Source organism: Ochotona princeps, chromosome 5 (assembly GCF_030435755.1).
Source record: "Ochotona princeps isolate mOchPri1 chromosome 5, mOchPri1.hap1, whole genome shotgun sequence".
Taxonomy (NCBI): domain Eukaryota; kingdom Metazoa; phylum Chordata; class Mammalia; order Lagomorpha; family Ochotonidae; genus Ochotona; species Ochotona princeps.
This window is the reverse complement of record NC_080836.1, coordinates 44,244,687-44,316,775: the sequence shown is the minus strand read 5'-3', so window position 1 is coordinate 44,316,775 and position 72,089 is coordinate 44,244,687.

Genomic DNA, 72,089 nt, shown 5'->3' with positions numbered 1-72,089 from the left:
CACGTTAGTAAGTTTTCAGTCAGACTGCATAGCACTAATTCTCCACTGAAAAAGCATTATGTCAGCAGGTGCAGGGGTTTTGAAACAAGCTATAACTGGATCTAAAATTAGGCTTTTTGAGTATGTTCTTTAGTTTGCTGGTCTTTTCCTGTAAGTAATGATACCTGAGGTTGCTTTGACAATTAAGTAGGTTAATGTGCGTAGGGTACTGATTAAACTAACAATTAGATTGTATATATTTCTTAATTATTTTCGCTTATTTTTTCTTCCCAAAATTCAACATCATGGTTCAGGACTAGGAACGTGACTTCACAACAACCCTCAAAACTTGGAACTTGGTGCAGGTGGGTCAAGTCAGGCTACATGATCCACTTGCAAATGCCCCAGGAGAGGCAGGCCATACATTCCAGACTGAGTCGCAGTACCCAATCAGCATATGTGAGACGCTGGGAAGACTGGATGTTCCAAGAAGGGGGGCTGCAGGGAGATCCCCTGCTGGGCCACTATTCCTAGTGATGAGCATGAGAGCTGAGATTCAGGGCAGACCTGGCTGGACAGGGCTACAACACATTTTGGCCTGCATGTAAGCTGGATCAGAGATAAGTTAGGCTAGGTGGACTGTACCTACTTGTACATGCATAAGCCAGAGTGGGTGAGGGTTAGTAGGGCTTTGCTGCAGCATCAGCTAGCAAATGCTGGCATGGTGGAGTGAAGAGGGGGCAAACTCTGCTCAGCTACACTGCCATACCACCTGGACAGGGTAAGTTTTGTGAATGGGAGTGGACCCAGTAGGGAAACAGTGGGCACCTCCCTCTTGGGTTGGCACTCCCACTGGTGAGCATGAGAACCAGGTCTGAGGCAGGCATGGCTAGACAGAGAGTTGCACCTGCCAGCGCATGTGTGGGCTGGATAATGGGGCTGGTTGGGTTCAACTAGGCTTCAGTGCCTACTGACAAGAGCTAAATGGGATATGGGACAGACTGGATCAAACTGTTCTACATACTGGCAAGCACAGGAACCAGGCAGGAGGCTGGCCTGGTGGGGGTTATTGGGGGTCACTCTAACTAGTCTTCAGCTCTCACTGGTTTGCATGGGGACCGAGTGTGCGGTGGGCAGGATCAGGCTGGACTGCAACACCCATTAGTTTGCATAGAAGACAGGGTTGGAGACAACTGACCCAGCAATTGCAAATAATAGTGTGCTCCTAGGCTGATTTGGACAACAGAATGTGCCAGACAATCAGGTCTGGGATCACCTCAGATGAAGTTTCTTTGGGAATCCCCCCAACTGAACCACTGGGTTCAGAACTTCAACCATGGAGGAAATTGCTGGTTCCATGGTCTGACTGTGGAATGTGTGTGTCAGAGCTGGGCCTCCTCAGTGGCTTAGACAGAGCAGTAGACAGCATATCCAGATGCAAATGGAGGATACAGTAGTACACTGGAGCGTGCAGAAGACACCTGCTACCATGAAAGAAGATGGAGAACAGAACAAATTGATCCACTACTGCAGGCAAGAGTTGGCAGTGAATACCTGGGTAAAAGGACACTCTAAATTGGATTAAGTCAGCTGATGGATTCTGGTGGGATTTCATCATGATTGGAGTGGCAATATTGGCAGCAATACAGATCTGTTGAACTATCAAAACCACTTGAGTGGGACCCTAAGATCATACCCCACATCAGGGACACTGGGATGGTTGGGTGACTGGATGTGGCCTCTCCCTTTATTTCTCCCTTTCCCCCACACGCAGGAAGGAAAAGAAGAGAATGTCAAAACAATGGTCACACCCACTTTCCTCTAGCCCTTGACCCTTTGCACTCACATCACATATGTAAAAATAGCAAAAATAAAATTTGTACAATAAAATATATACTCCCAGCAAAAAAAGAAAGCTGTTGTAAAAATATATGATTATGTTAAGAAGCTAAGTTTAAAACTGATTTCATATTTCTCACATGCATTTTGGTTTAGTTTTTATTATCTTCTTAAAAATATGTTGTAGATTTGGAGTTAAGGAAGGCAAGTTTGTGTAGCAAAATAAACTGAAAAGCTTTCTTTAAAAAAATAGTAACAGACTCTCCTGGATAAAAATAATCAATTTGGAGGAAAAAGTAAAATGTCAGAGTTGTGATGAAGTCTTCATGTCCTATTGTTTGGACACACACACACACATACATAAAAGATTTATTTTATTTTTATTGGAAAATCAAATATGCTTAGAGGAGGCAGAGAGAAAGAGGAAGACCTTCCGCCCTCAGTTTCACTCCCTAAGTGGCCACAATGGCTGAAGCTGCATTGATCTGAAGCCAGGAGCCCAGAGCCTCTTTCAGGTCTTCCATGCAGGTGCCAGGTCCCAAGATTTTGGGCTGTCCTTTGCTGCTTTCCCAGGTCATAAGCAGGGAGCTGGGTGGGAATCAAGGCTGCCCAGATAGAAAGAGGTGCCCATACAGGATCCCAACTCACTCAACGTGAGGACTTTAGCCACTAGGATACTGCACAGGGTCCATGTGTATAATTTTAAAAAAATCTCTGTGCATGCTTGGCGCAGTGGCCTAGTGGCTAAAGTCCTCGCCTTGAATGTGCCAGGATTCCATGTGGGCGCTGGTTCTAATCCCGGCAGCTCCACTTCTCATCCAACTTCCTGCTTGTGGCCTGGGAAAGCAGTCAAGGATGGTCCAAAGCCTTGGGACCCTGCACCCACATGGGAGACCTGGAGGAGGTTCCTGGCTCCTGGCTTCAGATCGGCGCAGCACTGGCTGTTGCGGTCACTTGGGGAGTGAAACATTGGACGGAAGACCTTCTTCTTCCTGTTTCTCATCCTCTCTGTCTCTCGTCCTCTCTGTATATCTGACCTTGCAATAAAAAAAAATAAATCTTTAAAAAAAATCTCTGTGCCTATAAAAATCACAATCCATCTCAAGCAACCTTTTAAAAATGTAAATTATGCTATTCAAGAATGTGAATTTAGAATGTGAGTTTTATTGGCAACCTGTTGAGTTTGCATTTACGACTTGGATAATTTGTTGAATTTTCAGCACATCTCAAAAATAATCACACTATCTTCAGTATTTGAGGTATAAAGCTGTTTTGCATGGAATGTACGCTGAAGTAATTATCTACCAATAAAAGGAATTAGCTTGTTTCCAAACTCATTTCCCAAACATTGTGGTAAAATGACATAACAACTGAAAGCATGTGGGTAGTACTTGTGTGAAATAATAAAATTATGTTACTTTGAGATTACAAAAATACTTACATATATTTACTAGTTTTCATAGAATCTTCATATATTTCATTTATCTTAATTTCTGATTCTTTAGGTAATTTTTCAAATAATCTAAAAATAATTTTTATTCATATAAAGGGAACACATAGATTCCATACGTATACATAGTTTTAAGGGTATAATCATATTAATAACTGTATCCGATTTCATTCTTTCTTGTTTTTCTTTTGATTTTTATAATGGCATGCTTTCAGTTTGCTTTATAATCACAAACTTGCATGAAATAAATAATTCAACAGGAATTAGAAAAGCCATTGTTCTTCCAGAATATAAATAAATGCTATAAACAATAATGAAAACTTGAAAAGAAGATTTTGCCTATATACGTTACACTTCTGCATATTACTTACCAAAATCAGAGAGAACAATGTTTTCCTTTTTTCAGACTGGTCTATTTCAGTAAGCACAATGGTCCCTAGTTGCGTCTGTTTTGTTGCAAAAGACTGTATTTCATTCTGTTTATTGTTGAGTAGCATTCCATTGTTTATACATACCACCATTTCTTTATCTAGTCATCAGTTGATAGACATCTGGGTTGATTTTGTTATGCTATTATGAGCTCAGCTGCTATAGACATGGGGGTACAGATAACTTACGTATGCTAACTTTCGTTTTCTAAGGATAAATTTCAAAGAAATTTCTCCAGGAGCACAATGTCTGGATCATTATAGCTTTTGAAGGAGAATATGTGTCCTCAGAGGGAACTGCGGGAATCTATTTAGCGCCTGCTTTAATGTGCCATATTAACATAGATAGAAAAACCAACAAAAACCAAAACAAACAATTTCTGGGGCCAGAGTTGTGACATGACATGTTAAACCACCCCCTGCGATGCCGTATAGGTGCAGATTCAACTATGTAGCATAAATAAGTTAGGGCCCACCTATGTCTAGGCAAGTGCATAGAATACATTTATATGCATGAAATAACTGGATATGTACAAGAAGGTCTGAAATCAAGTATGTGATTGAACTTGTGGTTCTTGACTCACAGCCACAAACCTTGGATGAAGAGTCAGAAGGCCAGAAAATCTTAATGACTGGCATTATTTATGTCTCTAACTCTTAGTTTTAGGGTTTTTTTTTTTTTTTTTTTTGGTTACATTATCTGGCACCCTTCATAATGTGGCAGAATTATAAAAGTTACTTAAGATCTTAAGATTAATGGTTAGGAATTTTAAAAATCTTTTATGTAAACGGCTATTTATACCTTATTGTTACAAATGTTCTGGTACCAAATTTCAGTGCATGATCCTGGAATGCAGTTTGTAGTAGAAAATGGAAAAACTAAGAAGGCTTAATGTTCTTTAAATAGACAAATAAGTTTCTAGCAGGAGTTGAACGTAAATATAGAAGAATAAAGAAGTCATTCATTTGGTTGGGTTTGTCTGAAAATTTCTCCCACTCATAAAAGACTCACAGAGAGAGAGAAAAAAAAATTGTTCTACAGTGAAAGCAAATTAATGAACGTCAACTTCTTCCTTATCAGCCCCTTTGTAGAGTGTGTGGGCTGATGAGTTCTTTAACATTAAAATCTAATCACAGACAAAGTAAATGCTTGAGTGAGTGGAGATGCTGCCAGACCAAGTTATTCTATCAGATATTTTAAAAGTAGAAGTCTCACTTTGAATAGTTATGGATTTTTAAGAATAAAAGGAAATCTTCAGGATATTGTTGATGATGCTTGTTATTCATCCTTCAAAAATGCATACATACTTATGTGTTATTCTGTTATAAAATTCTGTAACCATTTTTAGCATGTAAATTGACAAAGCTATGCTCAGTTATGTGTCTATGGAGTCAAATGATGTTTTTATGGACTTTTAGGGAAAGTGCTATTAAGATTTTCTACATAATCTCAGAAGATTATATATATATATATATATAAATTTCTTTTTACTCTGGATGAGGAGAGCATCACTGTGAATTTGCCCTGAATCCCCAGTATCCATGATGCAAAAGTCAATTTTTCATGTTTCAGGAGACTGTTATTTCCCAAATTTATTTGAGCTTAAAATTTTTTTCAAATAATATCTGTAAGCAATTCTTTGAACCAATTACTTTTTTTAGAAATGCAGATTGAGAAATTCTAGTCATTCACTTGCAGCGTCAGGATGGGGGTGATCAAATATTTCATTGAGTACATTTTAAATAATGGGAGATGTAATGTAAGAAGGAAAGACAACAGAATCACTATAGTTACATAGTTTTATGTTTTGCTTTTTGAGTGCTGAGTAAGCCTATACTATGTCCAAAAGCCTATGCTATGTCTTATTGCTTTGCTCTGTTTGATGTAGTTGATACAAAAGCAATATACCCTTATGTAGGACTATAGGTCAGAACACATTTCTGTAAGCATTTATTTATTTTATTTGAAATGTAGAGAGGGAAAGAGAGAGAGAGAGAGAAGAGAAAGACATCTTCCATCTCCTGGCTTACTCTTCAAATGACTGCAGTGGTCAGAGCTGAGTTGATCCAAAGCCAGGAGCCTGAAGCTTTCTTTTGCATCTCCCACATGGGCACTGGGGCCCAAGGCCTTGAACCATCCTCTGCTGCTTTTGTAGTTCATAAGCAAGGAGTTGGTTCAAAGAATTGCTTACAGGCATCACACATGGCTGTTGGTTCGAGTCCTGGCTACTCCACTTCTGTTCCATCTCCCTGCTAATGTGCCTGCTAAAACAAAGGAATATATCTTAAGTCCCTGGACCCCTGCAACCATGTGGAAGCCTGAAAGAAGCTGCTGCTCCTGGTTTCAGCCTGGTGGCTCTGATCAGTCCAAGTCATTATAGCAATTTAGGGGTGAACCAATAGATGGATAATTTGTCTCCTCTCTTCTTCCTCTTTTTGTATCTCTGCCTTTTGAACAAATAATTTTTTTTAACAATGTAATTATTAGAATTCATTCTTAAGTGTAATTGCAGGTACTACAAAATCTCTTCTCATTTGGTTAGCAAGCTATGAGTGCAAAGTAAAATTTTTAATAAGGCACGGTAAAAAAGAAAAATAAAAGGTCCAGTCATTTAAACCATATTTTACAGGTAAATGTTGGGAATTGTGGTTGTTGGCTGGTATTTCTTTGTTTTGATTTTGTGAGATTTGCAATAAAGGCTTAGTACTTTTGACCTGTGTTTTATTACTTATCAGTAATTTTATAGCTAACAACCAAGCTGGAGCAAAATCAGAAAATGGACACAATTATAGTAGAATTTACAGAGCATACAGTTCATTTACCTCTGACAAGCCAATATAAAATCCCTCCATTACAATAAAGGGTCACTCTCAAATCAGAATTCTCTAGATTGTTTAGACAATGCTCTAAAAACTAAGGGAAAATGTTACTATAATGATATGGTGGTTTCATTTACTAGAAAATATTTTCTCTTTAAAATCTCCCCCTGTTAGAACATTAACTGGTACTCCCCATAATGATAATTATTTTATTTCTAAATTGAAAGAACTGCTAGAAAATAAAAGCTTTTTTTGCTGGCATTCAGTAAATGTGGAAAAACAACCTACAACAACCCTGAAAACACAATCAGCAGGATCCCACAGAATGTAGGACTGAGAAATTGCGATTCACTGAGATGTTGCCTGACAAAAATAATTTACAAAGTACTGTTTTATCATTTATATTATTCGCACACATACACAATGAACACAAATATGCACATGTTCACAAGACCCATTTCCAGGAATGTGTACTGGAGTTTAATAAGTGAAAAAATAAATTGGATCCTTCTGTACTACATGTTTAAAAATAGGAGATTGTAAGGAATGAATTTGCTTGATATACTGAGAAAAACAGATTAGGATATCTCTATATTCATTTAAGTGTTTTGGCTATAAACTAGAGGGTACTGATTAAAACACGTTATATAGATGGGTGTTCAATTAATCATAGAGAATGAGTTAGCTTTTTATGTTGTGAAATACTTAGTTTTCTAAATATAAATGCAATCTCATTAGAGCTGCATCCTTCTGGGTGTTTGGGAACAAACACTAGGAGTGAGTAAAACTGTCTTAGAGGGACAGGTATAGGATTGAACCCCAGCTTTGTCATTAATAAGCTGAATGACCCAGGCAAGCTATTTAACCTCTCTGAGCCTCATCCACTGGTTAGCTGAATGTTAAAAAACTATGACAATGCCATCCCCACTTGTGTGGTTACATTTATACAAGGTAGGGAGGGGCATGCCTGCCTTTCAATAAGCATGGAGTAAACTTTACTTCTCTCCCTTCCCTTATTTTTCTCTGTTGTTTCTCCCCCAGCTTCATACTGTTTTTTTTTTTTTTAAGTAAATTTCCTGCTGCTGACCTCTCATTTGGAATTACCATATAATGTGAAATTTTTAAAAATTAGGTTTAATTAGATTAAAAGCAAAAATGCCAGGAAGACAGTGACTAAAGTCAGTTAGCTTGTTGAGTTAATGAAAAAGAAATATGAGGAAGAGGATTGTGATGCCTAGATTTTTCAGATATTCTACATTAGCTCCACTTTTTAACTGTGCCTAATAATGAGGTGAAATGGCTGCGAGGAGCCTTTTGGAAGACTTGGCTTAAGGCTTGTGATGGATTGTGTGTCTGTGGGCCCTGGCCTTGACTTCAGCGGAACTAAATGTGGAGCATCCTCCAGCTTCCAGCCTCTCTCTGGTCCCTTTGCACTCACGGGCTCAGAGACAGGGTAGGGGCGGGGGGAAAAGTTAAGACTTCGGTGCAAATGTTGAAGAAATTATGAGGATTCTGACATTTAAGAATTTCTTTTTGTCATGCTTTATAATTTTTAAATGTCAGATGGAATTGGAGTGGCTATTAAGTCTGAGATCTTAGCACAGAGTTAGGTCAGTCTTATTTTTTACTGAAATTGGGTGTTTATTTCTAGCAAGTAAGCATTGCACTGTTATGTAACATTTTCTTTTCCTCATCTATAACTACTGCAGCATTGGTGGTAAGACATTGGGCCACAATTTTAAACACAAAGCAATAAAAGTAAAATCAGATTTACTTCATTGAGTATAAGGTATTTTTTCTATTAGCACAATAAAACTGGAAAATGCTAAAATGTTTGATGCATTGCACATCTGAATAGCTTTATTATTGAAAATCTGATCAATAAAGCATAAGCACAACCCTTCAAAGACCACAGGGTCACTTTTAAAGTAATATTGATATTTAGATTTTCTATAATAACCAATTAGGCTGTATTATTTGGAAAGCAAACATAAAGAAAAAAAAATCACTAAATTGTTTTCATTTAATTTACCTACAATGAACAGCAAAATTCTAACATTTGCAATAACCATCACATTATTTGTATGTGCCTTCATGGCAGAAAGGGGGGATTCTAGATATATCAATCACTTAAACTCAAAAATTTCCCATTTGTGTTTTATATGATAAGAATTTTGGAATGGCCTGTTATGTGTCTCTAAGGATTGTTTCAAAAACACATTTTTTATTAAATCATTTAAGATTTTATCAGGTGGGAGCATTTTTTTCCTGCTTGGAATTTTCAAAATGTTTCTTACCCATTGCTGTTGCTTTTTACGTTTTGCTGGCATTATTTTTGTAGGGTGTGTAGGATATGTATTAAAATGTTAGTGTATGGAACAGAGCTTTTGTGTTGTTTATTTTTGCTGCAGTGCCTTACGTAAAATAAATACTCAAGTTACTCAAATATACAAATTAGTGAAGGATTCTCCACTGAGTTCTATCAGTTTGTGGCTGTTAGAGTGAGATACACACACACACACACACACACACACACACTCACACCAGTGTGGTAATATTGTTGTAAATGGAGCTTGAAGTTCTAGAATCTGATGGATACCAGATATGTTCTTGTTTTACTCATGAGAATTGAGAATGCTGAAGGTCAGAGAAACTGAGTCCTAAAGATACATGGCAATATGCACAAGAGGATGTAGTGGATGTGTTGTTAAACCAAAAGAAGACTTGAGATTATGTTGTTTGATACCTTTATTTTCTGAATCATTTATGTATGTGTTTATACACACGTCTGCATCCATATGCATATGAATGTATTTACTACTTTTAATGAAACAGATAAAAAAGTCATCTAATAAAATACATTTCAGTTTTTGCTGACAGAGCCAGGGCTGGACTACTGTTCATTTTGCTGGAAGTGGCTTTCTGATGCCCAGGCCACTAGCTACTCCTCTACTTAACTCAGCCAAACCAAGCAGTTCACAGATGCCATCTGGAATCTGGGGGTGTTTAACAGAGGCCATTAAGGATAGGCATGGAATATAGGTGAGATATCACAGATTTCCAAGACAACAAAAATTGCTTAAAGCTCATGGCTTATTAGTTACCTTATGTTACTACCTCACTTTATTTTCTTAATAAAGTAGTACTCCCAGAAGGCATTGTATCTGGTCCTCACAACTATGATAAAGACTGAATTTTTACAAGTCACCTTTCAAGTTTGATGAGGAAGAAGATAAACAGAAGCAACACACTAAATAAGAGATAAAATCAGGACTTGAACCTAAATGATTAAACCATGGCCCATTGTCTTTTTGTCTTCTCTTGTTGCCATAACATATGTCTGAATAAGGTCAATTATGTTTATGTGGACATGTTAGCCATAGGGCTAACATAATACTTTCAATTTGAGGAAATCAAAACATTTTATGGGCTTTCAGCATGAAGAACCCAGTAGGTATGTTTTATAGGTCATGAAAATAGAAACTACCTTTTCATGTTGTATTCTTCATCCAAGGAGAGACTCAAGCTTAAATATTCAGCCCACATTTATTTAGTGTCTGTTTTTGGTTTATTAGTTATTATTTAGTGGCTATTACTTTTTGCTGGCTTTACATATTGGCTTACTAGAATTGTTGAGATTTTTTAAATGAAAGTATCAAAAACATGAGCATAATCAAATACAGAAATATAATAAACGGATTATTGTATAAAAATTATGGAGAATTTGAGGTATCTTTCCAAACTCTTTCACTCATATACAGATATATGAACATTTCATCAAGATTATTTAAAAATTTAGCTATATGCATATGGTTCTGTTACTGACTTTTTAACTTCGTATCATGATTTGTGTAATAATTTTATTTTTTATTTATTTATTTTTTTAAAGATTTATTCATTTTATTAGAGCCAGATATACACAGAGGAGGAGAGACAGAGAGGAAGATCTTCCATCCGATGATTCACTCCCCAAGTGAACCGCAACGGGCCGATGCGCGCCGATCCGAAGCTGGGAACCTGGAACCTCTTCCGGGTCTCCCACGCGGGTGCAGTGTCCCAATGCTTTGGGCCGTCCTCGACCGCTTCCCCAGGCCACAAGCAGGGAGCTGGATGGGAAGCGGAGCTGCCGGGATTAGAACCGGCGCCCATATGGGATCCCGGTACGCTCAAGGCGAGGACTTTAGCCGCTTGGCCACGCTGCCGGGCCCGATTTGTGTAATAATTTTAATCACTTTCTCATTATCACCCCAAATTTTGCTGCACTATCGTAATTCCATCAGCAATGTGTGAAAGTACTATATATGCTACACTCTTTTTTTTTAAAGTAACATTTTTTTTTACTTTTTTCTGGAGGAATCTGATCTGTCTCCTCAGTTTGTCAACATTAGAGTTGACTTTACAACATTTTTACGTTTCTGCAAAAGGTAGTTGGGGAGAATTCCCATGGTGTTCTCATTTCAGTGAAGGGTAATTAGTTTTTTTTATTAGTTATTTTGCATTATGTGACAGTTTCATAGGCTGTGGGGATCCCCCACCCCTCCCCATGCCGCCCCCCCCCAGTGGATTCCTCCACTTTAATGCAGTATTACAGTTCAAATTCAATTAAGATTCTTTCCTTGCAAACGTATACCGAGCATAGAGTCCAGCTACTTATTGTCCAGATGGGTTGAACAGTTTCTTGGGGAGACCATTTCTGGTCTGAAGTTAGAGCTGGTAGAATATCATCACAGTCAATTAAGAGTCCCAATATAACATCAACAGCAATTTGCAACATTATGGAATTGACATGGTTTTGAGTAACCAGTATGTAAAAAAAAAAAAAAAAAGCAAGTTCTTAACCACAACCTATGATTAGCTCATTGACATTTCAATTTTAGTTTATATATAGGACCGGCTGGGTATATATGCTACACTCTTAACACAACTGCCAACTATCAATCCCTGTGTTATTTTCCAACTGATAGACAAAAAATGCAGACTGTTATTTTAATTTACATTCATTTATTAATGAGGTTAATATATTTTCACATATTGAAAGGCCAAGCATTTCCTTTTCATTGGCTTGTTTGTTTATGCCCCTTTAGCCACTTTCTATTAGAATGTTAGCCATTTATTCAACACTTATATTGCATGTATTATTTAAGCTTTATGATTTTCAAAAAAAATATTTTTCACGTGTCTTTTGTGAGTTGAGTGGTATTTGACTGTATAAACTCATGCAAACTTTTAGATCCTAAAGTTTTATGTAAACATTTGATAGATTAAGGATGGTGGCTATCTATAGGATGATGGTCTCTGAGAGGTGGGCCTGGGTGACAATCTTTTGAGCATTGGGGTGTTACCCTGAGAAGGTAATTCTTTTGCAAAGATGGCAAGTAAGCCAAGTGGTCTTCTTGTACCTTCCTCTGCTTCCTGACTCACAGTGCTATTATTCTTCTATGGTGCTCCACCGTTGCTAGCCTTGAGAAGATGGCAGACAAATGCAGTCATTCAATATTGAACTGTGAGCTTCCGAAGTATAATTCCAAACAAACTTTTCCCTTCAGAAAAAGTTCTCCTGAGATATTTTACTTAAACTAATGAAAAACTGACCAATATGATGTTCTTCAACATTATAATATAGCCAATGATGTACATCTTTCTGAATTATTACTCCTTTTACGTTTATTTAGAATAGGTACATTGCATGTTTTTCATGATACAGATTTAGTGGGCTTCGGGGCTCCTCTCTCCCCTCCCCTCTGCTTTCCCATTCCCCTCTTATTTTTTTTCCCAAATTATTATAGTAACATATTCATTCACCTCATAATCACAAGGTTAAGATTCCTATATAAGGATATCATGACAGAGCAAATAAAGCCATTCTTTTTGATAACAAGGATTTCTTCTTTTTTGAGATTATAAAAATATCACACAGTCAACCTTAGAGTCCCCATTGACCCCAGTTTTGCTGTCATCATTTAGTTGAGTTACTTGTCCAATTTGTTCTGTCCTCCTCCCTGTGCTAATGTACCAGATGTCCTCTGCAGGTCCCAGTGGGCTGCCATATTCTCCGTGTACACTAGAGCCTGTGGTCCACTGCTCTGTCTTACCCACTGAGGAGGTCCAGTTCTGACACAAACACTGCATGGTTTGACCTCCTATCCTGGAAATGAGGCTTCAGGTGTCCACACACCCCCACCTAAGCTATCCCACAGACCCACTGCAAGCCCACATACCAAGTTCCCACAAGTGTGCCAGGGGGCCACCAGTGAGTCTCTCCCTGTGCCATTGGCACCCCAGGGAGCACTACACAGGGACCACTGGGCCCCTTACCCCTGGGGCTCAGGGAATTGGCAACACCTGTGCAAGCGGGCTCAAGGACCCAGACCAGGTGACCCAGGTTCCACTGGATACCCTGCCCCAGGGCCTCAGAGACTTGACACGCACCATACAGACAGGCCCAAGTACCTGGTCCAAGTGACCTAGACCCCACCAGAACCCCTGCCATTGGGGCTCACAGACCCAGTACTCACTGCATTCAGACTGGAATGACTTAACTCTACCTTGGCACCTACCAGCAGGTGACTCAATCTGGCTTGGCTGAGCATGCTCCAATTCTCTCTCCTGTTGGTGGGTGCTGCAGCCTAGCCCAATTCAGCCAGACCCCAGTCTCAGCCCTAATGTGAACTGGCAGGTTTTGCAGCCCAACTTATCCCATTCTGTAGCCCATTCTGGATCTCAGACCTGCCAGTGGATGTTATGAACTGGCCAATGCACAGACCTGACCTACATATAGGCCAGCAGGTACCATAACCTAGTCTAGTTTGGGCTGCTCCTTGCTTTGGTTTTTGCACTTACATTCAGGAACTGAATACTGAAAAAGGAGTTTCCCAAGCTCCTCTATCAGGTCTCCTCCCAATGGTAGATATCATGGACGTTACTGAATCCTTGACCCAAGCCTTGTCTACCTCTTGTCCTGACAAGAACCCCTTGCCCAATCTGCCCACACCCATTCTTATTCTTACTGTTGGATGTCATAGCTGAGTCACATCTGACCCCTGCTTTGACACAGTTCAACGTGGTTCAGCAGGAGCCGAGACCTAGTCCAACCTGTTGTACACATACCCTGGCTCTCACAAGTACCAGTGGGTGCTGGAGTCTAGCCCAGTTTAGCACTTCCCAGATTCATCCTGCACCCATGCCAAGAGAGACTGCAGCCATGTTCATTCAACTCTACTGCCCCCATTCTGACTCTCATGGTAACCACTGGGACCCCTAAACTAGTAGGAGTGTCCTCTTAGCTACCAACCAGGCCTATTCCCACAAGGATGAGCCTACATACCACTCCCCCACACACACACACTCCTGATTCCCTCGAGTGCTTGTTAGTGTCATGGCCTAGCCAAACATTATCCGTCCCTTGTTCTGAACTCTCACTACTGGGTACTGTGATCTAGCCCTGCCAGATAGGCTCTAGCCCAGGCTTTGGTGTGCTCCAGTGAGTGGTATTAGGTGATGGTCGACACTAAGTACCCCAGCTCAGGTCTCCACGTGTGCTGGTCCTTCAATCTAACCCTTAACAGTCCTCCCATACCCCCTCCAAACTGCTAGATCTCAACCCCCTCACTTAACTTCACATATAGTGGTCCTCTCTATGGAAGTCGCTCAGTAGTCATTCCTCGCATGGACGTGAACCCTCAGGCCTGTCTTGCCCCCATCTATGCCATTTCCTAGGTTTCATGTAAACCCACATCCACAAATCCCCAGAGTACAGTGCCAGGCAGGCAGGTCAGATGTCTCTGGTCAGACCCGATCAGGGGTCACTGGGTGGGTGGGTCAGAGGACCTTGGTCAGGCTTGACCTGGGGTTTAACCACTGCTGCCAGGCAAGCAGACCCAAAGTGTTATATTTAAATATATTTAAATACATATCTCTTTGATTTAGTATTCTGCCATATTCCAAGCATATAATATTTTTTCTGAATTATCCATACAAAACAAACTTTAAAAAAAGATTTATGTATTTATTTATTTATGGAATGGCATATCATATTTATGGAAAGAAGAAGAAACAGAAAGATCTTTCATTCCTTGGTTCACTCCCCAAACGGCTACAAAAATGGAGCTGAGCTGGAACCAGATCTGAAGCCTTGAGCCAGGGGCTTCTGCCTGGTCTCACACACAGGTGCAAAGTCTTGGGCCATTCTCAGCTGCTTTCCCAGCCCATAAACAGGGAACTGGATGGGAAGTGGAGCAGTTTGTGCAGGAACTGGATCCCATATGAGATCCTAGAGCTTACAAGTTGAGGCTTTAGCCATCGAACCGTAACACTAGGCTCACAGACATTTCTAAATAATATTCTATTACTGCTTTAAGTGTTTTTTTTGTTAATTTTTTACATTTATTTTTGACAAATGAACAAAATAAGTTTCAATATATATTCCTAAAATATAGACATTTTGTGCGAGTTACATTACATCTATGAAATGATTTATGGAGATATTTAGTATTTTGATATCTTTCATAAAATTAGAATCCATGCTAAATATTCCAGGTATCTTCCATGAAGTTGTGGACTCAGGTTCCTCATTAACTTTTAGACTATTTTAAAAATATACTCCAACTATTCTTATTTGTTTCCAAATATCTTATAATATTAACTGTTACAGTGAACCAGATTATCCAGTTTCGTATTTGCAAATCATATTACAGCTTGTATCTTTCTGTACTTGCTTATATACAAACAAGTATTTGATGTATGTTAGAATATGTGTATATATGTGTGTATATATTTGTGTGTGATATATATGCATATATATATACATACCTATGCACATATGTAATTAACGGCTAACTTTTAAATGAAAAAAATCCCAGAGTTTTGAAAATTGCTGAATTTCTTATCATGAGTATTCCTGCCATGGTTATTTCAGGCTGTCGGCATTGATTTCATTGAATATAAAATTAGAAAGAGAGTGCATTTATTCTTGTGAGCTGTTATAAACCACATTCAGCAAACATATTTTACATTTTTTAGTTAAATCCTTTAAAATTTATTGCAAAGGGCAAGCTGTACAATTCAGAGTAAACTGCAGAAATAGAAAAGTTGAATCAAAGGGTCAATTCTTAAAGTTTCTCTCGGATTATTTTGATTTTAATTGAAAGGGATAGAGAGAGAGAGAGAGAGAGAGAGAGAGAGAGAGAGAGAGAGAGAGAATTTTTCTACCTACTGGTTTACTCTTGAAATATCCGTATCAGCTAGGCTGGATCAAGTGAAAACCATGACCCCAGAACTCAATTACATCTCCATTTGAGTGCAAGGAACCACAGCTCTTGAGCCATTAGCTGTTGCCTTCAAGAGTGCATATTTACAAAGGTTGCATTGGAAGTGGAGTAAATACATAAACTGTGTGAGACATTCTGATATGGGATGTGAGCATCCCAAGTTGTATCTTACCTGTTATATCAAGTGCACACTCAAAAATCTAAGAATCATCATCCAACAATTAAATTTAGGAAGTAAAATCAAGATACAAGTATCTTTACTTTTCCCATAACTTTTTATCTTATTGCTACTTTTGGTATACATTCATTCAGAAAACATTTCTAATAATTGTTTACCTTGGCTTCTGCCATAAGTGTGATTGATCCATCTGTTTTCCCTTTTCTGTTTGGTGCTTACTTTACATTTGCACTTGTAGATGAATAGAATCTGTTCTATGTCCTCCACACTCAACATGCTCTGTCTACCCTTAACTATGTAAGCACTCCATGCCAAGTAGGCTTCAAGAGAACCACTTAAGGCATAGTGCTCTTATAAAATTCTCAAGGCTTTCACTATTTTATCTGCTGAGGAGGCTCCCCAAAGTTTTCTTCAGAAACTACTGGTTGATATTTAATTTTATATGTGCAAAGCCAGTGTTAATACTTACAGGCTTGAGATTAGCAGTCATAATCATTTAGTGGAATTCTGCCCCCTTTTAACTGTTTTTGGTGAGACCTCAAAGTTAAATATTAAGGGGTTGGGCTTATAGTTTTTGTTCTCATCTGTAACATTAGGTCCCACTGTATTTACATTAAGTAAATTTTAGGGGCAGATGATGCCTTCATTTGCTAAGATTCAAAACGTTGGTTCTTCCGTCAGCTACTAGGTCTGCCCCACCCCCGGTTCCTATGATTGCCAACATGTGCAACAGACTGGTCCAGTTGGCCCCCAACCCATTCAGCTCTCATACACATCAATGGGCTTTGGAGCTTATCTCAACCCAATGACCTCACTATCCAGCCCACACTCATGCTGGCCGTTGCTACCACCTATCTAGCCAACCCTGCCCCCAGCCCTGGTTCTCATGCATATCAGTGGATGCTAGGTCCTTACTGGCAATCTGCCCCCCTGGTGTTGTTGGCCTTCATCTGTGTTGGTGGATGTTGTCTGACCTGCCCTGCACCCAAGAATTGGGTGTATCTGTGCTACACCCTGGATCAGTCTGAACTGTTTCCAATCCCAGTACCCATGAGTGTTGTTTAGTTCCATGGTCATGCCTAGCTCAGCTTGTCACCACCTCAGTCCTTGAGCAAACCAGCTGATATGGCAATCCCACAAGTGTGACCTCATAACCCCCCACAGAATCTATTCCCAGACCCAGTTATGTTGCATGTGGTTAGTGTCATAGACCGGCTTAACATTGTCCACCCACTACCCCAACACTCACTGGTGAGTACTGTGCTTGAGCCCTGCCAGGCAGGCTCCACAGCCATGACTTTTGTGTGTGCTGGTAACTGATACCAACAATCCCAGCTCAGATGTCCCACATGGGCGTGTGCATTGGTTTTGCCCCAAAAAGTCCTCCAGTTTCGCTGCTGTAAACCACCTCATCTCAGCCTCCTCATTTACCTGCAAATGCAGTAGCCAGGTTGAGGGAAGTCCCCTGGAACTTAGTCCTCACCTGTCATGTTCTCTTTCAGCAATCCTCCATTCCATATACTTCCAGAACCGCTTTCCTGAGCAATACACAGTGTCCCATGCCTGGTCCACTGGTGGTGTGCCATGTAGCTTGGGATCCTGCTTGCCTAGCTGGGGCCCACACAGACTCACACAGGTGTCTGCCTGCTGCATATCATTGAAAAAAAAAAAAAGAATATGTCACTATGCTGTTATGCTGGTGAAGTTAATACAAATTTGGCAGCAACTAGACCCAGGATGCCCGCCAGCTATTAACTGTTTTTCTCCCAAGAGTGTCACACTTGCCTAGGTATAATGCAACTTAAGCCATTGCCTACAGCTAGATATGTCTCACTTTTTAAAAAGATCCAGTGGTTTTTATTTGGAAAGCAAATTTGCAGAAAGAGAGAAACATAGAGAAAGTTCTCCTGGTTTACTCCCCAAAAGACTGCAATGGCCAGCATCGAGTTGATCTGAAATCAGGATCCAGGAACTTTCGTGGGGTTTCCCATGTGGGGCAGGGTCCTGAGGATTTGGGCCATCTTCTGGTGATTTTTGGGCCATAAGCCGAGGGCCGAGTTGCAAGTGGAGCATCCAGACAGAAACTGGCACCCATATCAGATGCTAGCACCACAGAGACAGGATTAGCTCATGAAGCTGCTGTGCCAGCCCCAAAGTTTCATATTTAGAGGACATTTTCTGTGAATATGTTCCATTCTTTGCTTGGAATGTTTCATCCGAATAACTAATACAATTGTTCCATTTAATTAAAGTAGTAAAATACATTATTTATAAAGTTCAATTTTAAGCAGAGCCAGATACAAAATCGATATTCCCCATATGGGTAGGTGTGATATAAAATAGAGTGAGATGATAAATGACTAAAACATGATATAATTATTTGCTCCCGGTTGCTATTCATCTTTTATCAATGACAGAAAGGGACAAAAATTACAGTCTACATGTCATAAAACAAGAAAAATACAAATTACATAACTGATGGAACCATCAAGCCTCCTCACCCCCCCACCTAAATTCTCTGAAATTAGCATTCCCCCTAGCTTTTGTTTCACTATTGGTTTATTCTATCTCTTCTCATTATAAAAATTAACATGATCCTAGTGGATAGATTCTTTGGTCATTTATTTTGTATGAAACAAGTTATTAAGAGGAAATAATTCTAATGATATGTACTTTATTTCATTATTTTAATAATTACTTTGGTGATATATTGAAAAAAATAGAACAAAAGAGGCTGTATTATGAGTTGAACTTTACATAACAAGTAAATATTTCCTGGAGGGGAAGAAAGAGAAATATGAACTGTTACCTCTAGGAGCTTTTAAAATTCTCTCTTCTATTTGTAATTATTTTGATGCTGGTATTTAAAGGTTAGAGTCCTTTTATTGTTTATATGGTTCAGTTTGTAACCCTCACCTGTGCTGTCCTAACAGTTAAAGATTTTGGAATCAGGACCTTATTTGTTTTGCCTCTAATACACTTGACTGTCTCCACTAACTGCATTTTAGGCAAATAGAATTTCCTTTTTTATTTTCTTCTATTTTATTTATAGTTTTAGGATGCAATTCCATAGCCCCTGGGATTTCCCTTGCCTTCTCCCTAAATTCCACCCCACATTGAATTTCCCTATATTATTACAATAGTATAGTCCTTTACAGGCAATCATAAATATTATTCTGTTGTTTGAGTGTATCCTGACATTGCAGGTACAGACAATGACAGACAGTCCAACATCCTATTATCGAGATATATTTAACAGGTTTTTTGGGAGTTCATCTTTGATTTGGAAGTAGAGATGCATACTGCATTGTATCTTCACACCTGGACATGACAGTCTCTATTACACAGTTGCTATGGTATTCTTTTAAATGAAAAGCCATAAAAAAATCAACAAGAATAAAGTTAAAAAATTTACAACACCATGGTGTAAAATAACATGCTACTAAATAACCAATGTGTTGATGAAGAAATGAAAAAGAGAACAAAAAAAATACAGAGAATATGTAATATTTGTCCTTTTGGGATTGACTTATTCCTCTGAGTATAGTGGTCTCTAGTTGGGATCAATTAGTTGCAAATGGCAGAATTTAATTCTTTTTAATGGTTGAGTAGTATTTTATGGAGTATATGTACCATAGTTTCTTTATCCACTCATTGGATAGGGATCTGAGTTCTTTCTATGTCTTTGCTTTTGTAGATTGTGCTGCTGAAAATATAGGATTACAGTTCCTTTTCTCAAATGCAGATTTCATTTCCTTTGGATATATTCCTAGGAGCAGGATAACTGGGCCAAATGGCAGGTTTATTTTTCAGTCCTCTAAGCACTCTCCATACTGAACTTTATGGTGGTTGTACTAGCCTACACTCCCACCAGCCTTGAAGGAGGGTACCTTTCTCCCCACATCCATGCCAGCAAGTGTTGTTAGAGTTTTGAATGCAGGCCAACCTCGCTGGAGTTAGGTGGAACCTTAATGTGGTTTTCATTTGTATCTCCCTGATGGCTAGGCAACCTAAACATCTTTTCATATGTCTATCAACCATTTGAATTTGTTCTTTTGAAAAATGTCTGTTCATTTTCTTTGTCCATTTCTTCACAGGGTTGTTTGTTTTGCTGTCATTGGGTTTCTGAAGCTCATTGTAAATCCTGCACATCAGTCCTTGATTTTTTGACTTGTGTGCAAAGATTTCTCCCATTACGTCAGTTGCTTCTTCATTTTGTTGATCATTTCCTTTGCTGTACAGAAGCTTTTTAGTTTGATGTAATCCCATTTGTTTATTTTGGCTTTGACTACCTGCCCTTTTGGTGTCTTTTTCAAGAACTCTTTCCCCATTCCTATATCTTACAGTGTGCTTCCTATGTTTTCCTCTGATAGCTTGATGGTTTTTTCCTTGTCAAACTCTAAATTATCTCATATAATAATGTCTACACCAGCCTGCTTTTCCTTTCCGTTGGCTTGGGATAACTTTTCTCATTCTTTCATTTCAGTTTCCACTGATCTTTATTGGTGAGATGTATCTCCTGTAGGAAGCAGATAGGTTTTGTTTTTTGATCCAATATACTAATCTATGACATTTGATACATGAGTTTCAGCCATTTACAATTCTGGGTTAGTATGAATGGGCAGTAATTTGGTCCTGTGATTTTAGCAATGGTTTGTTTGATGTACTCTTCTGTTGTCCTTTTACTGGAATGCTTTCCACATTTGACTTTGGTTTTGGTAGTTGATTTCCTTTTTCTCTGTCAAGAGAACATCTTCTGTAGGGCTGACCTGGAAGAGGTGTATTCTTTGAGTTTTTTTTTCCCCTGTGGAAAATTTTTATTTCATTTTCAAATACAAAGGAAAGCTTTGCTGGGTACATTATTCTGGGCTGACAAATTTATTTTTCCTTTTGAATCTAGAATATGTCACTCCATTCTCTTCTGCAGTGTTGTGTTTCCTGTGAGAGGTCAGCTATGAATCTGATTAGGGTTCCCTTAAATGTCAGTTGAACTTTTTTAAGTACACATTTAAGAATCTTTCCTTCTGTTCAACTGAAGACAGCTTGATTATGTGTTGTGGTGAGGATCGCCTTTGGTCAACTCTGTTGGGTGCTCCGTTGCTCTTCTAGATACTGTTTCCCAATTATTTCTCCATAACAAAGAAGTTTTCCTTTATTATTTCCTCAAATACATTTTTATACCCAATTACTCTTTCTGTTCCTTCTCGCACTCTACTAACTCTTATATTTTGCCTCTTGATAGTGTCCCATAATCCTTGAATATTTTTTAGCTTGATCCAGCTCTGCCTCCAGCTTTTAATTGTGTCCCCTTGTGGCAATAAATATCTTCCAATTCTGAGATTCTTTCTTTGGCCTCATTCATTCTACACTTGATCTTAGCCAAAAGGCTGAGAAGTGATGCCTCATTCATCATGTATTGTGACTTTTTGTCAAATTTTTCATTTGCTCTATTATGTTCTTCATTTCTGATAATTCTGCTTGATTTTGTTTCAGTATTGCTATTTCATGTATGACCTATTTCTTAAATTCCTTGAACTCCTATATGTGCTCCTCATTGTTGATAAGAAGCTAATGAGTTTTCTGAATTCTGTATCCCCCTTCTTCTTGATGTATTTCTCAGCTAACTTTAAGGTTGGCAGAGGCTTTTGCTCCCTTGCAGGAGAATCTTCAGTAATATTCATTAATACTTAATTATATTCAAGTATATGTCTCTTATTTTACTCTTGGTCATTGCAATGGTTAGCATATTCTTTACCTTAGGGTACGTCTCTAAGCTGTGTTACCCACAGATCTACAGGTTGATTTTACTGATTGAGTTTGGTAACTAGTTCTTTGCTTACACTCACTTGTGCCACTCCCTCTAGCGAGTTTCACTGCTGGGATCTTGTGCTAGGCTTCCACCACAGACTCTTATGTCCATAGCCCAAGCTTCTGGCTTACCACTCACCACCTCCTGTGATCCTGTGCTATGTTCACACCACTGTCTATACAAGCTTTTATCCAACTTCCAGTTCAAGCAGTGACTGAGATTAGGGAGACACTAGTTGTTCTCAGTAACTGGGTTGTCAGTGGTGCTGATCTTGCCAGAACCTGCTGACCATTAGGTCTTAGGGCCACCTGAAACTATCTTGAGTGAAATGTACAAGGTACTATGTTGGTACTGTCTTTCTTGTGGGCCCAGTGTAATGCACTGAGCCTGAAATGATTTTGTTCCTGATTAGCACTTGCATAGCTCACTGCTGTCCCTGTAAAGGCTGTCTCACAGCCTTTGCTGGATTACACAAAACGGTGCATGATACGGCACTGGTGTAGTCACAGGTCTGATGGTAGTTAGGTCTGTGGGCCACCCTCCAACTTCTGCTAGGTTATCTGGTCACTACAGCACTGCTCTACCATCTCCACTGCTTTTCCATGTTCAGGGATCTCCGTATACCACCTCCGTCATTGGTTCTATGCTTCACTCTGACTAGTGATTCTCCATGAGTCTAAACCTGTCTGCACACTATACTACAATCTCATCTTCTCCTGAATATTCATGGTTTTATTCTTTAAATATGAGAAGAAGGATTTGGTGCAGAAGCCTAATGGCTAAATCCTCACATTTCATGCTCCATGATCTATTATGGGCACCAATTTGTTCCCTAGCTACTCCACTTCCTGTTCAGTTTCCTTGTTGTAGCCTTGCGGAGTAGTGGAGGATGGCCCAAGGCCTTAGGACACTGTGCCCACATGGGAGGCCCAGAAGAGGCTCCTCCTTCAAATTGGTCTAGTTCTGGCAATTGCGTCCACTTGGTGAGTAAACTAGCAGATGGAAAATCTTCCTCTCTGTCTCTCTTTCTCTTTGTATGTCTGCCTTTCCAATAAAAAAGAAATAAATCTTTTAAAAAAAAATGTGGTAGGAAGATATTTGGAGATTGGTGGATCAACCCCAATGAGCTCCTATGCTCACTCTATTTGAAAGATTGATTAAAATACTCTGTGCTTCTGTGATTTGGTCTGTAGATTTTATTATATCAACAACAAGAACAGCAACAAAATGAACAATGTCAAGCCATATTTAAAAAAACTCTCATTCAAAGAATATTCAAGATATTTCACAATAATAACTCCACTTATAATAAAATGTCAAGGTATTCCTTGGCTTTACAGAACTCTTTACTAGTTCCCATTTTGTGAGGTAGTTCTTGAAACTCCAAAGCCTGGAGTTTCAGGCAATCTAGAAACTATCCTGAGATTCTGATCAACTTTCAGGGATCAGAAGGTGAATGATGAAAGTAACTTTCAATTCTGGGCTTTGGACTGGCCCAGCTTCAGCCATGGCAACCATTTGGTGAGTAATCCAGCAGATGAAAGATGTCTGTCTCTCCATTTCTATAATTCTGCCTTTCATTTAATAAATAAATCTTAAAAACACATCATCCTACAATAATGGTAATTAAAGAAGTATATCAGAAATTTGTATCTCCAACATCTTTTCTTAAAATGCATTGGGATAAACATGTATCATTAAGCAATAATTTTCAAAAGATTAATTACCCTTCTTTATTACATTGTACCTAAACTTGTTCTGCCATTTTTGATATGAAAGAGGCTAGAAATATAAAGTAAATCTCAAGAAAATTCAGAGGAAAAAATGAATGCCAAAAGTTTGTAGAATCTGCATTTGGTACCCAGTGTACAATATGTGGAAGATTAAATATGACAGGGAGTGATCATCAGAAGAAATTTGCCAAACTTATATCATTGCTTTTCCAAGGTTTTTGGTCAAATTATTCTTGGGAAACTTTTCATACCCTCAGTAGTCTGCTACTATTTGTTTTTATATGTTCTCTTCAGAATTGTTTCTTGTTTTGAAAGAAGCTTAATTCTTGATCAATGAAATAAATAAATAAATAAATAAATTTTACTTAATTTGTATTTTTTTAAGTAATGAAACAAAGTAGGTTTGTTTAGGTATCTGTGTAAATATATAGGTATGGAGAAGTGAAATTTTTTTCCCATGTGAATAAAATGGAGTTCTTTTTTGTGGATGCCAAAACACATAACATAAATGCTACATTTTTCTTTCAATGTTTACTTCAAATCAATTTCTCCCTCTTACTCTTTGAATTTTACTATTTCTATATTGATTCTTTGCAGTTCAAAATTTATAGTTAAAAATACTGAGTTTTATTTATTTGAAGAACAGAGACATAAAGAGAATAAATCTTCATCTGCTGGTTTATTTCCCAATTCCAGACAGCTCCAGCTGGGCTTCCAGGCCCGAGCTGAAAACAGTAATTCCATCTGTATCTCCCATGTGGGACCCATGGAGAGCCAATCTTAGGTCTATACATTGCCTTAGTACTGAACATGGACAAATACATGTTACTACTTTCTAATCATGTCAGTTATTTCTAAATGTGTATATTTAATAGTTGCTTTTATTTGTGTGAAAGGAGAGAGGAAGAGAAGGAGAAAAGGTGGGGGGGGGGAGAAAGAAAGATGAAATGAGAAAGAAGAGGAAAGGAGAGAAGAAGACAGACCTCTTACCTGCTGTTTCACTCTCCAAGTGCCTGCAATGGTCAGGGCAGACCATGCCAAAACTAAGAGCAATGGTCTTAATCCATGTATCCACAGGACTGGTGAAAAACCAACTGCTTTAGCTATCTCTGTCTAACTTTCCAGTGTCTACAATAAAAGGATTGTGTTATTAGGAGCATACCCAGGAGCTTAATCTAGGCACTCCAATATGAATGAAGATGTCCCAATTGAGTCTTAAGTACTGTTCCAAACTTTTGCTCCTCACATGAGATTTTCCTTCCCATTGGAACATACTACAGTCTAAGTGCTTCTGTTCCCTTAAAATTCATGTTGAGAAAACTCAGTTGCCAAGATGACGGAAAGAAGAGTGAATGACTTTGGGAGATGATTAGATTGTGATACAAAACCTTCATGAATGGGATTATTCCACTTACAAAAGACACTCCGAAAAGATCCTTTGTCAAGTAAGGAAAACTAAAGATGGCCAATTAAAAACCTGGAAACCTTCAACAAATACTGAAATTGAGAGCACCTTAGTCCTGGACTTCCTAGCTTGAAGAACTATAAGAAATAACTTTCTGCTCATAAATTAGTTGTCTGTGATATTCAGTCTACAGCATTTTGTTATAGCAGGCAAAATGGACTGAGACATAAACATGTTCTCATTTTAGGATTCTGCTTTTTAACTTCAATGGTACCAGCACAAATCTCTACAAAGTTACTGTTTGCATAGGGTTTCTTTTTAAATAATACTTCCACATGAAGGAATAAAAAATTGAAGGCAGATGGTTAATTCTGTTATACACTGCAGCAAATTCCTAAAACTCTTGGGGTGTTTGACAGAATGGCAACTGAGTTTCTTGCCATTGCCACTGCAGAGAAGGCAGCAAAATGTGTCTACAGACTGCTGCTTAGTAAGCATTTCATCTGAAAAAGAATTGTTTTCTTCTATTCTACCATGTCAGCTCTGGAGTTCCTACTTTATTTTGCATCATAATTCTTCCTTTTTACTACTCATCCCACTTCTATTTGCCTTTGATTATTTTACATGAATCATGGACAGGGAGCATGGAGTAAATGATAGGTCATTGCATTCAGCCCTCTGTACCCAGTGTGTGTTATTGCCAGACTCTTACATTAGTCCCTTCAGAACTGTATTTAATCTCTTTCTGAATGTCTTACTGATGTTTCCTCAATGACCTCTTTGGATGTCTATTCCATTGTTAAATTGCACTTGCCTTTTGAACACTTTCCTTTATAAGCAGTTTAAGCATGCCCTTCTTATTTCTTGTAAGACATTCCAAACCAACGATGAATGATTCTTTACTGTATATTGTTTCTTTCTTCTAGAGTACAGATGCCAAATGTCCTAGAAAGCAAACTGTCCATTCCACATTTTGGCCAATAGAAGAAGCCTAACAACTCTATGCCATTCTCTCATCTATAAAAGGAACTTCTAAATATTCTCTGAAGTTCTAATGGCTTGAGATCTTTTGATTGCCACATTTGGTTGTGGACTTTCTAAATGAATCTGTGTCCCACTTTTCTCTATAATTTTTAAGTTTCAATGATCTAAATATATAAACTGTATCTACTTTTATTGAGTATTCACTATGTTCTACCTTGTATGTTACTTAGAATAATTGCATGCTCGTCATACCTGTAAGGAGGTTTTCCAGTATTTTGTTGCCATTACATATAGGTACACAGGCATATTTGCATATATACTCATATATCTAAGTTTGTACACATATGCAGAATATATACATATACAAATGTATGCATACCAATTGTATACAATGTATGAAATTATATATAGGAGTATAAATTGTTTCTATTCCATTAGAATAATTATAATTAGTGCATCCATGTTTTACTTTGTCTCACTGGATCATAATATCATATTTCTGTAAGTATGTCTGAGGAAATCTGTTGGAAACACTTTACTAAATATTTGGCCTAGCCTTCAATACACTGTTTTCCAACACTTTCAATCACTTTGTGACTAATAACAATGTTCTTTACTTTTATATTAAAATCTACAGCTACAAAGTACATTTAAAATATATTTAAACTAAGAAAAGTAAGCATTTAACTTATCAATTCATACTAGGCAGTTCCTTGTTGTATGAAATTTGTTTGTTTTGTAGCATATTATATGATGCCTTATGCCAGTAGTGGCCTATGTTTGGGCTGTCATATTTGCCAGAGTGGAGCCTGAACTCACTGAGATTATTTTAATTAGTAGTATTTTACATTGGAAATAAATATTTTTTCATGGTGTGCATTTTAGGCAATTTTCTCAGCAGGCTGTATTACTGGAAAAAGTAGAAAACCCTCTTTAGGAAACTGATATTTTTGTCATTCCTCTTGTCAGTTATCTCTTCAATATTCTACCCTAATCCACATCTCCACTGAGTAGACATACTCTACAGTAAGGATGTTTAATATCCAATGTGTGTGTGTTTAATATCCAATGTGGCTGCCTCTCAGTCCTTAACCAGTGTGACCACTGGAGCATTTCCTTTTCTTCAAAATGTCCTCACTCTGGCTTCTGCAGTAACATTTCCCTCTGTTTCGTGTCTGGTTGGACAAAGCAATGGTTAATACACGGGCTCGGGAAGCAAACTACTTTGCACAAAATTTTGACTTTCCACTTGCTGTGTGAGCTCAGGGGTGCCAGTTAGCTTCTCAGTGTGGAACATAAGGACTGCTATGAAAGTATAAACACCATCTTTAAAGACACTAGAATTTTGTCATTCAAGGCTACTCCTGGGATTGTCTTCTTTTCTGGTTTCTTATTTTTCGTGTTCTTCAAACCTCCATTCCTAGTGTCCATTTCTCTTTTACTATGCATTATTGTATGAATATTTTAACCACTCATAATTATAAATGACCAATGCTGTACTGATTATGTCAGTGAAAATCATTTTATTGCAATCTAGAACCAAATACATAAGCTTCTATTGGTCATCAACTGCATGTCCCATAGGCATCTCAAATTCAACATTGTTCAAATTGAAGTTTCTTCCCAGCTCTTCTCTATCGTGATCAGTTTATTGACTGCCATCATCAGTTAGATATAGCATCTCCAGAGACCATCTAATGGAAGGGCAAAAATATTACAAATGTTAAAAATCAAGAATTGTGTGTATGGCATGATGACTCAACTGGCTAATCCTCTGTGTATAAGAGGAATTCTCAGAGTTCCATATGGAGGTTGGTTTGTGTCCCAGCTTCTCCACTTCTGATCCAGCTCTCTGGTTGTGACCTGAGAAAAAAGAAGAGCATGACCCAAGTCTTTGGGCTTGTACACTGTGTGAGATACCTGGAAAACTTTATCACTTCAGATCAGCTCAATTTGTTATTGTGGCCACTAAGGAGTGAACCAGTGGATGGAAGATCTATCTCTCCTTTTCTCTGTAAATCTGCCTTTCCAATAATAAAAACGCTTAAAAAATAAAAAAATAGGGTAGGTATTGTGAGCAAAGTGACCACTTCTGGCACTGCATATGGGTATTGAGTAGTGTCCGGTTGCTCCACTATGCTGTTTAGCTCTTTGCTCAAGGCCTTGGAAAAGCAGCAGAAGATGGACTAATTGCCCAATTGTTTGGCTCCCTGCCACCCATGTGGGAGGAATGTGGAGAAATGTGTGAATCTCTCCACTCTTGGCTTTGGCCTGGCTCATCTGGGGCGTGAGCCAGTGTATGAAAGAGTCTCTCTCTCTCTCTCTCTCTCTCTCTCTCTCTCTCTCTCTCTCTCTCTCTCTCTCTCCTCTCTATCTTTAACTCTGACTTTCAAATACATTAAAGAAATCTTTTAAGACATCAAAAATAAGATCAATCTTTCTGTATATCTAAAACTTGTGGAGATACTATTTCCCTTCTGAATCAGTGTGTCGGAGAGCCATTGTCCAGATATTCTGAGATGTTCAACAATTGGGAATCAGCAGAAAAGAGGAGTTGGTAATAATGCCCTCACTCTTTCAATTGCTTGCGTCATTTTGTGTTACCTTGAAGTTATCACAGGACTGATTCAGCAGATCTGGATTATAGATCAAGGCGATTTTGCCTTAAAAGTTTTCTTTAAATAAACCAGAATTTTAACTTTGTAACCTCAAACTTTTATCCACAGCATCCATCGTGTTTCCAAGTTCCACCTCTCCAGTTCCTTTTTTTCCATTTCCTTTCTAACGCTGTGATGGAGACACACCTTATTGTCTGAGTAGTTGGTGTGCAGACTCTCACATTGTGTTTCTTCCTGCTCCTCTTCATTCCTCTATGTCTTAATATTTACTATATTTAATAATACATTCTTTTTCATTTGTCTTAACATGTTTGGGCTAATAAAACGAAGTACAATTATGTGGTTTAAACAACAGAATTTTATTTTATCACAGATCCCTTTTAAAAAAGATTTATTTATCTTTATTGGAAAGTCAGATATGCAGAGAGGAGAGACAGAGTAAAAGAACTTCTGTCCGATGATTCATTTCCCAAGTGACTGCAATGGCCAGAACTGAGCCATTCCAAAGTCAGGAGCCCAGATCCTCTTCTGAGTCTCCCACGTGGGTGCAGGGTCCCAAGGCTTTGGGCCATCCTTGACTGCTTTCCCAGGCCACAACCAGAGAACTGGATGGGAAGTGGAGCAGCCAAGATATGAACCGATGCCCATATGGGATCTCGGCACACGCAAGTTGGGGACTTCAGCCACTAGGACAAAGCACCAGGTCCCACAGGTCCTTTTTTTTTTTTAAATTACTTCTCTTGAATGTAGAATGAAAAATAGAAAGCAAATTTTGGTCTGCTGGTCCACCCCATCCTCCCAAATTCCTGAAACAGCCAGGACTGGGCCGGATAGAAACTAGGACCCAGGAACAGCAGCCTGGACACCCATGTGTGTAGCAGAGGATTAGGCTTGATTATCTTCTGCTGTCATCCACTTATTACCAGGAAAGTGCATCAGCGACAGAGGAGCTAGAACTCTGATATGAGATGCCAGTGTTACAAGTGGCAATTAAACTCCCTGCATTGTAACTCTGGTTTTTTTGTGATTTTTAATCAAGACATACAGGGTTAGAGTCAGACTGGTCAGCTTCTGGTGACGGGCTCCTTCCTGACTTGTAGATCCATATATCTCCATAGCATGTGCTTACAGGACCTTTACCTGATGAATGCATGTGCAGTAAGATGCATTTTCTCCCTTTTATAAAAACACCAATTCTGCTAGGTTAGAACTCTAATTACCTGATTTTCTGCTAGAAGGCCTGTAACCAAATACAGTTGCATTGAAGAAAGGGTCTCAACATAAATTTACATGGGGCGTAAAGGAGATAATTTGATTTGGGGCATCATTCAGTGCTTCTCTGTCTCTCACCTTGTCCGGTGCTAGGTTCGTGGCCATATCTTTTGAGACTCTTCGTAATTCTACAGCTTCCACTTCAGTACCCTATGATGAGCTATGCCTACCAGTTTCTCAGAGTGCACCAACTTGTCTTGGGATTTTCTGCCTAATTTTATTCATCTATTCAAATTTAATATTTCCCATTCACCATTGTAAATTGTTCAACAATATGTCCTTCAAGAAGAATTACTATCCATTTGTTCCTTTATTCCTTATCTTTTCACTCCAAGTCTGAGTGAGGTATTCTTGTTTCCTGTTCTTTGTCTGTGTTAAGATCATAAAAAGTTGCCCAGTCTGTCTTCTCTATTTGAACAGGAATGCCTTGAGGTTCTTGCTTTAGTGTTTCTATGATTATTTCTATTCTCAGTGGTTAATATTTGCTGCTCAGAGAATTCTTGCTCTGGAAACTGTTTTATCATTACTTATAATTATATAAACTGATAGGAAGTTTATCAATATTGCCATTGTAAACTATAAAATAACTTATTCTGTATTAATGTGTTATGTTACTGTGCTTTACAGAGCATGGGTATGAGAGTTTCAGAGGCAGGCAGCAAAGACTAAGTGTATGAAAAGGGTACAATGGACAGTGAGTTTGGGGAAGGAACAAATACAAAGCACCTAACTGAACCTGTTATCTATTAGAGTAACATAGTAGGGAAAGTAAAACATATTCACAAATAGCTCCCATCACCATGGTCAACCAGTGCCTAATGACATGTACTCGCTTTTACCTTCTGCTCTGGAGCTTGTTGACCAGCTCTTGCAAAGTTCCCTGTGAAGTTGGCATGACACTGCTTCTCTCTGTTTTCATCTAATCAAATGTAATCTCCTAACTATACGAAGATTGCTATGACATTGCAACAATAATACCTAAACTGTGGCCCGATGTAGTGGCCTAGTGGCTAAAGTCCTCACCTTGAACACGCTGGCATCTGTATGGGCGTGGTTCTAATCCCAGCAGCCTCACTTCCCATCTATGTCCCTGCTTGTACCCTAGGATAGCAGTCAAGGATGACTCAAATCCTGGGATCCTGCATCCACATGGGATGCCCGGAAGAGCTCCTGGCTTCAAATCAGCGCAGCACCGGGTATTGCGGCTCACTTGGGGAGTGAATCATCAGATGGAAGATCTTCCTCTCTGTTTCTCCTCTCTGTATATATCTGACTTTGCAATAAAAATAAATAAATTCGTAAAAAAAACCTAAACTGAAAGGATAAATAAATTATAGCAAGCCTTGGGTATAAGTTAAATGAGAAAATATTGCTCCTGGTTCAGGGTAGAGCCATTGATCTAGGACTCTTTTGCCAGATATTTGACTATGCATTTCTTTAAAAAATATTTTCATATGTAGGGGTTAAGTGGGTAAATACTTCAGGGAAATCTTTTAATTTGTGTTCATCTTAGGTTGTCTATTTCTAGGACTTTTTTGGGGGGAAATGGCTAAAAAGAGTAATCTTCTCAAAATACAAACACCTGTCAAATGTCCTACTTGGCCAATGGTCAGGAAATGGTGTATTTACCTTCTGGTTACTCATTTTAATTAATTAGATTATATCAGCCACTTCAGCGATAAGTTAGCAAACCATCACCCATTATCTTCCTGATTTTAGACATCGTCATTATAGTCCTTCCTCACATACCTTAGTGTTGCTGCAACATTCAGAACCCTTTACTAACAGTCTTGGAGGGAAATTTGAGACTGATACTTAGTCATTAGAAATTGTTCTCATAAGCAATTAATTTGCCATTATGTAGCCAGTTATCTTGAGTGTTGGAGAGAACCAACAAATTACAAAATAGCTAAGTGTAATTATGCATAAATTCCTACTTAATCAGTAAAGTATTTTCATGTTCAATAACTCGCAGAATTTATACCTACTCATGAGTAAGAGGACATATATAGTAGTTGGACAATTCACTTGCAAGGCAATTTTCATAGTACTTTGCAAAATACTGCTGTGGATTTCTTGGGAGCATAATGCTTCATGTTTTTTTTAACAGTGGCCTGCTTTTGATTTCTCAAACAGCTGCAAAACGAAATTTTCACAGAATTAAAGACACTCTAAACATATGAAATAGTACGTGAAACTGAGAATTCTCTAACCCAATTTTCAGAGGGTTAGAGAAATAAGTAAAATGACACAGATATGAAACTTACTCTAAAAGAAAAAATAGTTGGGAGTGGAAAACCAATTCTTCCAAGGACAAAGATAGAATAATTGGTTCTGAAGAGAGACTTCTACATAAAGTAGAGAAAAAAACAGGTTGATAACCCTTGTACAACCATGAAGAAAGAGAACTGATACTTTCTTCGCAGCCATGAAGGCTGAGATGGCCCCTAGAACTAGAGACTGTATTGTGGAGTATAAAGGATAGAAGAAAAGACAGTCATTGTTCACATGGAAAGAATATAAAATGTTTTCAGTCCAAAGAAAAATTCAATGCTGGAATTGAAACTGTGAAGAAATAAAAAGAATATTTAAGCACTAATGACAAAATTAGACAAAAATTAATCACTTTTAGAGAAATTATGAAAAATTGAACATGAGTGACTTTCTACAGGTTCATGGAAATGTGCAGTGTGAAAAAAAATGAGTGAACCTCAAAAGTTTTTTTAACCATTTTTATTTGCTAAATGGAGAGACACAGCTCTCATCCTGCGATTCACTTCCCAAATGTCTGCAATTGTTAGGGTTGGGTCAGATTGAAGCCAGGAGCTGGGAATTCAATCCAGGTCTCCCGTGTGTCTGTCTGGGACCAAGAACCTAATTCATCACTTGGTGTTGTCGAGGGTGCTGCTTAACTGGAATACGGAATCAGGGTAGAGCCAGACTTGAATCCAGGTACTCTTATGCGGAATGTTAGTGCACCATGCAGAACTTCAAGAACTGGGCCACATGACTTCTGCTGTAAACTTATGTTCTGATTCTGATTTCCCATAGAATATCTGAAGTACACTGATGTACAGAAGTTTTACCAAAATCATTGAAATTATATAAATTTCTAATCCTAATAAAATCACTTAGGTATATCAATTTAAAGGCTTTACTGAAATCAAAACCTTACTGGAAATTTGGTATGCTCTAAGTTTTCACCTTGCTGAGGCTGCAGCGCTTGCTGCTTTCTCTTCATCACTCTACTTTTCAAGATTGCTTGGGAAATCTTAAATTTTTCTCACTTTGATGACGTGTAACAATTTATTTTTTTTTTTCATGGTTTAGGAATGGCCAGTACTTGCATGAGGGTTTCATCTGCTACTCAAAGGGTAATTTCTCAGACATGGTTCTTTTTCACAAATAGATAAAGGAGCCGCCTGATAAATAATATTTCTGTACCATTTCATCATTTTTACCTTATCCATTCAACACTCTCTTCTAAAATATCTGATTATCTCCAATTTATTTGAAGGACTGAGAGACTGAGAAAAGGGGAGGGAGCAGACATAGAAAAATCTTCCTTCATTTGGTTCTCTCCCTGGGTAACAGTGCAGAGGAGGCCAGGTTGAAATCATAAATCTAGAACTCATTTTAGGGCATTCCAGGTAAGTGACAGAGGATATCTGAGCTGTCACCTACTGTCTCCCAGGATGTGCATTTGTAGGAAGCTGGATTGAACAGAGGAAATGGAATTCCATCCTGACACTTTGCAATGTGTGGTGGGAAGGGTTATCCAAAACGATGATTCAACCAAGTACTAAATGCTCACCTCACTTCTACATTCGTTTTTTAAAAAGATTTATTTATTTCTATTGAAAAATCAGATATAAAGAGAGGAGGGGAGAGAGAGAAGGATCTTCTTTCCGGTGAATCACTTCCCAGGTAGCCATAATGGCTGGAGCCAGTCTGAAGCCAGGAGCCTGGAGCCTCTTCTGGGTCTCTCACTAGGGTGCTAGGTTCCAAGACTTTGGGCCATCCTCTACTGCTTTCCCAGGACAAAAGCAGGGAACTGGATTGGGAGAGGCGATGCCGGGACAAGAGCCAGCATCTGTATGGGATACTGGCAGGTGCAAGGCAAGGACTTTAGCTGTTAGGCTACCATGCTGGGCCCCACTTCTACATTCTTAGAAGTGTTATTAGATATTCTTCTATGGAATAAGAACAAAGTAGCTATTCGTCAAGTTTTGTATGCCATAAGCTAGATACCTACTTTCCAATTGATATTCAATAGTTTACAAGATTTGTTCTTGTTTTTTTTAACACTTGAGATAAATCTCTTTACCACATTTATGCATGACTTTCCACATTTAATCCACCAAGCTTAAATAGAGGTGGAGCTAAATTTCACAGGGCTTGAGCTTAAACATTATGTACAATGTAGTTTATTCTGGGAATATATATATATATATATATATACATACATACACACACATATATATACATATATATATGTTGGATAGGTGAGCCTTACAAAGTGCAGAAGTATGAAGTTTAGCTTATGAATTTTGCCATAAGTCTGCTTTAATATCCAGTTGTCTCATATGGAGGTGACAGTATGCCCATAACCCATCTTAAAACCATTGATTTGAAACAATTGAGAAGGGAGTGTTCACAATCATTCAGGTGTTTTTGTATGCAGCTTGCAAGGATAATTTTCCTTACTCTGCTTTTATCTTAAATTTAAAGACAGGAAATTGCAGGATGGAGATACTGACTATTGCAATTTGGGTCATGCAACTGTCAAATGATGAAACTATTAGTTTTGCCTGTGAGAGTGTGGCTCTAAAGCCAGTACATAGAACCTCTATATTATCATACCTCTGAAAAAGTTTATCTTCTAGGCTCCTAACAGTTGTTAATATGTGATTGATTGTACCAATCAAAAATAGATCCACAATAAATGATAAAGCTCTGCTTCTGACCATGTTGTCTGATTCATATTGCCTTTGGATGTAGTGAGATCAGCAACGTATCTCAGAATCAGAAGACACACTTAATTCACTCGTCTTCCTCCTGGTGTGGTCAAAACAGAAACAAGCTGCCTACTTAATTCTCTCCAAAACAAAATACAACACACACACACACACACACACACACACACTTTTTATAAAGTTGAGTACATTTATATTAACACTGTGTATGTGTGTGTGTGCTGTGTTGTAACTTACAGTTACTACAGACAGGGTAGGTCCAAAGTTACAGCACTTCAAGCAATTCAAGTCCTTGGGCTAGTACATCCATCCAGGGCAATGGGTTTATAAGCCCTTTGTGGCATTATTATAAATATCCTATGGGTGTTGCTTCAATTTACAAAAAAGCACTTCTGCAGTAGTCCTTTGTCATCAGTTTGGAGTTTATTATTTCTCTGTTTAAGTGGATCAGACCAAGAGACTGCTTTTTTTCAACCTGAATTAAACATTTATTTTTGTCCAGGAATTCAAAATTGATACTGATATTTTGTTGGGAATACTCAAGAAGTTAGAAGTATGGGGTGGATGTTCTATTGTCTGACACAAAATGCTAACTAAGAGGCATAGAAAAATATTCACAGAAAATCTACCAGTGAAATTTTCTGTTCATATACTATGAATGTAGCAGTAACTATGTAAAATAAGTTGTCATACTGAAAGCAAGTGACAGGTGAATACCATAATTATTAACTTGTTAAATAAAAGGATTTCATTAGTTTAACATGTACAACTCATCTGTGAGTATTTTTGTTTCCAAGGTGTTTGTGTTTTCTGGGATATAATGTGTCTCCACTAATAATGTAATGCCCATTTTGATGATATGACTGCTTTGCTAGGTTTTTATATTTATGAAAAATAAGTGATTTTAAGAACTAAGAATATTTTTAAAAGAAAAAAATCACTTAAATCGCCCATATAGATGAAGATATATTTTAATTTCAAAATTTGGAAAATAGTTTCATATTCTCTTTAAATTTTGTTGTCTCATGAGTAGTTTAAAAGATTGAGATTATCATTTTGTGTTTCAAAAAGGCAACCAAATGAAATTACACAAAATAAAACTCAATACAAATTTGACTTTCCCAGGAAGAGCTAACTGTATTTGCATATCATTATGGACCTCATTGTTATTTCTTTCTTTAAGCAGATATTTAGATCTGGAGCTATATTTACTATGTAAAGTAACATAATATAATAGAAGCAGTGGAAACCCTCAAGCTACATCTCTTTACATCTAATACATAAGCATTGTGTTCTCAGATGACATCAGTAAGATAAACCAGGGCAAATAAAATTTCATGATAACTTTCTGCAATTTTCTTATAGCAAGCTGAGCTGAGAGAATCTTACATGGAAATTATATCTACAGTTAAAGATTAAAGGGGATGTAGGATAGAGCAACAATTATATTACTTAGGGACATGTCTTTTTCACTGATTTTACATTTTTAATGAAACATCTTATACAAAAGTGCATAAAATATTGAGGTGTAATTCCATTATGTTTATGAGTATATGAGTTCTGATCACATATGTATTATGTGCAGATTGATAATCTGTTTACTTTTTATTAATTTTATCTTATTTACATTATTTTCATGATACAGATTTGAAGGCATAGGAATTCATCTCTCCTCCTCATCATTCTCTCTCCCCGTTGTCCTCCTAACAGCTTTTTACCATATTATCACAGTAATAATCAGTTACAAGTTTAACTTTCTGCAGTGTAAGTGTTTCCTGGCATTATAGGTATAAGCAAAGGCATAAGATCAAGTATCATACTGCCAAGATATATTTAACTGTTTCATATTTTTGAACTTATAAAAGGGACTATCTGTATCCTTGGATGAGTTATTATTTTCCACTCAGCATTATAATTTTTTTTGTAAATTGTTTTATTTGTAGATATTTCAATTCTAGGTCAAATAAAAGCATATTTTTAAAGTTACATTGTTTAAACATTTGTATTCTTGGTAAATAGCAATTTAGTTTTTTCTAGTTTGAAATATTTATTGAGCTGGGCAGCCATTACAAGATAACTCTTATTCAGGATATGTCTGTTTTCACTGATCATGATTTTCTTAACATAGTATACACCCATTTTTCTTTGAGTATTATTTAACTGAAAATGTCATTCATTATTTATAATAATCTTTCTCTTTGAAGATATCATTTGACCTTTTGTTTCTTTGTTTTTTTTGTTGAAAAGCCAGTTGTTTGTTTACCTACTTCTTCATTGCAGGTATTCTGTCTTAAGTCTGGCTAACTTTTAGATCTTCTAACTTAATGATTTTTCTTTAGCTTTCATCTTAAATGATCTTTGGATTTGTAGTGCAGCTTTGTAAACACAATTATTATGTTTCATTTTTCCAGAAAAGCTATTTGATATCTTTTCCAATCTATACAATGCCTATTTCTCATCACAAGATTAACTTCTGCTCTATTTATTTAAATATGATAAATAATCATATCACATTTTGTATCTATCAGTTTACATGTCTTTAATTTTTACAGGAAAGATAGTGAATTCTTTGTTTATGTTTATTCATATTGGTTTCTTTACATATGCTTTATGTAGATTTTCAGTAATGAGAGTATCTGTCATAATGTCGTTCATTTTATGTTTAGAAATATTTGAGGACTGAATTTAAATGATGACCTTCCATATAAGACTTTCATACGCTTCCATTGGGATTGCTGAAGAATTGTTAACTGGGAAAGTATTTTAAACTAAGCGTTTGACTTGGAATTTAGTTGGGTGGTTTGAAGTTCAGTTCACAAATCACTTAAGTACCAGGTTAGGACTATTAGTGTTTAAGGAAAATGTCCCTTCACGTAGTAGCAAAGATAAAACAGACATGTTCTAAGTTGTTTCTTTGGTCAACTACAATGAACTTGTTACTTTCAAAGCTCCTATCTTTTGGAGATCATCCGATTTCCAACGTTGGCTCTAGTTTTCTCTACCTTATTATTTTTTTCAAGGTGACAACTTTGGTAGTGACAGGTCAGCAAATTGCCACTGGACCAAAGTTTGTTTCCATTGTACTATGGAGTTGTCTTTGGCTTTTTCCCTGCCTGTCAGGAGCTCTCTTATTTTCTTCAGCATCTCTGACATTCATTTTTATTCAATAGTTTTTGATGTTTTCAATTGGGAACATGTTTAACTACCCCTCCCCACCCTGCTTCTCCATTTAAAATATGTTGTGAAAAATTAGAGTGTTTTTTTTCCCCCCTGCAAACTGTTGGCTGTTTGGGTACATGAAAAAATGTTAATTCTACGAAAAATCGCAATCTCAGAACTACCATCCTTTGATTTGGACTTGTGCTTTGAGTACTTACTAGCCTTGTGATCATGGGAAAATTGCTCAACCACATCTGTCTTGATTTCCTTCAGGATTGAAATCCATACCCAACTTCCAGCACTCTTAAAATTATTCTGTAAGTTTAATAGAATGATAACTTACTATAATATGTTTTTGAAGCTTTCTAACAGTATTATTGTTGCTCTTCCTGATGTAATGGGAGGAAACAAGGATGTTTACTTGCCAGGTCAGTTTTTATAAGAGAATGTTTGGGAAAGTAAATTTTGAGAAATTGGACTAATAGCTTAAATTATAGATGAAGTGATCTTGTTGGTAATAAAAGCGTGTCAATTTTAAAATCTGAAATACGAGTTGGGCACATAGATTCTCACTTGGTTTTTCATATGGATCATGCCATTAATCTTTGTGGCATTGGAGTCACAGTGCAAAATTTGGCACAGCATCTTGATAAAAATCATCAGGATTCTTGTTTAAAATGCTGATTTTTGACATCCTTTCCCTGGAGATTTCAATTCAATAGGCTTGTGCTGTGTCTGAGAAGACTTACTCTAATAAGTGCCCTGAAACAATCTGGGAAATACAAGTTACCACATTAAGTAGGAGAAAAAATGTAAAATTAATCCTAGTTCTAATTAAACCTGAGACAAAATGCCTCAGTGATGTCATTTGCACTATGTTAATATTGTTTTACTAAACAAACTAGAAAATCTTGATGACCTTATGTTACTTGCCAGATGATGAAAGATGGGTATTAAATGTTCAGAACATTTTCGAGAAACAATAACAAATCCAGCTACAGACAAGTGACTGTATATATTAATAGTTTATTGCCTTCCCTTTCTTTTTTTAATTTTTTTTACCATCAGTAATATTGTCTAAGTGAATCCAGTTAGACCAATAACATTTTCTTGAATCCTCTTTTACCATATTACCGTTGCCTTTGCTCATGCTGCCCCAGAAGTTCTTGCATCAGTTCAGAGATTGTGTCTAGGACCTGGTACAGTAACCTAGTGGCTGTAGTCCTTGCCTTGCAAACGCCAAGGTCCCATATGGGCACCAGTTCTAATCCTGACAGCCCTGTTTCCCATCCAGCTCCCTGCTTGTAGTCAGGGAAAGCAGTAGAGTACAGCCCAAAGCCTTGGGACCCAGCACCCATGTGGGACACATGTGGAAAACTCCTGTCTTCAGATTGACTCAGCTCTAGCTTTTGTGGTCGCTTGGGGAGTGAATCAGTGGATGGAAGATCTTCCCTGTCTCTCCTTTCTATATATCTGACTTTCCAATAAAAATAGATAAATCTTTTTTTAAAAAAAGAAGAGATGGTTTCTAAAATAATTAACCAAGAACATATGTGTCTGAAGATCAGTTAACAGAGGGCATCCAATTAGCTCCTATTTCATATATTGTAACATGCTGGAATCCAACTTAACTAATTAATTCCAGCTTTCTGAGTAAGTAGATGATTATGTCATATTCTCACAAGTCATAAAAGCAGAAATACATCATAAAAACACAAAAAAAACATGTTTTCACAATTAGTATAAAGATACACGCTTCTTGTGTCTTTTTATTCCATATTCATTATTATATTTGGCCAAATTTTTATAAAATTTAATCTTCGTTATGGCTGTCTAACTTTATTTGAATGTTTAGGACTATAAGGCACATTAAAGTATGCCCCCCAAATAAGGCAGTTTGCAATTTAGAAACATTCAGACAATTTACTATATATTGTGTGTTTAATTAAAAATGGATAAGATGCTGTGGATTTTTTAAATTGTTGTTATTTTCCATTATACATTTTTATAAGTAAAAGGACTTCCCCCATTCCTCCCTTTGATGATGTGATTCTTACTCATTTTACTAATGGAATCTTACTTCCCCAGGTTCAGTTCTCCTTCAGCAATATCAGTATGAGAGAAAAAGTAGAAACAACTTTTTGCAAACAGGTCCTTCTTTGCTCCATACATTACATTTATTCTGGCTCTTGCTTATAACCCTGTATCTGGTATTGTGAGTTCTGAGAAAGTACCAATTTGAATCCAACAATGGGATCCAGCACATAGTGGGAAATAGGCCAAGTATTTAGTTTCAGTATCTATCTTCATTTCTATTCACATCTCTGTACACTGTGTGATTTTTCCTCAGTTTAATTTTAGTGCCATTATTGTATCTTCTGTTCAATTTTTTAATAGCTTGCTATAATTAAGCTTTTATTTGGAAGTCATTTTAACACCACTGCATCGTTGTCATGGAATTATTGGTAATATGTGATTACATTATGTTGTCTTTTGCCAGGACACTCTTGTTAATGAAGCATTATCCTCAGAGATTTTCTTGGCTGCAAATGTAAGTAATTAAAAATGTAAACAAATATTATCTGTTACATATGCTGCAATAATAAATACTTCAGTATAATACAAGTTAATGTCCCTTCTGGGATACAGTTTAATCCTGCTACAACATGTTTTATAAATGGACAAATAAGCATGTAAGCACTTAATATCTTATGTACTATAGCATACAGATGCTTAGGGCTGTTTTATGTTTTCTTTTTGAGTATTTATGCACTTCTTAATAGCTGTTATCAATAGTATTTTGGCATTTTAGTTATTTTATAACAACACCAACTTTAGAAATGTAACATACAGAATCACCGCAAAAATTTTTCAAAAAAACCAGTATAACAGATAGTTTAGGAAAATAGGCACTCTTTGTCCATATCTGGTAGGATAGAAAGTAATACAGCATGTCAATGTGCTTAGAAAACCTGAAAATGTGTTTAACCCTTTATATCTGATTTATATCCTGGATAGTATTCTGAAAAGTCATTCAGGTACATGAAAAATTATGCACATCATGTTATCATGCAAATTAAGTTATTTTAAAAATATCTATTTATTTTTATTTGAATAGCATATTTTTATAAAAAGAAAGAGAATGAGAGACAGAAGGAGGTCATTCATTGACTTAGTCCACTCCCCAAATGGCCACAATGCCCAGAGCTTAGCCAAACTGAAGACAGGAGCTAGAAAATTTCTTCCATATTCTATGTGGATGCAGGAGCCAGGAACTTGACATCTTTTGTTGCATTACCAGGCCATAAGCAGGGAGCTGTATAGGAAGTAGAGTGCACAGGATGTGAACCAGTGCCTGTATGGGATTCTGGCACCACAGGTGGGGGATTAGCATGCTGTACCACTTCACTAGCTCAAAATTTATTATTTCTACTGTGAAAGTATTATAAACAGCATAAACACATGGCTACAGAAAATTCAGTAAAACAGGATAGGATACTATACAGATACTACAAATGTAATATAATTATAGAATAAACTGTAAATATATATATAATATGGTAGCACAAATAGTTTATATTATATGAAAAAGCAACAGCAACTAAAGAGAGGGTAAACTAAGAACAGCTTCCCAACAACTATTATTACATGTTAAAATCAATGATAAGGAAGACAACACCAAGGTGGTAGAGTAGGAGATTCCAGAGTTAATTCTTGAAAAAACCAGCAATTAGACAGCAATGCATGAACAAAATATCGCTGGATAAACAAAATCTCAGCTATCTAATTTAGGAACTTCATGTAGCAACACAGAAGTGCAAAATTGAGAATAATCACACAGAGTTGCTTACTGCAGAGATTGGCATTGCTGGGATTTTTGAGATGGCTTGGGACAAGGAAGGTGAAATCTCTCAGTTGTCAACCATAAGCTGCTTACCACCATGGTTTTCAGAGGACCACAGCAGTGTTTGGCATTGAGGGCTTCAACAGCCCAATTGGCAACTTTGGACTCTCATAGATTTAATAGCAGAATTTTTTTCATGTTCATTACCTCAACCCACTGTAGCCTCTTCATAATGATCACTATCTTCTTTCAACACTGAGCTAAGCAGTAGTCGTTGGTCCTGCAGACATTTTGGAGAAACTGTTGCCTACATACCCCAGGACGGGGACTCTCTCCCTAGAAGTGTGTGTTCCTCAGACCTTGGACCCACTGCATGTACATGTGTGCTCCAGACCTGGAACCTGGCATCACTGCATTATGTCCATTTCTTAAATGATGAGCCATTGCTGTTGTTCCCCAGATCCAAGAGCCGAAGTTACTTTGTGTGGTGTTATGTTCCAGACACTGGGTGAACAGCCGATTTGGAGCAACTAATAGTAAGGACCAGAACTGAAAATGCATCAACTTTAACTGCACCCCAAATCCCAGAACAATGTTCATTACCTACACAACTGCTCTCTAGAAATCATATTTGTGGCTTCTCCAATATATCCCATTTCTTTTTTTTTAAAAGATTTATTTTTATTACAAAGTCAGATATACAGAGAGAGGAGGAGAGACAGAGAGGAAGATCTTCCGTCCGACGATTCACTCCCCAGGTGAGCCGCAACGGGCCGATGCGCGCCGATCTGATGCCAGGAACCTGGAACCTCTTCCAGGTCTCCCACGCGGGTGCAGTGTCCCAATGCATTGGGCCGTCCTCGACTGCTTTTCCCAGACCACAAGCAGGGAGCTGGATGGGAAGTGGAGTTGCCGGGATTAGAGCTGGCGCCCATATGGGATCCCGGGGCGTTCGAGGCGAGGACTTTAGCCGCTAGGCTATGCCGCCGGGCACAATATATCCCATTTCTATCACATCAGATCAGAACTCCTAATACAGCAGGAACCTCATGGCGCTAGACTTTCCAACCACTGTGGCTCTTCATACAGCCACTTTCTGATTCCTGAACTCCAGCTGCCTCACAACATCCAACACAACAATGAGAGTGACTAAAGAAATTATATATGAATATATGTGCACATATGCATATGCATGCATGCATATATATGTGTGCATCTGTATATAAATACACATATATATATATAGTTTTTGTATGTGATTGAAGTTGAGTTGGTATTAGCTAAAACTAGACTGTTATAACCTGAAGATATTTTATGTAACCTAGATTTGTCAAAAAGCCAAAAACTATGGCAGATAGAGGATTAAAAAAAAAACAAATGTATCAATTGAATCATCAGTCATAAGCAAACTTTTTTTTAGTATTTGGTCCTCAACATGATAATCCTAAAAATCTTCTTGTGACCACATAGGCCTTTTTTAGTGTGTATGTGCTAAGTCCCCCAGTGTTATAGCCTGGTTCCCAGGCTTTTCCCATACTTAAAATAATTGTTACAATATTTTCATTTCTTTACTCTTAATTCTGTCTGTATTCATCATGATGTAAACTGGGCATCTTATAGTGAACAGAAATGTATTTCTGCTGTTTCTAGATTCTAGGAAATCAAACACCAAGGCATATTTGGTGTCTGTTAAGAACACTCTGTATGCTTCCCAGATGGCACCATCTGAATAAGGTCATACGTAGTGTACCTCCTTCATAAAGACACTGATGCCATGTGTCTTTCTCAAGTGCAGTGAGAATCTACAACATACTGTTTTGTGGGGACATCAAATCTTCACTGTCTAAAATAATCATGAAATACTGTTGTCCAGCCTTCTAGTAACACTTTAGCATACAGCATGATTTTAAAGAGGCACTAACATTTAAGATCATAGAAGTGTTTTGTAGCTCTTTGTATATTCTGGATATTAGCCCTCTATCACCTATGTCGTGTGCGAAGATCTTCTCCCATTCTGTGGGTTGCCTTTTTACTTTGTTGATTGTTTCTCTAGCTGTACAGAAGCTTCTTAGTTTGATGAGGTCCCAATTGTTTATTTTGGTCTTGATTTCTACTGCATCTGGAGTCTTTTTTAGGAAGTGAGGGCCTACCCCTAAGTGTTCCAGTGTGTTTCCAACATTTTCTTCCAAAAGTTTGAAGGTTTCTGGATGTAGGTTTAGATCTGTTATCCATTTAGATCTGATCTTAGTGTATGGTGAGAGATGTGGATCTATTTTTTTGTTTCTGCAGGCTATCAACCAGTTGTCCCAACAGCATTTATTGAACAGACCTTCCCATTTGCCTGGGTTGTCGTTTGTCTTTTTGTCAAAGATTATTTGGCTGTATCTGTGTGGGTTTCCTTCTGGCGTTTCTATTCTGCTCCATTGATCTTCCTCTCTATCTTTGCCTTAATTTAAGATGATATGATGTTATGTATAACATGTTATGTTTTGAATGTTATATGTTGTGTATAAACTAAAATTGAAGTATAGGTGAGGTGGTCACAGAAGGTGGCTGGGAACCCGCATTTACTTTTAACATATTGGTTACTCATTACTATGTCAATTAATTCCATAATGATGTAAATTTTTGCTGATGGTATGTTGGAGCTTTCAATTGACTGGGATGATACTCTGCTGGCTCTGTCATCAGACCAGAGAGGGTATACCTAAGAAGCCGTTGAACTTGACGGGACAATAAGATGCTGGACTCTATGTTTGGTATACGCTTGCAATGGGGAAATCTCAACGGAACTTGAGCTGTGGTTATGCAACAAGGTGGAGGAATCCACCATGGTGGGAGGGTTTGGGGAGGGGTGGGGAGAACCCAAGTATCTATGTAACTGTGTCACATAATACAATGTAATTACTGAAGTTAAATAATAAATAATTTAAAAAAAAAGATCATAGAAGTGAATACACACTCAGTACTCATTAAGTATGTATGCACATGTATACAAACATGCATTAAAAATTCTGGAGTTGAAAGCTAAGAACTGAAAAAAAAAAGGAAAAAGAACGAACAGAAGATTCATAAGTAGATTTACAAAGAGGGAAAAAGATGGATTGGTGCAAACATGGCTAGATCAAGGTAGAAAGTGTAATTTTAGCATAGTGGCTAAGTCCTCACTTTGCATGTGCTAGGATCCCATATGGGCATCTTGTCTGTTCCCGGCAACCCTGTTTCCCAACTAGCTCCCTGCTTGTGGCCTGGGAAAGCAGTAGAGGACGGCCCAAAGCCTTGGGACTCTGCACTTGCGTGGGAGACCCGGAAGAGGCTGCTGGCTCCTGGCTTCAGATCTACCCAGCTCTGGCTGTTGCTGCCACTTGGAGAGTGAATCAGCAGATGAAAGATCTTCCTCTCTGTCTCTCCTCCTCTTCGTATATCTGACTTTCCAATAAATAAATAAATCTTAAAAAAAAGAAAAAGAGTGAAGAAAATGAACAATCAAGTGTAGTAACACAAATACAATGGGATACGTAAAGGTGTGAAAGAAGAGGAAAAGCAATAAAAATATTTAAAGAAATAGTGACAAAAATGCTACAGCTTGAATAAAAATTTTATTCTTACATGAAAAATAAGTAAAAGAAATAAAATATAAATATGCTAATTAATAATTCCCTAAGAGAATAAGTAAAAGAAATAAAATATTAATATGCTACATAATTACCTTTTGAAGGATGGAATCCATAACAAAATCTTAAATTTGTAAGGAGAAAAACATACATCAGTCATATGGGAGACCAATTACCATGTTTAAAAATATCTGTTTATTAAATTGAAAGTCAAGAGTTATATAGAGAGATGGACAAAGATCCTTGATCTGCTGGTTCAGTTTCCAGATGGCCACAGTGGCCAGGGCTGGGGCAAGCTGAATCCATGTGTGAATCCATTAATAGTTTATGTGGGTTTCCCACTTGGGTGACAGGAGCCCAAACATTCTGATCACCTTCTACTATTTTTTTCCGGGGAAATACCTGGAAGCTAGATGAGAACTGGAGTGGTTGGGATAAGAATGTGAGCCCACATGTTATGGTCAGCATCATGCACAGTGGCTTTAAACCCTATGCCACCATGATGGCCTTAGAAATATTAAGATTAATGTTTAATTAATTAACTAATCAGAGAAAAAAGGACAGAGGTTATGGAATAATATATATAAGGTATTAAAATAACAAGAATAAAAAAAAACATACAAACAACCTGTATCAACCAAGAATGTTATATTCAGCAAAACATCATTCATCAATAAACATGAGGCAGAAAGCAAAAATAAAAATAAACACATTGAGGTATGGAAATTACACTGATCCATTGATTTGCAATTTTGGATGTCAGCATTTCGTAACCAAATGCCTGCTTCAAGTATTAGCTACTTCACTTTGATCCTGTTTCTTCCTAATGTATATCCTAGGAGATTTCAGGTAATAATCAAGTATTTCAGTGCTAGCAACACATGTGAGAGAGATCAGATGAAGTTAGAAATTCTGGGCTTCAGCTGTCCCAGACTTGGGCATTGTGAGCATTTCAGGAGAGAACCAGCACAAGATCCACTCTCCCCTTTCCCCACTCTCTCCTTTTCTCTTTCTCTTTCCCTTTAAAATTATTTGAAAAATAATTGTAATTTTTCAACTAAATAGGCAAATGGGATTATATGAAGCTAAACAATTTTTGTTCAGAAAACAAAACAAACAGAAAACCCACCAAGAAGCAAAAGAATAAGGAAACAAGAAAGAGTGGGGGAAGTATTTGCAAATTTTTTGTCTAATAGTTGATTAATATCCAGAATATACAAGAAGCAAAAACTCAAAAAAAAAGAGCAAAAAAGATCTGATCCAATGCAAATGATGAGAATAGGCATTTCACAAAATGAAGTCTTAGAAATGACTAAGCATTTAAAAAAAATGTTGACATCACAAATCATCAAGGAAATTGGTGGGAATGTGAGCTAGTACATCCACTTGAGAAACCAGCATGGACTTTCCTCAAAAACCTAGGAAAATACTACAATGTCATCCAGCAATTTCTCTCCTGAACACATGTCCAAAGGAAATTAATATCTTTACAGGATACCAGTACTCTCATATTTATGATAGCACTGTATTTGATAAGTAAAATATGGATTCAATCAAGGTATCTGACAATGAATAATTGAATGAAGAGTTATTCATGTAAGATGAAATAATGTAAAGCCAAAATATAAATGAGGTCCTATCATTTGCAGTACTATGAATGGAAGTGAAAGCAATAACTAGGTGAAATACTGAATTGTCTCACTTATATACCTGTGAAAAAGTTGATCTGTTCGAAATTGGGGATGTAAGAGTGATTCTTTAAGTCTGGGATGAATGTTTGCAAAGAAGAATTGAAAACATGAATTATCTACTCTACATCAAGAACTGTAGACATATTGCAATATGTTACATGAAAATGAATAGGATTATGTATTAGCCAAAAACTTGAAATTAAAAATTAAAACAAAATATGTTTTTCTAGTACAGGGGAGTATTTGGAAGGAATAGATTACTGTTACAGTTTTATTGCTATTATTATTTAAAATATTTGAGAGCAGCTGTGTGGGAGGCAGAAAACTTATTTGGGCTCACCGTTTTAAGCTTTGCAGTCCAACATCAGGCAATTGTGGGACCATGAGTGGAGGAGCAATCATCGGTCTGAGCCAGAAGGCAGGGCATGACAAGCCTACCCCACCTGAGCTCTCTGCCACAGTGACTCAATCTTAGCAACCTAAGCCGATCCAGTAACCTCCCAAAGTCCTCACATCTGAAAACCGTGACTGGATCAAGTCTCTCCCTATTCTATCAGTAGTACTAACTCAGTAATCATTAGCTTACAACTTTATGGTTTAAATGTCTGCAGTTTGGGGAACACCATACCATAACAGTGTTCTATAGCATAGAAGGATAAACTATGATTGAGAACTATCACTTGTCTAATTTTAAATGGCTTATAGCTATTATTTTGAATGTTACTTCTAAAGGATCAATGGCTATTTTAGGTAATGGATACTTCAGTTACCTTGATCTAATCATTACATGTTACATATACACATGTATTCAAATGTCACACATAACCATGAAATGTCAAATTTTTATGTGTATTTTGAAAATAAAAATAAATTTCAGAATAAAAAGTCATTATGCTCTGAAAGAGGAGTTAGTTTCAAAAGATTTCATATTATATATTTGTAGCTATTGAAAAGCCAGGTTAAGGCATGTTTATAGTGATGGAAAGCACGCCATTGATTCTTTAAGAGTTAGAACAGTAGACATTAACAGTACGAGCACCTTGTAACCAGGTTGGCAGAAATATTCAGAAATTCTGAAAGAGACTGTTTTTTCATCTTTATCTTTACAAATGAGTAATCTACTAGAACCACTAACATGTTTATATTGGATTATTATTATGGTAAGAAAATTATCTTAATAATTCTGTTTAATAGAAACACATCTTTTTTACTTGATTATTAATTTACCTAAAGAAATTTAAAGTACTCTATAGAAAAAAAAATTGATCAATGTCCTTTACTTCACACTTTTAAGACCCAGAATTTTGATTGCTACTTGTTTTGTTTCCTGTTTGCATGACATACATTATTTATTCTATTATTTTTATGTTAACATAGTCACTTGATAAGTGAATAAAATGTGGAGTAAAATTTACTAGGAGACAAATTTGTGTTCTCCTTTCAAAATACATTCTGATACAACTCTTGATATGATCACTTTTAGAAAAAGCCCTCCCTGCCCCAAATTAAGAACATCGCAATGTTTTTGTAGAGAGAGCTTTAGAAGTTAGGCTTTCTCTCTCTCTCTCTCTCTCTCTCTCTCTGTATGTATGCGTGTGTGTGTTATAGTTTCATGTTTTTCTAGAGTTTTTATTTTAGTCTTACTTAGAGCAGCAAACAGGCTTAGCAACTTTGCCAGCTATACAGGTGGTTCCAGTCGTGTTGGGAATCCTGTTTCTTTGTTGCTTATTTGAGATTTCGCTCCTTAAGCAGTCAGTTGCATAAAGGACACGAGAAAATAGAAAGCCTACTGTGACAGAAGAGAAAGAACTTACTCTTTTTTTTGTATAAACATATATTTTTATTGCATTTCATTTTATAATAGTGTTTCTTAGGCTCTGATGTTCCCCCATCCCCTCCCCGTGCTCCCCATGGTGGATTGCTCCACCTTATTGCATTATTACAGTTCAAATCTAGTCGAAAGAACTTATTCTTGATCATGTGCTCAAAACATAAAAAGTGGAGAATCCTGTGATGAATTAAATTCCTGTCTTACAAAGGCAAGGGTATCTTCAAAATACAGCTTAATAAAAAGTGAAGACATATGATGAAAAGAACATATGTTAAACCTATTGGGAACACATATATCATTCTGTCTCCAGTTCTCTAGTTGTGAAACCAAGTGATGCTTTTAAAGAGTAGTAAGAGTCTCAGCTGGCATCTATCATTATTTTTTCAAAGCACAAAACAGCAGAGTAAGAAGGGCATTATTAATTGCAAAAAAATGTTTTAATTGCTTTTAAATGAAAAAGAATGAGGAAGAAATCAATAGTATAATAAGGTATTTATATTGTGCTTATTGAACGACATTAGTGCTTAGATTAAGTTAAGGAAATTAAGTCACGATAATAAAATTTTGCATGTATTTTATCACTTCTTAATAAAAGACGGCAGTGTGAGAAGATAAAATACTTATTTTATAGATCAATAGGAGAGAATGCTAAAGGAGATAGGTAGCCAGTCCTTATACCAAATTTACATAGTTCATGCACAAACCACGTATCAGACATCAAACCCACCCATACTCTACTTCCTTTTCCTCATTCTTCCTTTCTCTGTGTATGATAAGGATACCAAATCAATAACTATATGAAAGAAGCAGATATGCTACTCCCAGAAACACCGGAGACAGGAAATAGATGCAACAATTAATTTTTTTCTGTCTCAGCTTAAATTGTATTTATACCATCTGCTATGCCTGAAGGAATGGAATCTATAGCATACTTTTCAGACACAGACTTTTCTTAGTGACTTTCCTTTTCTATTCAGTGTGAAAAGATTCTTTTTGTTTCCTGAACGAAGTAGCCTATGGCATTTGGCTGAAGAGATGAGACCTCAATGAGATATGGAAGACAAACAGTGACAAATTAAAATGACAAGGCTGTCTTATAAGATTGTGATCTAGTGAAATGAAGTATTTCTGGCCCAGTCAATGTAGACAGCATTATGCTATGTGGTAATAGATTGCAAGACCTGGGCAGCCTGTATATGTCTTTGAGATAACTGAATTTGTCACTACTAACACTCTTCCAAATTGTATCTTTCCAGGCTTCTGAGAATATAGGTATGGACAAAAGCTTTAGTGTAAGCCAAATTTTTAGAGATAGTGTGTTTTTACTAATAAAAGTCTGTTAAAAATAAATATTAATAATATTTTATCCCTTGTTGAATATTAATCCAAGTAGAATCCTTGAAATTGATAACTAAATAGTTTTAAAAGTGATGGTGTACTTTGACACTCCTTTTTATTGTATGTCTTGTTAGATATGTCACCTCATAACGCAAAAAAGTGGTTGACCACACACTCTCTTCTGAGTTTTAGTCTTGCCTAGTGACCATTTCCACCAAGTGATAACATGACCACTCCAAATTCAACATATGTTAAATAAAAATTTTAGCCATTTTTAAAAAAATGGAGGTGAATTTGTACATTTTCATAGAGAAGTTTAAGTATTAATTTTATTTGGCTACATAGTTACAAATAGGGACATAAAACAGAGTAGGGGATCACAAGTATGCCTGAGAGGGAGAGTCTCAGAGTCATCTCTACACTGTCCTTCATTTCCATTCCCTGCATCTCACTTGCTAATTCATGACGTGTTGTAATTTTTTAAAACCATGAGTCTTACAGACATCTTTTCTTTCTCATCCTGCAACCTCCCTTATTATTCAGATATGTGTCTCATTCTGAAGAGAGAAATATAATTTACTCCAGTACTCAATTAATAGTATAAAATTCTTTTGAACACAGAGAGTATATAACAGTATTTTTGTTCCTTTACATAATCATATTTCTAATAATTGTGGCTACTTATATTAGCATGCTGAGGATTGGGGACCAACATTAATAGTTCATATCTGTCTTATATCCTGGAAACTTTCTAAGAACTCATGAGGTTTTTGAGATGAGAAAAAACGAAATCCTCATAAAATAGTAGATGCTGCAGTTGCGGTAGGTTATATTTTGTCTTTCTCAAAGATTATGTACAATGACATAACTGGTTGAAGATACCATTGTTTCCAGATATGATACAATCACTATGAAAGCTGGAAGCCAGGGAGCTTTTTCAGTGCACAGGTGCAGTAGTGGTTAAGTTATTGGGCTGTTTTAAATGTCATGGCTATTCTCTGGTTGCAAGACACATCTTTCATTCATAATACTAAGAATGTTTCAGGTGATTTCTATTTTCCAAAGTCAAATACTGTAAGTTCGGATAACTACTATTAAACAGTAGGTAACCTGAATACACTGATGGTGTGAAATCTTCAGTTTGCTGAATGCTAAGATTTTTATAAATCCAGGAGTGTTATGCATCTACTTTTAGAAGAGAGGTCATATCAATATCCCTTTAAACATAGGTAGCATTCAGTGGGCCATGTTTTGTGTTCATAAACACAAAGGAAAAATTAACATAGAAGAAATTCTTGAGAATAAGAGGTATCCTAATGATGAATATGGTCCACTTTTATAAGTAATAAGAAGAAATAGAAAGCACCTGCTAATGTCCCTACCAATATACTTTAAAAGGTACTCTGATAGAATGTTCTAGTCAGTTACCAATTTTAGGATTTTTCATTGCATTAACTAGGGAAAAATAAAAGGTAATGTATAAAATGTCATAAAGAAATTTTAAACACGTATGACACAACATCCAAATATTTCCTTTTAGAGCTATGCAGGTAAGGATCAATAAATATAATTGATGTTTGGTGCAGTTAGTGTTTTTAAATTATATTTCATTCAGTATATAATTTCCCTTGAATACCAATGGGGAAAAAGATGAATTACTTGTACATGAAAGACAACACTATATGAATGAGCCCAATGATGGTCAAAAATAATAGGTTCAATTGGATTTAAGATAATAAACAATTTAAATAATTTGAATTAATTAGATTAGGCATAGGTGTAGAAGCAGCCCATTTTCTGAAATTCTGTATAATAACTTGTTCAAGGAATGCTGGTGTGTAATTGCCTGAAGTCAGAGGACAAAAAGAAAAGAAAGTTGAAGATCCTTTATTTTTGTGTTAACAGTCTAACTAAACTAATTAGCTGCTATCTAAATGTTCACACCTCTATTTCATGGTCTTTCTTGCCTCAAACCTGCAAGTCTGGAAAGTAACAAATAAAAAGCTTTCGAAAGATAACAGCAGTAAATGTAGTGCAAAAGATCCCATTTTGAAAATCATCTAATCTTGTCCGCCCCATGTGTTTACATTGCTTGACAGTATTGTTTCTTCATTCATTCATTCCTTCCATATAAACAGAAGTCCTAACGAGTTAATGTACATTCAAATAAGAAAATCAAATATTTTCTAACAGCTGTCAACAAATCCTTATTATATTATGTGCATGGCTACTTAATAGAGCAGTTAGGATATGTATATATTCTAGAATATCCTAGAAGATCTGCAAATTTAAACAAAAACATTTGAAATCAAAATCTAATATCTAGAATGTTTCTTACAAAGTGTCTTAAATATCTGCAAGGCTTTCCTTTTTTAATGTGTATTTGAATGAAGACTTACGTATAGACTTACATAATAGCAAGAATCAAATTAACTACACACTTCACTAAATAGAAACTACTGTTTTATACTGCATTTTAAAGAAATAGATAAAATAAATGTATTTTTTATTGAGAGATTTTGCTTTTCTAAACAGTGAAATGGTTGCTAGCTATCAAAAATCAAGCCAAAATGATTGCATTGAGCCATAAAACTTCTCCAGTATTTAATAACTATTTTTGTGTTAAGATAATCAAATCTCATCCTAATTTAAATCAAAATTTCTCATTTCCTATGTCTTTTAACAGATGGATTGTAATATATCAAAATAACCTACAAAAGCCAACAAAGTTGCTTATTATATTCTTTAATTATTAATTCTTTCATAAGTCAAGTTGCTGACTATGCTTCAAAAAATTTGAGAAGTGTGTCCTGCAATATATCTTTGCCTCTGAATAACACTGTCTTCTAAGTCACTATAAACAAAGCAGTTAATTGAAGTTACATTTATTCTCATAGCATTATATAATACTGTTTCTAAAAGGTAATTTTGATATTGTTCAATGGATTTATAAAGATGGATTTTGTTATAATTTATTGAATATAATGCAATTTAATTCAGTTCGAGGATGGTGATATATTTAAAAACTTAATTGGTATGTTTGAATTCATAAATTTTATATTACATGTTATTTGAGAATAAAATATACTGGTTAAATGATAAAACACTATTTTCATAATTTCTGACCCAACACTTTGGAAAGTTCTAAATGAAACAAGCAATTATGTCCCTGATCAGTTTCCACTTTTATAAAAATTTTTCTTTCTTCATGTGTTTTCATTATTCATTAATAGCACCAAATCTGAAACTGCATGATAAATTTACATAGTTTAGTGACTGAGAAATCACAAAGTATTATATATACATGTCTAAGACTGTTACTAGTCAGTGTCATATTCATGAACTAGAAATTTTGAGAATGATCAGGTCTTTATTTCTGCATTGCTATCCCTCTTTCAAGCTCTCTGTTACATAGATTGTCTGGCTAATTTCTACAGTTGACTTCTAACTGCGAACTGGCATTGAAGTTCAGCAGGACACATTTCCTATAAATATCCATGACTGGTTATGCAATTGGAGGGAACACATAGCTAACGAATTCAAGGTAATGAGTTCACTAACTGTGTGGATTCATTTGCTTTGCTGTATTCTGGGGTTATGACACAGGCCCTTCATACAGTAACTTTTTTGCATGTTACCTGTGACTTCCATGCATATAACTTACCTGTGTATACAAGTAACTTTCTTGCATGTAACAGGTAACTTTCTTGAAGGTAACTTTCTTGCATGTTCATGTTTTTTGTTACAAGAGGAGTCCATGAAATTTGGTTTACTGAATCAATGAAAAGCCAGCTCTACAACTGGGAGATTCACAGTTCAGTCACTAGAATTTGCCAACATCACTTTCAACTAGTATTCCTGTAGTTGTGGGTTATCTCTCCTTTATTTTTATTTATTTATTTTTTATTGGAAAGCCGGATATACAGAGAGGAGGAGAGACAGAGAGGAAGATCTTCCATCTGATGTTTCACTCCCCAAGTGAGCCGCAACGGGCCGGTACGCGCCAATCCGAAGCCGGGACCAGGAACCTCTTCCAGGTCTCCCACGCGGGTGCAGGGTCCCAAAGCTTTGGGCCATCTTCAACTGCTTTCCCAGGCCACAAGCAGGGAGCTGGATGGGAAGTGGAGTTGCCGGGATTAGAACCGGCGCCCATAATGGATCCCAGGGCTTTCAAGGAGAGGACTGTAGCTGCTAGGCCACGCCGCCAGGCCCTATCTCTCCTTTCTTTTCTTTTTTTTTTTTTTTAAAGATTTATTCATTTTATTACAGCCAGATATACACAGAGGAGGAGAGACAGAGAGGAAGATCTTCCGTCCGATGATTCACTCCCCAAGTGAGCCGCAACAGGCCGGTGCTGTGCTGATCTGAAGCCGGGAACCTGGAACCTCTTCCAGGTCTCCCACGTGGGTGCAGGGTCCCAAAGCTTTGGGCCATCCTCGACTGCTTTCCCAGGCCACAGGGACGGAGCTGGATGGGAAGTGGAGCTGCTGGGATTAGAGCTGGCGCCCATATGGGATCCCGTGGCTTTCAAGGCGAGGACTTTAGCCGCTAGGCCATGCCACCGGGCCCCCCTCCCCTTTATTTTCAAGTTGCCCCCACCATCTTCCATAATTTACCACAGAATATATTGTGACTCTTCAAGTTTGGGGCAGAGCGCCACACACAAATTGCATTCTCTTTCCCTATTGCACACTTAATAATGAAAGGGAACTGTAGCATTTGGAGTCATAGAATTCTTGTGCATACAGATATCAAGTATGGATTTTGAGACTTAATTAATGTCATTAAGAACACAAATGCTTCCAAAAAATAAGAAAATTTTCATATATCAGAAATTATAAGGATCTGATTTTTTCCTCCTATTTATAAACTGTTATAACCTTCCAACCCTTCAGTTTTAATTATATAATATCAGAGGATACAATTCTTTAGAATTGAGAACAGATAATTAATCAACAGCACGAAGTGATGTATTTTAAAGTTTAGAGTATTTGTGTTCCCTAAATGTTAATAGGCTTGTAAAAAATAGTTATTGGTTGGTGCTAGATCATAAGCTTCCAAATAAAAAGACTTGGACTAGCAACAGACCCAAATAATAATGTATATGCAAGGTAGAATAATATTTACAAACATGGTCTCAAAAGTATTAATGACAACCAATTATGTTCATTAAAAATCTCCCATTCAAATATTTCCAGCGATGTTATGGTCACATAGATTAAACCCTTGTGCTAGTGAAATACAAAAGAATTTTGCAAATCACTCCTGAAATGCAAAGTTGGCACATAGTTTATATTAAATGAAGGATAATTTTGAAATAAAACAAGAAGACAAGAAACAAAATGCAATTGATAGGTTTCAAATAAAACAGAAGGATAGGAAGCAAATTTTAAAAATTGGTAAGTATAGAATTGCTACTAATAAAGAAAAATGGAAATTAAAATAGTCCTATTGTGCCTGTTATAACACTCAACTGCTGCTGCATATGGTTAGCGTTGTGCACGTATTTCTACTATATGTGACTCTACAGTTCCTCCTGCTTTATATTTACTACACACTAGCTCTTGTTCAGACCCACAGAGAATGTGTACAGCAATACTTCAATTTTGTGTATGTGCATGTGTCTGTACATGTATGGATATATAGCTGCTAAAATTAATCTAGAAGTCCATCAACTGGGAGATGGACTGAATACACATGTCCAATACATTTAATATTCATGAACAGGCCATTCGAGAGTCAGGCACAATTGATTAAGAGTATACAGCAGGACAGAGAATCTCAAAACTTAGAACAAAACATGGTATGCATGAAAGAAACTTGTATATATTTTGCTATGTTTTGCAAATGTTTCTTCACATCAGGAGCATGATTATTTGGTAGGGGAAAAGGAAATGAAATGTGAAGACAATGAGAACAAGAGGCAAAAAACAAACAAAAGAAGAAATAGCTTGCAGAAATGGAAGATTATAGAGTCCTTTGAACTGAGAAATTTAACCAGTTTTAGCCAGTTTCTTTGCATCTAAATTTATTAAACAGGAACTAAGTGGAGTAGGAATGGAAGGAGAGGTAAACAAGGAAACGAGGAGGAATAAGCAACATGATCATTTTGTTCTGTGTAAATTATAAAGGGAACCATTTTAAGTAAGATATTTTCATTTACTTTTATTTTTATTTTGGAAAACACCCTTCAACTGTCATTTCATCCCGAAATACTTGCAGTAGCTGATGTTTGGTTAGGCTAATGCCAGGAGCCCAGAACTCAATTCAGGTCTCCCACATAGATGGCAGGCACCCAAATACCTAAGACCACGGGCATCTTTTCCTTTTCTGCCAAGGACCACTGGGATGTTTATCTTTGGTCCGTTATGTAGTTTATTGAATCTTGAATTCAGTATTTGGTTGCCTTGACAGAATCAGAACAAATAATTTTGCAGGTGTTGTATGGCCCATTGAGCAGATCATCACTTGCTGCTTCTCACAATGTCCATTAGCAGGAAGCTGTAATGGAAAAGAAGTTGAGACTTGAACCAGGCTCTTTAACACAAGATGTGCTTCCAAAGTGAAGCCTCAACCTCTTTGCAAAATGACTGCTCCTAAAGTGAGTGAATAGTCAAAGAAAAGGTGGAATCGGCTTTCTCAGAGCAGCCCTGCTACAGCAGTGTGTTGCAAGCAGAGCAGTGGTGTGGACATTGCACTGAGCTTTGACAAAGACACTGCCGGCACTCCTTCGTGATATGCTTCTTACACACATCCTGGCAATGATAGCCTCCGATCATACTCGTTTGGAAATTGTTTCTCTAAGAAAGCTATTTGTGTGATGACATGCCCATGTGACTTCGAATACATTTGGTGAACTGTCAGAATCTTAAAAGAGTACTTTGGGTATATTGAACTTGATTAGGAAAAGTGCTGATTGCCCTACAGCTAAACTCCTTATTAATTTGTACCATGCAATTTCTAGTTTGAAATTCATAGGCATTTAGAAAATTAATCCTTTAGAGAGAGAGAGAGAGGATAATTCAGGTGGTGAACTCAGCAAAGGAAGGGCTTTTGGGTATTTACTTTGGACACATTATCCCCAGTAGACATGAACGAAGAGCACTCTGAGCCATTTGCTGCAAAGAATCCTTTCAGCAAGCCAAGTTCAGACATTGGCCTTCATCAACTTATGGTGAATGAATAAATCTGCATTACCTTGTCCTTTGCATTTCAGAGTCCTAAAGTGCTTTACATCGTATACCTGATGTATGTGGGCAGAAGTATAAAATCTGAGAGGTTAGGAGAAAGTGACCTTTGGTGTGACTAACCACATACACACACAAAGCAACAAAAGACAACTACTAATTCATCCACAGTGCTAGAAATCGGTGTTGACAGCATAATCTTTCAAAGAGAATCTGACTGTAATATCACAAGTAAAAGAAGATACGGAAAATCTCTGCCAATCAATATTATGGAAACTTTCCATTCTGTTCTTGAATATTTCTGCTGAACTCTCAGTGGAGTTTTATAAATATCAATGAACAACAATGATTTGGATCATAAGTACATAAATAAAATGTGTTTTCTTTATAAAAGGCAGTAAAATGTTAAACATATTTTCAATAACATTATGTAACAGTTCCATGTTGGGGCCATTATGGTGACATAACAGGCTAATTCTCTGCCTGTGGCACTAGCCTCCCATATGGACATGAATTGGAGTCTTGAATGGTCCACTTCCAATCCAACTGCCTGCTTATGGCCTGAGAAAGCGGTGAAGGATGGCTCGAATTGTTGGGCACTTGCACCCAAGTGGGAAACCAGGAAAGAAGCTTTATTCTCCTAGCTGCAAATGGGTTCATCTCTGATGGTTGCAGCTGTTTGGGGTGTGAAGTAGCAGATGGAGTATCTATCTCTCTCTCTCTGTCTCTCCTCTCTCTGTAAATCTGCCTTTCAAATAAAAACTTTAAAAATAGCTCCATATTTTTCATATAATTTGGATAATTAAAAGTAACTCAGTGCATCACAAAATCACTGGGTATCTATCTAGAAGTGTTCGAAGGTGATTCTCCCTTAATTTTTTTTTTCAATAGGAGTATACTTAGGAGCTCAGCCTGAACCAGTAATGTAGTTGCATACAACATGTATGTATATTTCTACACTCTTTTCATTAGAATACACAGAGTAAAAGAAATGCAAGCACCACATTTCCAACTGTGGTAAAAGTGCATAAATATAGACACACACCAGGTGTAGCTTCTTGCAAAATCAAAGCACAAATATAAAGGAAACTTAAATTTTACAAGCACACATGTGTTCTCCTCTTTGAAGCTGTCCAGAAAATGATACAAACCATCTGATGGTTAACTACTTTTAAAACGTTTCAGCCACTGTGTTACAAATATCTATGTGATAAAAGAATTAACAAAAAATCTTAATTTATGATAATTTTAATGAATTGTTTTTATTTGTGGTCTGTGCTTTCTCCGTTTTTCTTCATATTTTTAATGTTGTGGCTAAAAGTTAATCATGAAGCAAATGAGCTTTTGATGGTTATGCTATTCATGAAAGTTTTTGACACACCAAAACTGAGAAAAGTGACAAAGTGTGTGTGTGTGTGTATGTGTGTGTGTTTCTATCTTTGTTTTGTTGCTGCTGTATCAAGAATAGCTGGAGAATGGCCGCAGAGCAGTAGCCTAGTGGCTAGAGTCCTCTCCTTGAATGTACCGGGATCCCATATGGATGCTGGTTCTAATCCTGATAGCCCCACTTTCCATGCAGTTCCCTGCTTGTGGCCTGGGAAATCAGTCGAGGAAGGCCCAAAGCCTTGGGACCCTGCACCTGCATGGGAGACCTGGAAGAAACTCCTGGCTCCTGACTTCAGGTCAGCTCAGCTGTGGCCGTTGCGCTCACTTGGGGAGTGAACCATCGGACAGAGGATCTTCCTCTCTGTCTCTCATCCTCTCTGTATAACTGCTTTTCCAATAAAAATAAATCTTTAAAAAAATAAATAAAACTTTTTTCTACATAAGATTTCCTATTCTTCAGCTGGGGTTATGTGTTAGCATTTGAATATAGGATGTATGGTGCTGACCCACTGCTGATGATGAGGTAATAGCCTAATATGACAGCTTACCCCTTTGCCAATCATAATATCTAACACTTTTGTAAGTTTTAAATCTTTGTTTTAATAGAGTTCACTTTACATCAGATCTTTGAATTTCATAAATAGAAATCCTAGGGAAAGAATTGATCTCAGAAATAACTGGGTTTGAGAGCTGTTGCACATTCTGAACAGATTTCACCAACATTTTAGCCATAGACACTTCTTCATACTATCAGGTTTGCAAACATCTTAAACTAACAAAGTGTTAGGGCTGGGAAAGAAAAATATCATAGCATCCAGATTGATGGGCATAGAAAGCATATTTTATTATTTTAATACAATTCACAAAACATAAGCTTTCTTAACACGTATAGAACAAAGAATGATTTAAATGTCTATTGCCACCTATTATCTGGGACTCCATTAAGGGGGTGCTGGTCAGCCTGGCTTCATTTGTCCTCTAGATGTTGTCGAGATGTGAGGCCAGGCCAATTGGGGTTAAAGCAGGCAGGGAACTGATACAGCTGGCGATCATTAAGAGTGATCAAGGGCCAGCCAGCAGAAAAAGTCAGCTGAAAACAAGCCCGAGAGCTCTTCCAAGCAGAGCAGCCGAGTAATGTGCGTTCAGGAAACAGCCTAACCCCAGCCAGCCAACTTTGTTGATTTAATTAGATTTTGTTTAAAATTCCAGAGTCAGAGCTGTCCAGTCAGCTTTGATGCCAAAATTGGCAGAGGGAAGGTATTGTTAATTTTCAAAAGTAATAGTATAGGAGCATTTAAGAAAAAATGTTAAAAGTCTTTGCAATGCCTGGAAAGGCATGTATGTGAAGCACAATACAGATGTCTTCATCCTGATAAAACATTATACTTGTTTTGTAGCTAATTAATACATGTCCTTTGGATTTCAGAGTAGGAGTTTGCTCACTTAAGTAAGTGGCTTATTACTTTACTGACTTTCTTCAAGTCTCTTTCTCATTTTCCCTTTTCTTCACAGTCCTTCTTGGTTGATTTTCCACATAAGTTATTTGCACTCAAATCCTCCTTTAGAGCTCGTTTGATGAAACGGAGTTAGAGCAAGTAAGCCCTAGTAATGATTTAAATTTAGTCTTCTGCCCTTATGGGTGTTGAAAGACCACATTTGGTTATATGTGCACAAATGGTTGGTTAACGATAAATTGAAACAAATGGAAGTTACTCAGCTTCCTCCTGCAAAGAACTGTGAGTTTCTGAAGCACCATGTGATTGCCACATTTATCATAATAGAGAAGTCTCTTTAATAAATGTGGAAAATGAAGGAATTAGATTAAACTGTGGATTAAAAGTTTTGAGAACTAAAAGAACACGTATGGTCCTCATGAGTATACAAATGTTGAGATACCACTGCTAAATTGTACCTTTCTCTGCGAGTTTATGAGGGTAGTTTGGGGCATAACAGAAATCTAGGTGAATAGCGACAAATAAAGGGGAAATCATGTTGGATAAAACTAGAATTTAACTTACATTAAATATTGGCTACAAGCATGTAGAAGATGTAGAAATAAATGAATTTGGAGTCACTGGATGCCAAGAGCCAAACTGTTTTCCATGTTAGGTTAAAATTAAGGAAAATAATTAGAGAGGAAGTGAACTCAAGAAAACTAATCCCAGTGTCTTTGCTGGCTTTAATTGGAAAGTTGAAAGTTTTTCTATTCTAAAAGCTGGATTTTTAGGCATAATTTATACCAATAGTATTCAAAGTACAGTCATAGACTATAACCATAACCACATAACCATCACTCAAGAAGTATTGAAAGTAGACTTTAAAAATTCATTGATTTACTAAATATGAAATTCTAAATCTACGGACTGAGAAACATGTGTTTTAACAATTTTCCTGGTTAATTTGGTATACACAAAAACATTCCAGAATCACTGACTCATGATAATCTCTTGGCCTCCCTCACATTAAGTGAGAAGGTCCTAGAACCAGTCTAGAGTCCTGGGATTCTATTTAACAAAGCTTTCCTGCTTCTATTTTTAGAACATCTAATGTGAAGGATTGGAGTTACATTGTCCAAATATCTAAGTGCCAGAGACATAGGAAGAGCCATATAAGATTGCTTTGAATAAGGCATTGGAAAATCAGATCGCACAAAATTTAGTGAAGGCGAAGGCGCACTATGTATGGCTCTTGCAAATCTTCCAGTGAGGGCAAAGCCCGTTGTGCAATGGAAAGGATGATAAGGTCTTGCTGATGTTTTTGGTTTAGTTTCCATTCCCCCAAAGCTTCTTAATGGTGCCCAAATGTGGCTTTGCTTTGGGCTTATTGCACTCAGAATTTTCTGACCTTGCTTCTTTTTGCTTCGTGAAGTCCTGCTTTGACCTGTATTTGGTGACTCTAACATTCTTAATAAATACTGACTCTTAAATAAATGATTTGATCATATTTTAAAAGTATGAAAGCAAGCTGAATATAAAAGTAGTTCATTTGTAAATTTTTGCTGATGGTATGTTGGAGCTTTCAATTGACTGGGATGATACTCTGCTGGCTCTGTCTTCAGGCCAGAGAGGATATACCTAAGAAGCTGTTGAACTTGACGGGACAATAAGATGCTGGACTCTATGTTTGGTATACGCTTGCAATGGGGGAATCTCAACTGAACTTGAGCTGTGGTTATGCAACAAGGTGGAGGAATCCACCATGGTGGGAGGGTATGGCGGGGGGGGGAGAACCCAAGTATCTATGTAACTGTGTCACATAATACAATGTAATTAATGAAGTTAAATAATAAATAATTAAAAAAAACATTTTTATGATACAGTTCCATATGCCCTCCCAAAGCCTATTTCTCCCCCCATATTATTACAGTAGTATCAGTCCAAGCCATTCTGCTAAGTTTATCCTGACATTGTAGGTATGGACAATGGTCCATATTTGTATTTACTTTTTTATTTTACTGATTGTTAATCCATTGTGCATATTTGTATTCTCTTTTAAACTTTACTGCTTATTAATGCATTTAAATTCAGCATTCCATGGAAAAATTTATATTTGTGGACTTTGGTATTAAAATAAGAACTTTGCTAATAATCAAGATACTTCAAGTAAGAAGGTGTTGTGAATTAAATACATGGATATAACCAGTTAGTTTGAGAGCACACTTCATGAGTAAATATTGAATGAGTTGGATTAAATATTTAGAGAAGAAATGATTACAGAACAGCCTAATTTTTACCTTAAATTTGTGGAGAATTGTTACTGATATTTCCTAGTGTTTAAGACAGGAGAATGAAGAATGATTTCCAATAATTTCAGCATAATTATCTTCTTGGGATTAGGTTAGTGCCTAATTAGGCACTAATTAGGTTAGGTTAGTGCCTAATAATTAATAAAATAGAGTTGTTCAATGGAAACCTAGTCAGTGATTTCAGGAGTGGAGAAAAACTTGGCACTTTCACTTCTGATCCACACAGAATATCACTGTGAATTTTCACTCTTAGAAATTCTATAAATGGCAGGATATTATCACAGATGGAATATCTGAAATGCTGAGTTTGTACTCAAGTTCATTTTTGTGTGTTAAAAATGAGTTGCATTTTAAAATAAATCAGTCTAAAATTTGTTCCTATAAAAAATGAATTTATTGTAATAAGTGAAAAAATTATGAAAATTTGATATTAGCAATTCCAGTGAACTGACACTTCATATGTTTATGTAGTAAAGATTGTGGAGGCTAAGTATGTGTTTACATACATGCACACTCATATTTTAAACTCTAAGTAGTTCTTAAAGACATCTCTCATGAACAGTAATTTTGGCAATGACTGATGTAGATGAAATCTTTCAGCTGGATAAAGGAAAGAACGCTGGAGAAATTGTGTACAGAATCATTTTACTAAATTCATGCTCTTTAAGGAGATAAGAGCCATGTGTCATGTAAGCAATCACAACTGCCCAGAATCTGAAGCTATAGTGCTTTATTCTTAAAAATACTAAGTTTCAAAGTGAAACTTATGAAGTTGTATCTAATCCTTCCAGGAATCAACCTGAAGGAGTATTTATAACATGTCAATTCAGGTAGTAGAGATCTGAACATGTCCACAATTTCAGTGTTTTATTTTTTTATATTTGCACAACTGTTAACACAACCATAGAAATCCATTCAAGAGACAAATGTTTTGATTATCTTTTATTGTTTATTTTTTTATCTTCAGGGATTCATTACATTGACTATACCTTTCAACCCATAATCTACAGCTTAATTAAGCCCTGCAGTTATAAATTTTGAGCCAACATATTAAGAGAGGAGTTATTGCTTTTGTAGGTACAGTATTACTAATGAATGGTTTGCTCTGCAACATCATTGCTGGTATAAAATTCTAAGTCTGTCCAAAAGAAACTGATTTAATTTCACTATTGAGAGATCACAAGTCAACTTCTTATGTACTATAAGCTTCTTAGGAATAAAAAGCCCAAAACCCATTGACAGCTGAGTAAATTTCACAGCTTGTAGAAAAGACACATATCATTGTAATGTGTGAAATTTTAATCAAAAATGTTATGAAGGAGAAAGGTAAACTGACTACTATAATTAATGTGTTCTGACACAGAGATTTAGCTGGCACATTTGTGGACTATGCTGTGCTCTGTTAACTATTCCATTACTTAAAGACTGTCACAGCACTAGGAACTCCTATGTTAAAGTTTCAGTGCGTGGCATATTATCCTAGCACGTTACCTTTCTCATCATTGAAAAAAAAATCATTTTTCCCTTGGCTTTTCTGTGAAGATTTATTGAGGTTTCATGGATATTTGGCAGTAGGGTTTGTCCCTTCCGTTTAAAAGAAACCATTTAAAAATAAATTTTATTAGCACTGTCTTTGAAATTAGATTATTTTGTTTCTTTGTTCTTTAAATGTGTTCGAGTTTCTTAAGGGTGAAAAGAACGAACAGATAGTGGAGAAACTAAGAGCTAGACCCTCAAGCAATACATCATAAATAAGAAATACTCATAGTAAACACATCTGCTTCATAATTAAAGATGTTTTCTTGGTCTCATATAGCAAACAAAAAATCTCTCCACAACAGGAATAAATTATGATTCCATAAAGGGCGTTTGCTATATATTTGTAATTTGGAAGTGACATTAAAGTCATAAAATATTTGTAAACTACCAGTGAAATATCCTCTGAATGAACTCTCATCCACTTCCTGGTTTACACAGTAGCTGTACGTTTCACAGGGATTCTTCTGAAAATTATAACAGATTTGAGATTTTGGTCTCCTGTGTCAATCTACCAGCAAAAACATACTGCAGACTCTCTCCCAACACTGCCAGTGTGGTTGTGCAGTAGACAAAAGACATACCTGAAAGGGGAAGACAGATATGCCACTTAAATTAAATAGGAAATGAATTGGCCGGCAAGTTGGCATGTCTGCTGAGACAAATCATGGACAACATGTCTCTCAACAACAAAACTTATTTGTTTTCTCTTGCCAACAGATTCATCACTGCCCAGGCAAAACAGGCAAAATACATTAGTGTCATGGTAAACTGATAAAGAGAAGTGCCTCAATCTAGCATCCTCAATGGTGAAAGTCTTAGGGCAGTATTGATCTGTGTTATATAAATCTTGTTTTCTGTCTGCAGAAGTGAATCAGGAATGACCCGTAAGGTTAACAAACATTGTAATGTCTTTCAGCTGGAGCAGATGCCTGTGAGCTCCACACATTGTATTTGGTCAAGTTCCATCTTGTCATTTTACCGCCAAGAAGCTTAACTAATTGCTGGCAATCATAAGAGTGTTTGACGGAAGCAGAGAATTCCTGCAATTTTTACCCCCTCTTTCCATCCCTTCTTTTTCTCCCCTTAAGTCTTAACAAGCACTCAAAGCCAAATAGCGGAAAACAATCAACACTGAATTAGTCAGCAGGAGTCTTCACTTAGTTGAAAGTTTACGTAATTGGCATGTCATGTTCCTATATTGCCAAGAACAGACCTGATTAAGCTGATGCACTTTGTTTCAGTAAAGTTTGACAAAGAAGCCTTCTCATCTTTTTGAGTTGCATGTCTGAGTGTGTGCTTAACATGATTGTCTTTTTGTTCATAAGGAACCAATGACTAGATGTCTACTCAGTGAAATGATGAAACGAAAATGTTCCTGAAACTGAGTCCTAACAAAGTTAGTGTATTGGGAAAAAGGGGGAGAGAATACTGGTGGTGAAAGGTAATCATCAATGAAAAGAGAATTTTTAATAGGAATACAATTAGTCATTAAAATCTGCATCGTTTTATAAACATGTATAAAACATAATAAAAACATTTGTAAGAAGCATTTATAAAAATTTAAAAAGAAATGAAAAATTAAGTCCCACTATATAATGTTTATTTCAGTTGAGCACATAGGATTTTTCCACTTGCAAGGTCTTACACTTTTGCTTACAAAGATTATCTCTGTGGGTTTAACAAATTTGTACAATGGCAGCCTTTTTAGGAGTTAATCAACTTTTGCCTGCTAACTTTTTGCAGTGCTGTATTAGACTGCATATGATGGCTTTTGTCCTTATTTGGAAAGTAGGCCTTTATAGTAAAAAAAAAAAAAGTTCCAAGCCTTGGAAGAAAATAAAAAGTTTATGGTGTTTTGTTTTATTTGTATTTGCTCATGCTAGTATCTCCTTGTAGCAAACCTAAAACGAATGATGGATTTGAAGTTGGCTTAGTTTATTAAAGTTAGAAGAAAGCAGTTGCTGAGGGAATAGTCCATGCATCTATTACGTCATAGTTGAAAATATAAAGACAAAATTCAGGGAACTAATGGAGTTTCTCTTTCTTCCCCTCTTGTCATAGAAAGGTCAAGCTAGTTTTCAACATTTTTATGTGTGTCATTCTCAATATAGCAACAGAATCTCTTATGGAAAACAATGTAAGAAAATGTCTTCACGATGCTACTAGTCAACTGATCAAAAGCCAATGTTGAAAAACACTTCTAATGACTGTCTCTTATGCATCAGTGCACCTACTAATGAGCTGCCAGAAAAGGCTTTGTAAAGCTTTGCTGAGATAGAGCAGGAATGCAAGAAGCCTGAGATGTAACTTCCCTGCTGTGATCCCTGCCTTTCTACTAACAGGGAGCCTAGACTTGGAGCTGCTAATGAGCATGCTGGAGAGAGTGTCCAAACCAATGCAGGCTGGAGACAATTCACCTGTCTGCTTTCAGATCCAGGGTGTGATGCATGACAGTAAGGCACTGGGTAGTAGCTTTTCTTTAAATTATTTAGCTATTTATTGATTTTCTTTCTCTACCCCCATATTTTTATTTTGTCCTTGCATTTTATTTTCTTTCAGTGATTTTTGACACTGGGAAAAAAAAGGGATAGGAGGAAAATTATTTGTTTTCTGTGACTTTATTCTGCTACACACACAGACACACACCCACACCAGAAATTAATGTCATTATGTCATATAATAACAATATGGAATAACTAATTAATTTTCCAGCAGGGAAGAGAAATGTGCAGTTTTCAGAAGTGGTATTTACAAAATGAGGCAGTTGAAATTAATAGCTTTTTCAAAGCCAAAGTGTGGCTTATTTGATTTAAAGGAATTCAGAATATGGTACATGTTTTACACTTGAAACAATGTAAATGGTACAAATTAAAGACTTTTTCCCCCTTGGCAATTCCTTGTTCAATATCTGTATCCATGGGCAAAACCCAGCAGGATCTTTATAAAAAATGATTACTTAACTAGGTTTGTAGAAATTCCTGGTCCAAAAATGAAATAGTTAACTGCAGGATACCTTTCAACTTCAGTGCTAAGCTGTTCACATTACACATTTTGATGTTATGCTTCCTTTGAATTTTCCTAGAGGCTATTTTACTAGTTAATATTTTTAGTCAAACAAAATTATAGAATACAAACTGTGTAATTTCACCAATTTGCGATGCCACACTTATCCTAGAAAGAGAATCAACATCTCCATGCAGTAATGACACTGCTGACTATCGCCTATCCTCCCGGGAGGCAGCCGGTGTAGTTCACATGGGCTGGTGCTATCTGTCCCGTACAGTTGCCAATGTTCCTATTTTCCACAGCTCGCCCGTGCTTTTGCTTGAGTTCATACAACATGCCATGGGAAATCGCAGGCTCGGTGGCAACTGTGGCGATAAGGATGTCATGTGCCTTAGCAGTCCCTTTATCCAAGGATCTCCAAAGAGCTTTATAAAAATCTATTTTTTTTTAATCCTCTGGATAGCCCTGTGAGATAGATATTAGCCTGACTTCACTGCTGGCACAGCTAAAATCGGGGAACATCTACCTGTATTTCAGCCCCTGAACCCTTCTTGATGCTGGATATGGTTCAAGGAGACAGCTTGAATTCTGAACCCAATTCTGACATCATGAAGAGAGGCCTGGGATTCATGTTTGTTACCTCAGATTTATGAGACAACTAAGAACTTGAGCTACATATAAGAAAATTATAATGTAAATGGTGAAACAGAGAGAGAAGTACAAATACTGAGTATTTGAGGTAGCATCTCTATTATAATGGTCCTGATATGGGACTTTGTCACCAAGAGGTCTTTATCTTCTCAAATTAGAAAGTCCAAAGGAATATGTTTGATGTTATGTCTGCCAAATAATTTATTATAAACATTAGATCAGATGAGGATTCAGCAGTTGATTTGTGCAGCATTAACAAAGATGTAAAAGTGAACTTCTATATCTCAATAACCTGGTGCTCTAAGTAGAAAGATAGAAAAAGTGAACTTACAAATTCAAATGAAATATGCATCAGGAAAAAAACTGCTGCTAAGAAGTCAATAACTTCACCATCTGAAGGGGTAAAATATTGAGAAATAAGTCTCTATGATGTTATTTGTGGAATTGTGTCATTGCATATCTATAACTAATTGAAAAATGAATTGTTCATTAACAGAGTAGATTTTTTAAAATAAGGAATGATCTCGAATTGCAATGGCATTCATATTTTAGTTATTTTTATTGACACATTAAACATTGTAAATATTTATGGAGTACAGTGTGGTATTTCAATATATGTGTATAATTTGTACAGATCAAACTGTGATAATCAGCACTTACATATCCTCAAGAATATCCTCTTGAACTCCTGTAATCCAGTTCTTCATTAAATGTGTAATATTAAGGTTGCCATGAACTGTATTCACTCTACTATGCTGAGAGAACAAAACTTCTTTTCGTGTTTTGGTGCCTGTTACTCAATCTCCCTGAAACTCCCTTCTGCATTTCCCTTCTCAGTTTATAGTAATCACGATTCTATACTGAGTTTGACTTTTAGCTTCCATGTATGAGTGAGGATGTGAAGTATTTGTCTTTCTGTGTCTGGCTTATTTCACTTAACATAACGATCTCCAGTTCCATCCATTTTGCTGCAAATGATTTCATTCTTTTTTATGGGAACGTCCCGTTAATGCCTACTCAGAGACCAATACACAGTAGAAGCAATATTTTCTTTGTTCTGTGGTATGTCAGTGATTCCCATGTACAATTTTATTTTAATGTAAACTGTATCTTTTAATCTCAGATGTTGATTAAGGCAATGCAAAATTTTCTTTATAATATGTCTTGTAATAATAATATTCCGACACCATTCAGTGATCAAGTATCTCAATGCTTAAATAAATGTTTAATACACAAATTATCAAATAAAAACTAGAAGAAGGCATGATTTTTTCATTATCTGTATTTTCTTTGTGGAGAAATATGGGTGCAATACAATGTTATCTTAGTCAACAACAAATAATTGTATTGTTCTCTAGCCAGGGATTTCCTAACAGTAATTGTTCATCTGACTGGCAGAGATATTCCACCTTTTAGTGACTAGATCCCACATTCCTTAAAAGCAAAACAAACAAAACATGCTTTTAATTCAGTTTTATGTGAACTTGGTTAAACTACTGATGTTCTAGTATTTTTGAGACTAGGGTTAGATTCAGCTCATTTCACTATTTGGCTTCATTTTTAACCATAGTTGAAAATAACACCTGGCAAAATTACAGTGAAAATATTGTACATATAAAAATTATCAGTTTATCTTTTAAAATATTCATTGATTTACTTTCTTGTTTATTTATTTGAAAGGCAGAATGACAGAGAGAGGAACAGATAGAGTGACCAGCAAAGGGCTGCAAAGGCCCAGGCTGAGTTATGTTGAAGCCAGGAACCTGGAATTTCATCCCGGTTGCCCTGTGGGTGGCAGGCACACTCACACATGAGCAATCTGCTGTTGTGCATTAACAGGCACCTGGATAAGAAGGGGAGCGGTTGTGACTCGATTTGGCACCCTCTTAATAGGGATACTGGTGGTTTCATAGGCAGAGCCTTAACTCACTGCATGACAGTACTGGTCCCCAAACCATATTTATTTTATAACCATTATTAAAAAGTAAAGATTTTCATTTGAGTGTTGCCAGTGAACTTTCTTATTTTGCTTAACAACTTTTAGAGCTACGTACTTATTTTTAAATATTTTAAAATTTATTTTGATAGAGTTACAGAGGGGAAAGGAAACAGAGTAGGGGTTGGGGGAGAGAGAGATAGCTTTCATAAGCTGATTTACTCCCCAGACAACATTAGTGTCCAGAAATCTGGAGCTTATCTGTGTCTTCAACATGGGTGGCAGCAACTCACACACTTGCCTCAGCTTTCATTGCTTTTTCCAGACCTTTATCAGGGAGTTGGATTGGAAGTGGGGTGGCTAGGACATGAACTGGTTCTCATAAGGGGTGCTGGTGTTTCAAGTGGTCACTTTGGATAAATGAGACCTGAACAAAAATTGTTTTTATATGTGGTTGTTTTAGTGAGCATCCTAATTTTACCAAGTAGAATATACGATTGTGTCCTTTTTTGTTTAGGAAATTTAATAACATAACATTTTCCTTGCAAATTTAAAACTTTAAAGTGGGCAAAGACAAACTTATGGGATGTCTATCTATTTTTCCTCTTAAACCAGAATTAAAAAAACATATCTTGATACCTGTTTTCTCAAGGTTCATTTTCAAGACTGAAGCCAGGAGTAATGCCATAATTCCCTCTGTGGCCATAACAGATATCCATTCTGCCTGGCACATGTTGGTCATTGATAGTTGGGTCTTCTTGTCTGTAAGTGATATCATACCCTCCCCAGACACTGGTCAGAACTGTTTTCTTCTTACTAACTCATCACCCCAAATGTGTTGGCCATTGTCAGACTTATTTTCCATGTATCTTCCATTTCTGAATTGAAATCAGTGTTTGAACATACTGTGAGTTGCGAGAGAGAAAATCTAAACTCTTAAGAATCGAATCTTAGACTGTTCTGCAATTTCATAGACAAATATTCTGCATTCACATGTAAAAACAGATATTCATCATTCATATTTCTGATTGACATATCTTACTTTGCTTATTGTTCTCCAGTGCCTTCCATATTTTTGCAAATGCTTGATTTAATTGTTTTTATGGATGAATACATATATCCATTGTATATATGCACCACAATTTCTTTAACATTCATCAGTTTTAGGTGTGTAAATCTCTTCCTTTTCCTGGCTATTGGGAATAGTGCTGTAATAAACGTGGAAAAATAGACCGTTAGCTGAAGAAAAAGGTTGAAGGAGCTGGCATTGTGGCAAAGTTTGTTAAGCTGCTGCCTATATTCCTAATATTCCACATGAGTATCAGTTCAGTTTAGGGATCATTTGGGGCAGAGATAGGAGGGAGCCCTGGCTGCTCCTCTTCATATCCAGCTCCTGCCAATACACCTGGGAAAGTAGGGTAATATTACCTGAGGGCTTGAACCTTGGAAACCAGTATGGGAGATTCAAATGGAGTTCTAGGTTCCTGGCCTCAGCTTAGTTCAGTCTTGGCCACTGTGGAAATCTGAGGAGTGAACCAGCAGATGAAAACCTCTTTAGCCCTCCCCCTCTCAAAAAACTCTGTCTTTCAAGTAAATTAATCCTTTTGGATAAAGAAAGAAAAGAATAGTGATGGAAGAAAGAATTTTGAATGGTTTGACAATGAAGAAATGATAAGTATTGAAGAAACAGAAATTTTATTAGACATCATACAATGTAAGCATTTATTGAAATATCCCCACAGTATCAAGCAAATATATACAATTACACATCAGTTAAATGTTTTTTAATCAGATTAAGAATTATTTTAGAAACTTGAATGGTTTTAATCATCCCTTTCTCCCCCTCTCCTACAGAAGAACCTGTCACATACGCTGCACCAAGTATCAGCGACATCCAGAGTGCCTTTCCAGCACTGTTTGTTCACTTTCTTGAATACTATACCTCTCAATCACCACATACTGGAAATTTTGACCTTGAAAACATTCAACGATTTTAATAGTTTCGTGACTTTGTCTATGGCTCTTGCCTTGGTTGTGAATACTCTCCAAAGCTCCATCAGTTGAGATTGTTACTTTTCCTTTATGTTAATATTGTTTTCTTAACCTCTCCAACAATAATCATTCAATTCTTGTCATTCAAATATCCACAGTACTTCCCTTATGTGCTTTTTCTTTCTTTTTATTGATTGCATTGCATTATGTGACACAGTTTTATAGGCACTGGGATTCCTCCCACCCCTCCCCAAACCCATCCCCCATGGTGGATTCCTCCACCTTGTTGCATTACCACAGTTCAAATTCAGTTGAGATTCTTTCATTGCAAGCATTTACCAAGCATGAAGTCCAGCATCTTATTGTCCAGATAAGTTCAACGGTTTCTTGGGGAGACCATCTCTGGTCTGAAG